Raw genomic sequence first — 69027 nt, 5'->3', positions numbered from 1 at the left:
AGAGCGCTTTAGGTAGACCTGATGGTTTCCTTGATTCAATACCAGGAAGGCCTCCATTTCCAAACCAGAGAAGTCCGTTTCCTGTAGGCTTGCATGATGATTTTTCAAGGAAGCCAAATGCTACTGCCGGTCACCCTGATTTTCTTTCACATGGTGCAGAATTTGATCATCATAGAGCTGATGGAATGCCCATTTTCAGAAACCCAGGTATGGATTTTGAAATGATATGCATAACTTATGCTTGATTTAGTAACTGAACTTGTGGAAGACTTGAATGGCAGCAGATCTTTTGGTTCATGAATGATATGCCAATGATGTCCTCTATTAAATTTGAATGGTTTACAGGTCCATTTGCTCAAGGGATGAGTGGTGGTTCTCATGGTCCTCCCCATAAAGTCCAGCTTGGCTCTGGTAACCTTCCTGGAAATTTACAACATTCTTTTGGGGGTCCGGAGTACCCTCCAACTCGTTTTAACCCTGGTGATTCTTTCCTTCCTCTAGTCTACATGTTTTTGGTTGGGTGTGGAGAACCCTATCAACATGGCCATTGCATTTAACTGAACCTTCTAGCCACCATTTTGCAGGTCACATGCATCCAGGTGATCCTAATCTTGTTGCTGACTATGCTCAGCATGGATTTCCCAAAGAATTAGCACACTTTGGTTTGGTGGGTCATTAGTGCTAGTGCATGAATTTATTCTTTATGTTACAATTCACTATCACTTTCCATTTGTTTATTGCTGATTATGTATTAGTTGACAGCTAAGCTGTTATTTGTTGTTCTGTATAGGGTGGACCCTTGAGAAATGGGAATGTTGGTTGGTGCCGAATATGCATGTTTAACTGTGGGAGTGCAGAGAACCTGGATCTGCATGTACAGACAAGGGAACATCAGCAATGTGCGATGGACATTGTCCTGAAAATGAAGCAAGATGTTGCAAAGAGGCAAAAGCTGTGAGATAGTTTTTTTTAACTAATCTGATTTTGAGTGTCCAAAGTTAAGCATCTCCCTGCTTATACACTCTGGATTCACCTCTTACTCAGGAGTTATGGCGGCCCCAAGTCATTCCACAACAAAAAGGTAGCTGGGAAAGGACACTTTCGTGGAAATAGGCGTTAGGTGTTAGCTGGTTCAGCCCTTGATGTGATTTTGAAGGTGAGTCGAGGTGGTTCCATTGTGATCCACAAGTACAACCATTTTGCCCCTATGGTTCAGTTGGTTACTTCCATTTTTTTTTTGCCAGGTTGCTACTGAATACTGATGCTTATGGACGTTTCAAAGGCAATTGAGAATTGAGATCTCTTCAGACTTCTTGTTCATGCAGTTCAGCACATGTGAAGTGGAACTTGTAATGGTCCCAAACTTTTGTTGCCATGTTGATCTGCAGAGTTCACATGCCTTTATGGTTCCTGTAGTTACCTTTTTGGATGTTGTGGAAATTCTTAAATTGCTAGTACCGTTTAATCTGCTATATATGATAATATATGACTCCTGTGTCTTTCAACTAGGTCCATGTTTCGTATATGGCAACCTCATTCTAGTACACCACACTGAAGCTTTTGCAAAAAAGACTCATTATTTGATTGTTTTTTGGATGGGCATAAAAATGGTAAATTTTCATTGGAAACTTTTGATAAGGGGCTAATGGAAAAATGTTTCTGGTACTTCCAGTGCATAGAATAACTAGTTTTGCTTATAGATTAGATCCCAAAACCTTAATTGTATACTTCTAAGGATTGATGCTGTATAATCTTTAATGAATACTTATCATGGAATCAGCAATGCTGTAATCCAAAAAGGAGGACAAAATCTGCTGCATTCCTGATTAAAACGTGGATTAGAGCTATTGACATGTCTATCTCATTGCAAAACAACAACATAGCTGCCCCAAGTAACAAAGTCCATCTCATTGAAATTGGTACTCTTTTTTTTGCCTGTGATGGCATCCCTTAATGTTAACGAGAGGATTAGAAGGGTGGAAGAAAACACAAATATGAAGAGGTTTGAGCTGGGAGTTGTAGCTTGAACGGTGCCGTGAGATGGGATGTGAGCATGTAGGAAGATAGAATAGATGGTGTCTAGTTGAAATGGGATTCAGAACCAAAGGATGCATGTGTGGGTTGTGCTGTAATGTTCTAAAAAGAAGAGAAAAGATAGAAGAAAAATGTTTGGTTCTCATATGAATACTGATGCCTGAATCATGTAGGCAGAGCTTGTTGATACCAATACTGGAGTTGTACTTGTTCACTAGAGTTAGTGATGGTTTGAGTATCATAGGTTTGGGGTTCAGAATAGGATCTCACTAGAACCCTATGGACACTAATTGCTGTAGATGAATCACTTCAGTTTTACTTAGGTTTGTAATTCACTACAGCTGGACGCATGGCTTATTCAGTTATGTTTGATGTGATTGTTCACATGTGATATATTTTGGCTGCTGGTGGCCTCTTTTTGTAGATGCGTTTCTTCCAAGGTGATCATTAAATCATTTGTCTTTTGCTGTTTGTTTGTAAAGGAGAAACTGGAAAGTGTAGGATAATTTCCAGCCGAGGGCTCTTCTGTCATACTTGCATGCTTTCCTAATGATGGTTTCGATGACATGCTTTCCTAACGATGGTAACTTGGTAAGGATGACATGCTTTGATAATGATGGTAAGGAAAGATACGTATTGAGCTTTTGTTACAATGCACTTTGAACTTTTTTTTATCAGAGTTTTCCCATATAGATTATGGCTGAAGTACTTAAGCTAGTCTATCATCTGTCAATCGCTTGCACACTAATGATTGCACTTATGTACTTGTGTGAGGCCATCATGAACTGCTATGCTTGTATGATTTGTAGGAAACAACATGAGATATAACTGATTGTGTGGATACATGCTCATTCCGTGTAAGGAGTGACATTAGGACTTTCCTAGACTTATTTAATGAGATTGCCGATTGGTTCTAGTGTGTCCCATCCCAGTGTAACATTTTGACCACTTTCCAGCCTTTAGTTAGTTTGCCTGGTAGTGTTGCCCATAGAAGATCCGCCACCCACCCACCCACCCACACACACACACAAAAGTTGCTTGGGAATATTTCTCCCAAAATTGGGCTGCTTGGGATTAAACTTATAAATTTTCTTCACCTGCTCGTGGATTTTATCCACTACTCAAATAGGTAGCCCGCTTGTGCAGCTTCTTTGACCTACTCTACTGTGATTTTTGATAGAAGTGTAATCAGACTTTAAGGTTATTTAGCAAGATGATTGTATTGCTCAGAGCAACTGAACACCTTTACTTCTACTCTATACTACACTTGATTGTAGCTGTTATTAGTTTGGATATCATTAAGCTATTGAGAAGGACCCACTCTTTCCCTTTCGCTGCATGCATAATTTGGTGATCAGCTGCTTGCAAATGATTTGGCCAGAGATTTACTCCCTCTGTTCGGCATATTTTCCCTTGCACAAAGACCAAGAAATCATTAAGATGACTACACTACCCCTCGTTACTTTCTGGAAAGACTGATAAGTTGTGTGGTTGGTTACCATGATAACTTAGCAATTGGCATGCCAAACTCTGGATTCATTGGTTTTGTAATTTCGGGGTCACCAATGTTTTGGTATAATTTTCGAAACCTGGCTGGCTCAAGTTCCTTCTGGTTTATGCCCTGATTTGGACCCAAAGACTTGTCTGTTAGAAATTTGTATTTTGAAGCTGTTGCACATTTGATCTTTTAGGTATAGACTGGTGGTAAATTTTTAGGAGGTTTAGAGGCATGAGTTGGAGGGCACACACTATCCACCTGTTTGGTCACAATGCAGCTGGATTTTCGTGAACCTGGTTCCCTCCATTTGCCACTAGTGTTAACAGTAAAAGGAAAATGAATGAACTTTGTTGTATCAATCGGTTCATTGCTACAAAACTATTCTGCAGGACAATATATTTTTTGTTCGTATTTGGCATAATAATACAGCTCTATTTTGCTTTTGCATCTATCTTGTTTTGTGTTACTTCTTTGGGATTCTTGTAGCAACTCAACTGATGATGGATGTGCCTGGGTGTCCACTACGTTCGTTCCAACTGCCTGCGCCTTTGCTCATTTTCCGCCTGCATCCGAAGTTTTTGACTCCACTGCACGTCTTATCCCTGATTTTTGAGTTCTTAAATGTAAAACGTCCGTGTTCCTTACTAATTAATACAGACACTGATGTAAACATTTTTTTTGTAATTTATTAAAATTTTCTTTCCAATGACAATGATGCGTGCCTATTAATTCATGTACCCCTCCAATGTAAATTGATATTCTTGTAATATATTCCTAAAAATTTCCAAGTGTAGTGTAAATGTATTCCCATGCTCGTTTTAGTGGGTGTGCGCCTACTAATTAATGCACCGACCGATTCAAAGAAATTCTTGTAATCTATTCTGAAAAAATACTGAAGAAGGTTGTAACGTAACGTAAGTGTGTGCCTACTAATTAATGCAACTGCCGATGTAAGTACTCTCTTCGTTTACGTGTGATATGACTTACATGCTCTTCTAGATTACACTTTGATACATTATATTGTTTATAGTTATAAATTTATAATTATTGAAGAATATATTTGCTCTTCTAAATTACACTTTGATACATTATATTGTTTATAGTTATAAATTTATAATTATTGAAGAATATATTTGATTATAAAATCTAACCATATCAAATTTATATTATAAAAATAAAAAATGTTGGCTAAATTATTGGTTAAAAATGGTAAAATTTGAATCTTGTTTGCACCTTGTAAAAATGAACGGAGGGAGGGAGTAATTTCTTGTAATACACTCCTACTGGGAAAGCTAACTAATGTTCGAGTCTTCAAGAGCTCCTAGCATTTTTTAAGTTTTGCAGTGTTTAACTACATTCGTGTAACAAATTTAGAATGACTTGTTTTGTCTTTTTGGAACGGAGGGAATATTAATTTTGACGCAATGTGAGTATTAATTTCGACGCGATGTGGTGCCACTTTTGTCCGAAACAGAGCTGAGTGTAGTGCATTGGGCTTACCGTAAAATGCCAGAAACTGTTGATATGTGCATGATTATTTACTGCTGGCATGCTATGCTTTTGCCCAACACCATTAGTGAGACCGAGCTTGAATGGACTTTATAACATTGGACCCTTTTAACAGAAACTTAATTAGTTGAGACGAAGTTAAATAATGGGGTATAGTTTTATAAAAACATATAATAGGGTATAGTTTGACATCCAGCACACAAACACTATGAAATTACGGATTGTCGGAGCTTAATGATAAGAAGCCACATAAGTCTATAACAACATAGCTTTATCGTTAACTGAACTACTCAAGTAGCCAACATAGTATGGGAAAGAGATGAGATGGGATGGGATATAGTGTCCCATACCCAATCACCCATGCCCATGTTTGGTATTGAATGTGATAGGGATAGCGAATATTTTAGTTTGCTATAATACCCTTGTTCATGAACCAATCAGGAAACAAAATTCTCATGTTAGTTACATATCAACTTTTTTGAAGTATTGATTCATGAACACATAGATACCATAGAACATTAGAACCTGTACATACTTATTCAAACCAAAATTTCCACTCTTCCTACAAATGACCAGGCCGACAGCAAAATGGAGTTCATACATTGGTGAACCACACAAGAGGGCACTAGAGGTGCACTATTTATTTAGCACTTTGAAGTACTTGTCGAATAAGCTCATGTTTGATTCAACTTTGCTTCGTTCCAACCAAATTATAAGAGCAGCCTTCACAATGGAACATGATTAAATTTTTCTAGCACATCAAACAATTGATCCCTCCTTTCAGCATCCTGGTTTTGAGCCTCAAGTTCTTTGGCAAATGCAATCTGGATAGCATTCGCGATAGCTGTATTATTTGCTGCTTCAACATCCACAAGAGTTTTGAGTGATTTTGCTACACTTGAAAACTTCAAAGCAAATGCATCATCATCAGATAACATCCTCCTGCGACCAGCTATAGATTTGCCCCAGGTTGATGGGTTGTTACCCTCGCATCACTGTTGAAAATTAGAGTCGACAGAACTTCCAGTTCGGTGGGGTTGGTTCAGTCACATTTGCGGAAGAATGTTCTTCATGCACTTCAAATTGATTCCCAGGGCCTTCAGTCTTGGCTCTTTTGCTAAATCACTAGTTCAATTTTGTTACTTCAGTCCAGTCAAGGAAGAAGAAACATTTCAATTTGCGTGGAGCCGAAAAACGATAAATGTCTATATTTTTCTTAGATTCCATACCTTATATTGCCTCGATTCTCAAGGTAATGTGGAATTGGAGGGATCTCAGCCCAGAGCTTGTCACCATGAGGAAACCACCTGCGCAACAACACATGAAGCAGGCATCACCTTTTTTTTTCTTTTGGAGCAAGGAGCATAAATCGCTCTCATTGTCTCGTCACATTAAGCAGCATCAAATTTGAAACACAAAAAGAATCAAAATAGTATAATACCATTACTGGAGTTGCCAATGGATGTAAGGTTGAGCTTTTCACCCATCAGAGTTGCAGTCACGTGATCTGCAGATGTGTCCATAAGACCATAACAGATCCTCGCACTCACCTTTCCTAGTTGGGAACATCCCTGTCCATTTCGCAATCCAAATGAAAGATGACATCATCCGAAACCTTGCATCCAAAGAAAGTATGCAGATCATGGCTGGGTGACAGTTTGACAGCAGCGTGATGTGTATTAACATGCAAAACCGATATGTCATCCTTATGGAAGTTAAAGGTCAATATCACTTAACTAGTAGTATGGAAACATTAAAAGAAAAAACACAAAGAAACCTGAAAGTACTGACATGAAGACCTAGTGGTCCCATCGGAAGCATAGTTTATTGAAAAGATGAGCCATGGTTAAATGCTTCTGATCTTTCTGCAGGGAATAAGAAGCAACCCTGTAAGAACAGCATAATACAACAATTGTGCAGAGATGTGGTCACAATCCAAGTAGAAAATAACTCTGTACTGCTCAATTTCAGTGACACTAAGAATACGTTATAATATACAGCTGATACATGACACTGTTGAATCTTCCGGTTGCCTCCTAGTGCCTCTGAAATCTGAATAGTGTGATTTTATGCCAGGTTCTTCACGTGGTTGCTGAAGCAGTTGGTCATCCACACCACATCAAGAATCCCTGCATAATCTGTCCGAACACCAAAGCGTCAGAAATTTCAAGGACAAATTTTTTGGGGGAAAGTTTCCGGGGGCAAGTTCAGCATGAAGTTTACAGATTATCAGTTACTATTGTAAAGCAAATATTTTGAGACTACTTGCAAAATTGTTTGAACATTTGAAATGCTTGGCACTGCAAGAATTGATACAGAATCATACAATTGACCCAAATCAAAGGCAGAAGACTTGGAACACCAAGAAATTTTACAGCTTCAGGCCAATGTGTACATCTACTAGAAAAAAAATGCAGTCTCTACTAGAGAAACACCATTTTGAATGAGCTGACACTCTGACTGTAGAGTCCACCATTCTTCTGGAGCTGTTTTCTACAAAACACAGAATGGCGTAGCTGAAATTGGTATGATCTTTGTAGTAAGAATGTGCTTTTAACAGCCTTCAATCTTTTGGATGGAAATTCTCTGGCCTTCGGGATCTTGGCAGCATCTATACCACCGCTGCCTAGCGCGTTCGTCATCTGAAGAAAACTGGAACGTGTTCGACCATTCATTGCATGTCCATTACTTTCTTCAAAACTTTGAAGCTTGTTACTTTCTGATATTTGCATGTTACTACTGTCATCTGAATGATCTGAATCGTCACTCGCATGGCAACCGTTGGAGGAACCATTTGCCTGTTTGGCGTTCTCTATCAAACCAACAGCTTTCCATGCATCAGCAATGAGACCGTAGGTGGTTTGCTTCGGCTTGACACCAGTCTCCTGCATCATCTGAAGGACTTCCTCAGCTTTCCATGGTTGCTTCTGTTCACTGTAACCCCAGATCAGAGTCTCAAATGTCCTGAGATTGGGATGGACGCCTGATTTGCACATCTTTTCATAGACTCTCATGGCACTATCCATGTCGGCCACGCTGCACCACCCGCTGATGACAGTCGTGAAGGTGACGACATTTGGGCGGACACCAAGCTGGCTCATTTGCAGCAGGAGCTCTTCTGCTTTCTCAGGCTGCTGAGCACGGACGTATCCTTTGGCAAGAATACTGTACACCTGAGGATCTGGTTCGATTCCTGCCTCGATCATCTTGTCAAACACCTTCATGCATTTGGCCATGTGGCCTAGCGAGCTGAATGTGTTCAACTGGTGACTGTAGGTGACAATGTCAGGCTTGATGCCAAACTGCTCCATCAGCCTAAGGATCTGCATCACATCAACACAAGATTAAACAATTCATTCTCCTGGCATGTACATGAACAGAAGTGGAATGTTTTGTCCTGAACTCACATTATTGACTGCAGCCATGTCATTTGCATCGAGAAAGCCCTTGAGCAACGTGTTGAAGATAACGACGTTAGGGATGACTCCTGCGTCCTTCATTTGCCGGACGCACCGGAGTGCCTCCTCCAACCTGCCCTCCCGGCAATAACCACCAATGATTATGCCCCATGTTCGCTCGCTGGTGCGCACTCTAGTCTGAATCTCCACAATGAGCTCTTCTGCTCTCCATGTCTCGTCATTATTGGCATATGCGCTGGCTATGGTATTGTAGGTGATAATATCGGGCTCAAGACCACTCGCTCGCATCTTTCCCACAATGCTCCAGGCCTCCTCAACATTTCTCTGGTCACACCAGGCCTTCACAAGAATGTTGTATGTTGTTAAGTTAGGCCTGACTGACTCTTCAACGCCCATCATGTCGAAGACACGCTGTGATTCTTCTGGTTTGCCTACAATGCCATATCCTTTTATTAGTGTATTGAAGGTGCTTGTTGTTGGGTGGCAGCCAGAATGCTTCATTTTCCAGAACGTGTTTATTGCTTCACCCATCCGCTTTGCCTCGACAAATGCATTGATCAAGGCATTGAAAAATATGGAGTCTGGCCTCAATCCAGCTAGCTCAACTTGAGCGAGAAGTGATGGAATCGACTCGAACATCCTCTGGTTTGTCAGGGCAGTCAGTAGAGTTGTGTATGTGACCAGCGAAGGCTTGTGTCCCTCATCCACCAGGTGCTTGAATACAGAGTGTGCTTGGTAAGGCTTCTTTGAGTTGATCAGAGCACGCATTTGTCTTGTCCGGTTAATGACCGATTGGCAAGAATGCCCTTTTGCACATGTTGTGCACAGCTGCTGGTTTTGGCCTTTTGATGGTTGTAAAGCGCCATTGTGTTCCTGCTTCTCCTGAAACACAAGGAATATTTTCTTGTAACTGGAAATAAGTAGGGAGAGAACAGTAGGAAGGCCATCCTCGAGCGATATGGATTTGATATGCTGATTGTGTTTCCATATTTATTTAAACCCCAAGACCAAGTAAGGAACCAAACTTCTGATACACAACAGAATTGTCTTCTATGTATTATGCAAAGAAAAACTTGCGGCATATCAACATAGTCGGAAAACTTATTGCTACATGCAACTACATACTGCAGTAAGTTAATTCAGCGCGTATAGCTTTGGAAAATGTTTTTTCCCCTTTCAAACGTTAGGCAGAGGAACAATGCAGTGCGATGACATGGACAGCTAGCGATGACTAAAAAACTGTGCTTTTGGATGCTTACTTTGTCATGTGGTCCATTATTCATCCCGTCTCCATTGATTCTTGCCTTTCCGGTGCTCGTCAAAGTGGAGGTCAGTGTCAGCTGTACTCCGTTCTCTACCATGATACCATGCTGGTAGAAGACCGCTCTTCAGCCTGGTCCGTGATGCAGATTTCAGATTCAGTAACTTAAAAGAAATGCAATTAACCAGGATATGCTGTGGTACAAAAAAATTCTGTCTGCAGTCTGCCCAACATACTGTGGTTAGTGCACTAAAGATGCATGGAGCACAAGTAGGGAACCACACTTAGACAGCAGACTATGCTCCAAACATTGACTTGGTATAGTGCTCAGATGCAGAGCTGAAAAGTATCTGACATAACTGAAGATCTTGCATCACACTACACATGGACTAGGATATTACAAGAAGTAGCACGTCAGGAAATGAGGAAAGAGCATGGATTCACTAGAACATAGCGTCGGCATGAACCGTACGCGCAGCGTGAGAACTGGACGGCGAGACGAGGGCTCGCACAGCGAAACAGCAGGAAGGCGTAAGAGTTGTTGATCCGAGCAAGCAAAGCAGCCAGACAGACACAGCTCGTCGTCCTTACCGAGGGAGGGGCGGAAGAGGGAAGCAGCGCAGGGCCGGACGGGCCTCCACGGCAGTCCAGTCCAGCTCAGTACAGGTGCCCGGGCGGTGGGGAGCAACGGGAGGAGGATGGAGGAGGGAGCGACGTGGAGCTTGCGGCGGCGGGGAAGATGACTGGCTGAGGATGGAGGGAGAGGGAGTGCTTTGCTGGCGCAGGCGGGCGGAGAGAGCCACAAGAAATTGGGTGGATGGGAACTGACGGTGGGTCCGCCTCCCCGGGCTGAGGCGTGGGCCCGCCCCCATGGCAGCTCGCAATTCGCCAGTACGGCAGTACGTAACATAAAAGTTAATAAAAGTGTGGACGACACGTGACTACGCTAGCCCGCACCGGCCACCGGGTGCTGGTGGCCAAAAGGTTGCGAGGGGATGATTTTGAAAAAAAAAAAGGAAAGAAAAGAAAGTAGGCTAAACCGGTCAAACTTGTGTACGGTGGATGGTCTGTCATGACCATTTATAAAATATTTGTGGAGTTCCTTAGAAAATTGTTTATGGAAAGTTTTCTAAGAACACATTTTTAATTAAAAAATCTAAAAGTTACTTTGTATAAAAGATTGCAAAAAAGCTGCAAAACTAATTTTTCATCCTTCAAGAAAATATGTAGTTAACCGCATGTTATCCAAATTTCATCCTTCAACTACACAAAAAATCTGATTTTCAACCCACAACCACAAAACTGGACATGGAGGGCCATCCTAGCAGGGGCGGAACTTGACAAAAATACAGGGGATGCGCCACTTCACAATATATGTAGAATATTCATTCTAACGTGGTGAAAATGCAAAAGTGATAAGTGATTATGGATTTTTTTTTCTGGGAGCGGTCGCACCTAGTGCCACCAATGTAGCCCCATCCTTACATCCAAGTGTCAAAAACTGGGTAAAGTTGTCCCTTTGGGTGGTTTCAAGAGTGTTTCATTTTCTAGAAATTTAAAAAGTTTTGGTTTGATGAAAAAAATTCATAACTAATTTATTTTAAATCACAAAAATATCAAATTGGTGCCAAGAATTTTTGGAAAATGTAACCTATCTATTGGAGTTCTATTTATCATTATTTGAATCTTAGTTCCTTGTATTTTATTACGAGCAATAAAACACTAGGAACAATAACAAATATGATGCAAATTGTTCTTCGAGGATGGCCTCAAAGTGAACTCTGTCACAACAGTTCGTGGGCTCACCTTCGGCAGGAACAAGGCTTCCCCCGGCAAAGTGTTCCTAGCGAGTGTCTATCCTAACTTCCTATCTACAAGCTGAAGTTAAAGACGAACTAGAAACCATAAATGCGAAATAGTAAATGTGAATAACATTTATTAGCTTCGGACCAGCCGTCCCATCAGTTACAGTGGCTCCACTTTTTATAGGGAGATCAACTGCCATAAAGTACAATTACAATTTACCGTTACACAATGGCTGGATTCCTAGAATATTCCAGAGTACAACAGGAAATACGGCCTTCCTACAGACTCCTCCAACTGGCTCTTGTACGACTCCCTCGCTCCACATGGTGGACCATGTGACCTTTCAACGTACGCCTGGCTTCAGAGATCGAGGTGCTCTTCGTTGGGCCACTCCGCTTTTTCCTCCGAGGACGATTCACGGTGCATTCAAGTCGGTCGCTTGAAACGACCTGAATCCCCTTTCTGAGAATTCAAGCCTACGCACCTCCGTGATAGTCCTAGGAAGGCTATCACATGCGAATCCCTGTCTCAGATAGTACAAATTCATACCAACACAGAAAAAAATAGAGCAGCAACAGAGTAACTATCATAAATATCGAGTACATCACTTCGGCACATGCCAGTACAAGTCCATCAGGACTGAATCATGAAAGGTAAAACATCTACGTAGCGGAAACATGTAGCGTGGCGAACATCATCTCCAGAGGCGACTTGAGTGAGTGACCATCCCTAGTCTTCCCATCCATCGGTGTCGAAGTCGTAGTCGGGCTCCGACCCTCAAAAGCCACCATCTACCTGAGAAGCGGGTAGGCCATATCAACACCCAAAAACAGCAAGCCAAGAAAACAGGGGAATAATACTATATGCATGAGTAAACCTATATATGGTTGTGGAGGTTTATGCAGCAGCAGCAACAATCAAGGATGCATCAAAGCAATATCATCTCTGAGGTCAACACCTCACATCAAGGAAGTCGTCACAAATCACCAGATCCTTCACCCAAGAATCCAGCACCCAAACACACTAGGTGATGTAAGAGTTCCCTTCCCTCACATCTCAACGGCAAATGCCGGCCTATCTCAAAAAGGGAAGGTAGAAGTATAATATAACTCTAGTCAGAAGTAGCGGTAGTTAACAATACTGACCATAATCAGTGGACACGGACTATAGCCATAGGTTTATACACTCTGCAGAGGCTGTACAACTATACCCGCACGGATGGAGCCTGAACGGTAGCAATCCGTTCAAACCCCATCTAACGGTCGGAACCCTAGTAAGTGGATAGTACTCTCCTATTTCCTCGAGTCTGGAACCGTCCTCAACTGCAGGGCACGCCGTCACTAGTTGAGGGCCTTGAAGCTTTGAAACCTATCCACGTCAGGGTGCATATGGTCAGAGCAGGTCAACGCCTCGAACTCCTTACACTGATCCTCCAATCCGCCTACAGGCTGAGTACTATCCACCACTAGTCTTGGACCGAACCCCGCCCATAACAAGGCGAACGGTATATACGAAAATAGATACAGTGACCGGTGGTAAACTGACTCGGTCCTTAGGGGCTGAGAGCGAGCACTCCACTCCACAAGTATGTGCCGAAGCACCTGCAATGTACAAGTACGCCACCTGCTCCTTAGTGTCAAACAAGGTACCCGCCACAGGTAAGGGCGTGGAGAGAGTCCAAAATGCTCTTCCCTAGCAAGGTACTCCTCAGTACCAACCGCGACTCGCTCCCGCCAAAACACATCAAGGAATCACACTCACCCAAAACACATGCGAGAGTGTACAAGAAATCCCATCACCAAAATCATGGCATATGCCCATCCATAACTCAAAAACATATATATGGATATAAGTAAGGTGGACTAGTTAGGGGTCTATAGCTAGCCCACAAGTAGGTAACAAGGATGATAGGATAATCAATTATCAAGTAATGGCTAGAAACATAGGCTATGCAATCAATCATCATCCAAGCATCATAAATAAAACGCTAGCAACTAAGTATTCGTAGGATCTATATGATTAGGAGTGACATGACACCTTATCCATTATTGTTGAGGTCCTCTTTGGTGTAGTCGAGGTCTTGAGAGTCTTCCAGGTCGTAGCTCAGGTTTGAACAGAACGAGATACGACGCAATATAAATTTATAGGCAATACATCTAAGAAAAAACTCCAAGAAATCCAAACTTAAAAGATCAAAATAACACCAAACTAGCTACAAACAGCACATGCTCGATTTTATGAATTTAATGCAACTCGTTTCATATTTTTCTAAGTTCAAATGAATTAGTTATGAATTTTATAAAATTAAAGGATTTATTTAATTATTTAATTAATTTCGGACATTCATTAATTAGGGTGACACATGTCAGGTTCTGTCGCGTCACGTGGAAGCACGGGAGGGGGCCATGTGTTGGCTAACGTCAGCGTGACGTTTGCGTTGACCTGGTCAACGTTAACCGGTCAGCAATCAAATGGGCCCCACTGGTCAGCGGCCCCCATTAGTCAGTTAATGGGCCCCATGAGTGGGCCCAGCCCTTTGACAAGTTAGCACCACGTGGCACATACATGGCGGGCGCAATGCATCACGGTGCAACACGGCGCGACGAGGCGCAACGTCGCGGGGTTAGGCAGCGGTGACCGCGCCTATGATGCCATGACACGGCGTGACGTCGCGGCCCGATGTGGGCTAGCGTGCGGCGGTCGGCAGCGTGGCGTGGCATGCCACGCCATGGTGAGGCTGGCGTGGCATGAGCGTGGAGCAGGTGGACGTCGGCGGCAAGGTGGGCACGCAGCATGGAGCGGCGGCACGACGCGGCGGGGCTGTGGCCCGACCAAAGGCTCACCTTTGGCTGGGATGAGGCTGGGCTGCGGTGCGGGCGATGTGGCGAGGCACGGCTGCATGTGCATGGTCACGGGGAAGTCCCCGGCCGCGGCACGGCCAACCGACACTCGCGGTGTCCCGGCATCCCAGGGCCGTGGCGAGGGCGCGACTGCGCGGGATGGCGGCGGCGGCTCCTGCCTAGCAAGCAGCACGACGGCTGGACAACACGTGACATGAGGGCAACGGCTCGACAGTCGGTCAGAGGTGCCAAGGAAAGAATGAGGGATGGGCGACGGTGCTCACGGTGGGGCAGAGGTGAAGACGTCGCCGGCTTGGTGGAGGCTTGCGGTACGGTGGTGGCGATAGCTCCTCCTCGGCACAGCTTCCCTCCGGCGGCGACGACGGTGGCGGGCGGCTTCGGCTCCGACCTCTCCTCTCCCCAGGGCAGCAGCTTCTCCGGCGCGATGGTGGCTCCAACGCGACCTTTCCCTCTTCCCTTCTCCTCATCCTCTCCTTCTCTTCCTTCCTTCCCCTCCCCTCTCTTCCTCTCAGGTTGGTGGCAGCGGTGAAGGGAAAAACCCCAGAGCGTGAATGGTTGGGCGGAGTGGCTGCCGGACGGGGGTATTTATAGCCCTCGGCCGGGGCTAGGGTTGTGGGCGCTGGGCACGAGCGTGCATGGCCGTCCATCCTTAGCGGGCGTGCCCGAGGGTGGTGTGTGTGGCGGAACCGCCCAAATTAACTTATCTAAAGCATATTTAAGTCGCCTAACACGCGATCATGTACTTTAATCAAGTTAACTTGGTGGTCCGTTGGATTTCATCCAATAAACCACTTAACACAGGATCGAGAAAGCATAGTTGACGTGAAGGTTAGTGGTTCCAGAGATTACAATAGACCATCCAGGTTAAACAAGTGCATCAATTTATTACAACATCGAGTTCGAAATTCAAACACAGTTTGCAGAGTTTCAAGCAGCAGAAATAAATAAGCGGAAGCTAACGTCATTGCCGGACATCATGACGAAGTCGATCATGACATCAATGATCCCGATCCTCGCCGTCCGAGGAGGGATCCCACTCTACCGTCCAACCAGGAGGAAGCTAGGGAGGCCAAGTGCCACTTGCAGCAAGCTCAGAGGTGTCAACATCACCTGAAAGAGATATGCCACAACAAGGCTGAGCGACTACGCTCAACAAGACTTAACCGACCGGTGGTACTAATCCACCAACACTTAAACATGCAAGCTTTTTGGCTCTAGGGTTTGTTTTTGCCAAAAGCGACTAGAGTAGGTCCTTACTTTCAATATTTTAGCCACAAGTTCTAAGTTCATTTACCCATCTAAGTTAGCAACTATACTAAACAAGCATAGTTTCCAAACAATTTATGACAAGCATTAATATTAACATCATCATCAAGTTCCATTCTTACTCAGCGTAGCATAGCGATCAAGCAGTCCCAAATTGTGAGAGGCAGACGAATCGATTCGAATTTCTTAACCATGCATGACGAACCTAATCCCACGACATCCGCGCACCGCGAAGGGTCGCTTCATTTATCAGCCGTCCCTATCAATTCCCAGACCCGTGTCAGGCCCACTTCCCTTGGTACAAGGCTCCATAGACCCGGCCTCTGCCGTTCTATGACCGCACTTGTCACCACATGCGGTCGTAAGGGAACTCCGTTCCAGAGACAGTGGAATGATCTGCTCACGTTCCGGTTCAATCAGGTACTAGGCTTCCCCATCCCATACTAGGTATGAGATTAGTACTTTCAAACACTTGATCATGAACACTATCACATCTCGACCTTAGTCCAATTTCATGTAGACAGACGGGACAAACCACTGAGTATCGAACATAAGCCCGGCCCCGTCCATCGTCCTTATAGTTGCAACATACGTAAAGCAATCAACTCCTATAACTCGCGAGTGCAGGCAATCGCTTGACTTTTATCGAGTCCTACTAAGCATGGCAACTACTCGACTTAATATACTAGTGTTCAGATCAAGGGGCACTATATTCATGCATCTATGGTTTCAATCAATTCCTAGAAACTTAAATGCACAATCAAAACAACCAATATATTGCGAGTATTGAAACATAGGAATTTATGCTCTGGGGCTTGCCTTCATGCAGGGAGGTAGCAAACGGGTCTTCGGCTTGCTCGGGCTCGACTCCGACGGGCTGCAGCTCAACTACAGCTCCTTTTTCTGGCGCCGGGTGAAGCTCGTAAGTCTTGTCAGTGAGGTTCAGCTCTACACGAAATGCAATGTATCAAGTTAAATTCCCAAACTACCGAAGAAGGAGTTATATTAGGGCCACATTCACCTAAACAAGGTTTTAGACCTTCTTTATTCAAATAAGGAGGGTGGGTGGGGTGCGAAGCCGGGGGCTGATTTGATGGTGATTGTGTACATATAAGCACTTACTTTTATTAAACCTTAGATCGGAAAGTTATTCTATTTCTGAATGTTCTTTTGTATCTCTTCCAATATTACCTTTATTACCTTAAGGTAGCTTATATTTAAATATTTTTATAGCAGAAACCTTAATGAAACTGGTCATGAAATTTTAATAGTGAGTTATAGGGGTGATACAGAGCCTTTGATGAACTTTTCACGATTTTTAGTGAAGGGCATCTTTTTCTGTACATTTACCCTATTTATTCTTCCCTAAACAGGAAAGTGGTCCTTCTTTCTATTTCTGGCCAGTTCCATATTTTTCCAACAAAATACATTATACCACTGACTTACTCCAAAAGGTGTCATATTTTTATCCTTTCTGGTTTAATTATTATGCAAAAAGGCAAAAACAAGCTTAGATTTCAATGGTAAAACTAAACAGAGAAATAAGCATCTAAGATGGGTTCCAAAACATTTTTCCAAGCTTCTACTATCTGAAATAAACACTTGAGAGTTGGATTTAACATTTTAGAATTTTTCTATGATTTGTTATGATTTAAATAGCCTAAACAAGAATTAAAACACATAACATTAATTCTAAAAGTGACATGTGCCAAAAGTATTTTATTAAAAACTACTCTTTAAACTGAGTCTAGCAAAACTGGTTTGATATTTTCCTGAATTTTCTATGAGTTTTGGTTCCAAAGTTAAACATATATTCTACCGATATAAAAAGATAAACCGCGGCAAACTTACGGTCTAGCCCCTCGGTCAACGGTTTAGTCGCGCAAAGGTCCCTGGTTTTAGCACTAAAGCCCCTAATTTGACTTTCTCAATCGCAATTAGATCCTTGGGCGCGCGCGGCGGCGGTCGGCCAAAATTCCGACGACTTGCCGGCGGCCTATGGGCGGTAAGGGGCCCGGAAGGCTTACGGGCTCACCTTAGGCTGGTTTGAAGCAGTTGGGGGCGATGGGGAGGCTCGGTCGGGGTGGAACGGTAGAAGGGCAGGAAGCTTCGGGTGGCGGTGAAGTCCGGCGGTGGCACTCTTCACGGGCAACAAGCAAGCTCTAGAGCTACACGAGAGGGAGGCGAAGTGGCTGGTGGTGTCGGCGTGGTGCGGGGTTGAGCGGAAGGGGGAGCTCCACGGTGAGCTCGCGCGGCAGCGTGTGAGCATGGAGCAGAGGAGCTTGCGGCGACGGAGCTTGGCGAGCGGGTGAGGTTTTGGACGGGGTTAGCTGGAGCAGAGAGAGAGGCGAAGGGGAGCACGGTAGTACCGGCGGGGTTTATATAGGTGCCGGGGCTCTTGGCAAGCCGGTGGGCTGGAGGAGAGCGGGGCGCGTGCTGTCGCAGCCATTAATGGCGACGACACCATTGGCGGACAGAAGGGAAAGAGGGGCGCGGCAGGCGAGGCGACAGGCACGGGCGAAGCGACGCAAGCGTGCGCGGCAATAGCGGGTTTGCCGGGGCACGTCACTGGCGAGGCGGGGAGGAGTTGTCATGGCCGGGGCGGCGGTTGGCGAAAGCGGCGGCGTCACGGGGCACAAGCAGGCATAGCCGCGGCAGGCCTTGACGGGAGAGACGAGGAGCGTCGGGGCGCGGCCGGAGATCCTGGCGGAGTGGATCGCGCACGGGGTGCGAGGCGGCACCGGGCGCAGCGGCAACCGGCTTCGGCCGCGGAGTGGCCGAGACGGCGGTGTGTCCGCGGGCAGAGAGCTCGCAAGGCCTCAGGCATGGCGAGACGGGGCGGAGGAGCGGTAGGGCAACGTCGAGCGCGACTGGAGAACGAGGCGTGTCGACCCATCTTGTCGCGATCGGCGACTGGGCAAGGCGGTTTCGCCGGTGAAGCCGCGCCACACAGCGGCGGCGCTCTGGAGCACATGGCGCGCATGCCCTGGTGCGCGCTCTAGGCTGAAGGATTCGCAGGATCCTTTCCCGGGTCGATTTCCCAGCGCAGGATCTCCCCAATCTTGAACCTCACGACATTAACTCCCTTTACAAAAGTTGTAGTCCTTAGACCAAAGCTCAACTTTTGTAATTGAACCAAGTTCAAAATCGTGGTGGATTCGGAGATTCAAAACTCCAAAGTTTTGAGGAACGCCGGTTTCCCGGACTTGGAGAAAAACAACGGCTTGGCTGTTTTTAGGGTGTTTGGCTAACTTGAGCTGCAATTTTGAAAAGCTTCTGAGGTGAATTGGACTAGGGTCCAATCGACAAAGTTGTAGTATAAGCTTCGTTCTCAAACTCTTATAAAGGATTTTTCTGATGTTTGGTTCAACTTTTAAGAGATAAGCTCATGCCAAGACTTGGTCTAGATTGCAAGTCTTGGGCTAAGTTGACCAAACTCGGTGACTTTGACCTGGATTTTGAAGGCCTTCAGGGAAGATTTAGAACTTACTCCTTAAATAAAAGTTGTTAAGGTCTCAAAGCTCTAAAACTTTCATATAGATCTCAGCTTGAGTTTATATTAGAAATTTCGAAATACAAAGCCCCAAAGTTGGGACTTAATCTATTTTTCTTAAATTGACATAGATTTATACTTCGAGTTTTTGAAGGTCTTCTGCTCAGATTCCAGCAAAACACCAAAAATAAAAGTTGTCAAGAAAGTTGAGTTCTACAACTCTTAGTTGGACAGATTTTTAAGTACTTAAGCAAAAATTTACGGTAGTGTTCAAACAGCGGTTTAGCTCGTGAGGGGCAAAAGTGTCTTTTTACTTGCCATCACCACGGCCAAGGTTCTTCTTCTTTATGCGCTAATGACTTTATTTAGGATTTAAGCATGGCTTAATTAATCTAGGTTGTTACAGCCTACCCCCTTAAAAGGAATCTCGTCTCGAGATTCGAGTGCAAGGACGAACTAGTGTGGTTTGCGCGTCTTACCTCCTTGATCGAAAAGAAAACCGCAGAAGTGCTTATTCAGGTATTCCTCTATTTCTCATGTCGCTTCATCTTCCGTGTGGTTACTCCATTAAATTTTATACATCTTCACAACTTGCCTTTGGGTGTATCTTTCCTTACGATCGAGGACTTTGGCAGGATACTCTGCATAGGATAAATCGGGCTCAATTTCGAGTTGTTCCTGCTCCAAAATTTCGGTCGGGACTCGAACACATTTCTTTAGTTGAGAGACATGGAAGATGTCGTGAATAGCTGAAAGTTGTTTAGGAAGTTTGATCCAGTATGTGATGCGTCTGCATATCTCCACAATTTCATAGGGGCCAATGTATCGGGGAGTCAATTTCCCTTTGACCCCAAATCGTTGTACACCTTTAGTCGGGGAGACTCGAAGGTATACATGATCACCAATATCAAACTGCAAGGGTTTTCTCCTTTTGTCGGAGTAACTTTTCTGCCATGATTGAGCAGCCGTGAGATGTGCCTGAATTACTTTTACTTGTTCTTCGGCTTCAATCACTAGATCGGGTCCATATGTCCTTCTTTCTCCCGCTTGTGACCAACTCAATGGTGTTCGACACCTTCGGCCATACAAGGCTTCAAATGGTGCCATTTTCAAGCTAGACTGGTAGCTATTGTTGTAAGAAAATTCTGCTAATGACAAGCATTTGTCCCAATTTTTGTCAAAATGTATGACGTAAGAGCGTAGCATGTCTTCTAGAATTTGATTTACCCTTTCTGTTTGGCCATCAGTCTGAGGGTGGTAACTAGAGCTACAAATTAATTTGGTGCCAAGCGATGACTGTAGTTCTTCCCAAAAGCGTGCCACAAACTGAGCACCTCGATCAAAGATGATCGTCTTCGGAATACCATGTCAGGAAACAATATGGTCAAGGTATAACTCTGCATATTTTCGAGCGGTGTAGGTGGTGTGTCGTTGTCAAGATTTGCGGATCAAGACTACGGCTAGTAAATTTCTTTTATGCGCGTAAGGCTTCGGATGGTGGCGTGGGAAGACACGGGGTTAGACTAGTTCGGGCAAGGAAAGCCCTACGTCCAGTATGGGGAGCTGCTCGTGTTGCCCACGTGGGGTTTGTAGTAGGGGGTAAAAACGGGCGAGAGAGGGAGCCGGTCCCAAGTCTCTTGGGTGCGCACTGATGCTCTAGAGGTGAGTGTGTGGGTTCTGTTGGCCTGAGAGTCCTCTTTGTATTGAGGCTCCCTGGTTCTCCTTTTATAGCGCAAGGAGGGCTCAGGGTTACAGGTGAACCGGGTGTGCGTAGAAGTAAAAGAGATAAGCTAAGTAAAGTAAAGTACAAGGACAAGGACCAAGTTCCCGGGTCGCCGCCTCCTGCTCTAGCCTTTGGCTCCTGTCAGCGCGTCCATCGGAGGAGGGCGGTTGTCTTCGGATCCTGTCGACAATCTTCCTGGCGACTGCTGCCGCCAAGCATGATGATGGTGTTCGGTCATGGCAACTGTGCACGTTGGGGGAGACGGCTGACCCCTGTTGTCCTGCTTACGATCCGTGGGACACGGACGTCGCGTCCCTGTCGCCGGTTATGCGGGGCGCGAGAGCGGGCGGAGCTCCCTCCTATGCTGGGCTGCGCGTGCCATGAGTGCCTTATGACGAATCAGGGGGAGCCGCGGCCACTATAGCCTGTGCGGTCGTGGCTACAGTGTTCCACCCGGGTACTTGTGGCGGTCACGTCGAGGGGCGCGGGCGCCTTTCTGCGCGCTAGAGCCGCGGTGCATTTACGGCAAGATCGGTGAGGGGCTCACGAGATCCGCGCCCTCGTCTGCCGGTCTGTGCCTGAGGCGGACCCTTGTCTTGTGGGTCCGGATGAGTCCGACCCCCTACTCCTGGGGTCGGGCGAGGCGGAACCTTGTGGCGAGGGGTCGGGCGTATTCGACCCTGGGACCGTGCGTCGAGCGAGGCAGAGTTTTGCCATCGAGGGATCGGGAGTGTCCGACCCCAGGGCCCTGGGTCGGGCGAGGCGGAGCGGGATGTTCCTTTCCCACGTTGGGCAGGCGGCAATCGTCATTACCGCAGGTGGGCCTGGGCCTTCATGATTGTCGTTTTAAGGGGCATTAGGAGGTCGTTAATATTTTCCCCCAACATGGTGTGAACAGGAATGAAATGCGCGGTCTTGGTCAGGCGATCCACTATAACCCAAATGGAGTCGTGGTGCTGAGAGGTAACGGGTAATCCAACAATGAAATCCATGCTGATATCCTCCCATTTCCAGAATGGGATAGGTAGCGGTTGCAAGGTGTCTGCTACCTTCAAGTGGCTTGCCTTGACACGTTGACACATGTCGCACTCCGAGACATAGCACGCAATTTCCGGTTTCATTCCACTCCACCAAAAAGTTTGACGGAGGTCATGATACATCCTATTGCTACCGGGATGAATCGAGAACATGGAGAGATGTGCTTCATCCAGAATTTGCTTTCTAAGATCGGGGTTAGATGGAACAACGAGTCGATCCTCATAGTACACTATTCCCTTTTCATCTTGTCGAAAATGCCTATACCCCTCATCTCTTTGTGCAATCTTCCCCTTAATGAGCTTTATTTCCTCATCTTCTAATTGTGCTAACCCAATTTGGTCCTCTACGGTAGATTCAATGGAAACATTGATGAGGACATCCCTTCCAATGATACAACCACGCCTACTATGCAGCAAGGACCAATGACAAGAGCCCGTGCACGAGAGCTAAATTATCAGGTTAACTCATTCCTCACTGTCCATAAATCCTCATCTCAGAATTGGATGCTACTAAGTCATTGTGATGATTTTATTATTATTAGGAATGATGGAGAGGAGCCTAATGGATCAACCAATCAGTTTGGGCATCAAGATCACACAATAAGAAAGCACAAGATCGGACATCAAGTTTAGACTTCAAGTTCGTACAGCCAGGCAACATCAAATTGACGTGGCAATATTTCTCAACTCCGGATGTTGTTTGAGGCATATGAGTACTCATTGGAAAGCTCTTAAAGTTCACTTTCAGATGGATCCAACCTCATGATGAAATTCCACCGGAGCTGAGCAGAATTGACAAAGAGACGTTCGGCCTTCCAGTCTTGGGCTGAAACCCTTATATCTCGTGCAGCCCACTAGGGGCCCTTTCCAGCTTAGGGTTTACACCCTCCCACGCCTCCTTGCTGTTGCCCATGTATAAATACATCTAGCAGCCACCAGGATGAACTTGGGTTTTGTTTTAGATGCAAGTTAGCTACTGCTACTTCCTAGTGAACGCGTGTGTCGACCAGACCACCCGATTTGCTTGATTCAAGACCCCAACTCGTGATTCAGGTTTCATTTGTTTCAGATCCGTGGGTTTATTTGCTTGTTCATCTTGTTCTTGCTTGTTCTCGATTGCTAGCAGGTTCAAGGGTGTTCTTGGCCCGGCAAGAACAGCCAACGTCGGAATCGGTATACCTGTTGCTAAGGCGCAGCATCCTGTGATTGTTGTAGTCGGACAGCCAACGTTGATTCCACCCCCAAATCGAAGTTACCCCTCCTCTCATCGAAAGATTGGGAACAGCCCCTGCCATATCATGTGGTATCAGAGCAAGGTTAATCGGTGAGAGTAACTACCCATTCTTTACTTTACCTACAGTCCAAAAATACCCAAAAAGATAGATAGGCTAGATCTGAAATCCCAAAAACAAAACTAGTTGGAGCCCTTGCTGTTCTACCTAGTTCTTGGCTTGTTGAGTTTGTGGTTGCATCATGGTGTCAAGTGCTGGTTCTTAAGTTCTAATCCATTAGAGTTTTGAGTTCTTGTCACGTTTTTATCACCATTAGATTCGCTGCCACATTCCCCCCCCCCACCTTTTTCACGCTGCTGCATTTGCCCACTATTTTCGCAATCCCCACTTTCAGATCTGCACGAGAAGAAATCAGCTCTATTTCTTGCATCCGATCTCCGATTCAAGTGTTTAGATACATTCTGGAAAGGTTACTTTGTGCTCTTTCAGGGAAAATTAACCTTGCCGCCAAATTCTTTCTGAGCGCCTTGCAAACGCTATGGAGATTTCCGCATATCTGCTGTGTAATCTGCTTGTTTGCCGCTGTTGGGTGATTACGTTTGTGTCTAGGCTCACGTCTCTAATATGGTTTAGCCTAGGACCAGCACAGTACCATTGTGAACATTTATTCAACTTGCTTTGGCTAACGTGGTTCTAGCTGTTCCTTGATTTTTTTTTCTTGCAGCCACCTATAGCTCCACAAATTATCTACTACGTCACAGGGCTGTGCTTGTGTAACATTTTGTGCTGTTCTTGCCGGCTGCCAACACCAACTTCCTAGCGTGGTAAGAACATGTAAGAACTTGATGGAACAAGATTGAGAGAATGGAGTTTGCTGTCACCTAGTTCCACTAGTTGGTAGGACATTTTTTTTCCCTTGTCTAACCATGGCAGGAAATGAGGATGATGGACAAGTTCATTCACCTCGAACAAGGGGCATCATTCAACACTTTGAACGCCAAGTAAGGGTGCATGTTGAACACCTTGATGAGGATGTTCGAGTTACCAACGAACGCCTTGGCCAATTGGAGGCCACGCAGATCGACACCAACACCAAGCTGACCTCAATGGCGAACACGCTTGGGGCTCTTAACACCTCTCTTGTAGGTATTTTGGCACGTTTGGATAGGATGGACCAGGAGGGTCGTGATGGTTCGGGACGGCGCAACAACAACAACACTGAGGGTAGCATTGCTGGGCAAGATGAGGAAGAATATTCAGCTGACACGGAGCTTGATGGGGAGGTAAATGGCCAACATAACCAGCAGCAGCGCCGCCGTCGACATGGTGGACATGCTCGTCAACCACGACGTGAGGTACGCGACAATGATGATTCTTTAGGGAAGATTAAATTTAGCATGCCCTCTTTTGATGGAAAATATGACCCCAATGCATATCTCACTTGGGAGCTAGCCGTTGATCAAAAATTTGCATGTCATGATTTTCCTGAAAACAAACGTATTAGGGCTGCTACTAGTGAGTTTACTGATTTTGCTTCTATTTGGTGGAGCGAATATGTGCGCAGCCACCCAAACAACACTCCACAAACTTAGGATGCTATGAAAAGAGTTATGCGAGCTAGATTTGTTCCCTCTTATCATGCACGTGATCTTTTGCATAAGCTTCAGCTTTTGAGACAGGGAAACAAATCTGTAGAAGAGTACTATCAAGAGTTGCAAACAGGGATGCTTCGTTGTGGTTTGGTAGAAAATAAGGATGCAGCTATGGCTAGGTTTATGGGTGGGCTGAATCGGGAAATTCAGGATATTTTGGCTTACAAAGAATACAATTCGATCACTCGTTTGTTTCATCTTGCTTGTAAAGCTGAAAGGGAAGTACAGGGACGGAGAGCTAGCACGAGAACTAACATTTCTGCAGGTCGTGCTACCTCTTGGACGCCATCCAACCCCGCTGCCCAACTGTACCGAGTTGCTGCCCCATCTTCATCAAGCAGCAAACCATGACCTTTGACAACAAACTCCTCACCATGCCCTCCTGAACTCACAAAGGGGGCAGCCGCTGCACCAACCAAGAGTTCATCCTCAATTGCATCCTCAGGGCGAATGAGAGACATTCAATGCCTCCGCTGCAAAGGTTACGGTCATGTGCGCAAGGACTGCCCAAGCGCACGTGTGCTAGTTGTGCGTCCTAATGGTGAGTATTCCTCTGCTAGTGATTTAGATGAAAAAACATATGCTTTGCTTGCAGCTAACAATGTAGGGGAAGATGAGGAGCACAACAAAAATGAGGAGCACATTGGAACGGAACATGCTGAAAACTATGAGAGCCTTGTGGTGCAGCGAGTGTTGAGTGCACAAATGGAGAAGGCTGAACAAAATCAGCGCCACACTTTGTTTCAAACCAAGTGTGTGATGAAGGAACGTTCTTGCCGAGTCATCATTGATGGAGGGAGTTGCAACAACTTGGCAAGTGCTGAAATGGTGGAGAAGCTTGCATTGTGCACCCAGCCACATCCACAACCTTACTACATTCAATGGCTAAACAGCAGCGGTAAGGTGAAGGTAACACGGTTGGTGAGAGTTAATTTTGCTATTGGTTCTTATCATGATTCTATTGACTGCGATGTTGTACCCATGCAAGCATGCTCTATGTTGTTAGGACGACCATGGCAATTTGACATTGATTCTTTGCATCATGGTAAAACAAATCAATACTCTTTTATGCATAATGACAAGAAACTTGTTTTGCATCCAATGTCTCCTGAAGCTATTTTGAAAGATGAACTTGCTAGAGCTAGTAAAGTAATGAATCAAGAGCATGCTAAGAGTGAAAATCAGATTGTAGCACATGAACTTAAAAAGCACACAAAGAAGAACACTAAATCTGCCCACAATAATAAAAATGAGATCAAGCTGAAAGGGTCATGTTTCATTGCAACCAAATCTGATTTGGATGAGATTGATGCTAATACTGCTGTTTGCTATGCTTTGATTTGCAAACAAACTTTGTTTTCACTTCAGGAGATACCTTCTTCTTTGCCTCCTGCAGTTACTAACCTTTTGCAGGAGTATGCGGACATTTTTCCAAATGAGGTCCCACCAGGGCTGCCACCAACCCGTGGGATTGAGCACCAGATTGACCTTATTCCCGGAGCCTCATTGCCCAACCGTGCGCCATACAGGACCAACCCCGAGGAAACTAAAGAGATTCAGCGCCAAGTGCAAGAATTGCTCGATAAAGGTTATGTGCGTGAGTCTCTTAGCCCTTGCGTTGTTCCTGTTCTTTTGGTTCCTAAGAAAGATGGATCATGGTGCATGTGTGTAGATTGCCGAGCAATTAATAACATTACAATCAGATATCGTCATCCTATTCCTAGGCTAGATGATATGCTTGATGAATTAAGTGGCTCTATTTTGTTCTCAAAAACTGATTTGCGTAGTGGTTACCACCAGATTCGCATGAAGCTAGGAGATGAATGGAAAACAGCGTTTAAAACTAAATTCGGTCTATACGAGTGGTTAGTTATGCCTTTTGGTCTCACTAATGCACCCAGCACTTTCATGAGACTAATGAATGAAGTTTTACGCGCTTTCATTGGCAGATTTGTTGTGGTATATTTTGATGACATCTTGATATACAGCAGATCACTTGAGGAACATCTTGATCATTTGCGTGATGTTTTTAATGCTCTACGTGATGCACGTTTGTTTGGTAACCTTGAGAAGTGCACCTTTTGCACGGATCGAGTCTCTTTTCTTGGCTATGTTGTGACCCCATAGGGAATTGAAGTTGATCAAGCCAAGGTTGAAGCAATACATAGCTGGCCGGTTCCCACAACGGTCACACAAGTGAGAAGCTTTCTCGGGCTTGCTGGATTTTATCGCCGTTTTGTGAGGGATTTCAGCACCATTGCAGCCCCATTGCACGAACTCACCAAGAAGGGCGTTACATTCACTTGGGCTGCAGCACACAAGAGTGCTTTTGACACATTGAAAGATAAGTTAACCCATGCCCCTTTGCTCCAACTCCCTGATTTCACTAAAACTTTTGAACTTGAATGTGATGCTAGTGGAATTGGTTTGGGAGGTGTTTTGTTACAAGAAGGAAAACCTGTAGCATATTTCAGCGAGAAGTTGAGTGGGCCTAATTTGAACTATTCTACTTATGATAAAGAATTGCTTGCTCTAGTTCGGACTTTAGAAACATGGCAGCATTATTTATGGCCCAAAGAGTTTGTTATACATTCTGATCATGAATCATTGAAGCATATTCGAAGTCAAGCAAAACTGAACCGTAGGCATGCTCGCTGGGTTGAATTCATTGAGTCCTTTCCTTATGTCATCAAACACAAGAAAGGGAAGGAAAATGTAATTGCTGATGCTTTGTCTAGACGTTATACCATGCATTCACAACTTGATTTCAAAATTTTTGGCTTGGAAACAATAAAAGAGCGATATGCCCATGATGGTGATTTTAAAGATGTGTTGTTGAATTGCAAGGAGGGAAAGACATGGAACAAATTCGTCCTCAATGACGGATTTGTATTTCGAGCTAACAAGCTATGCATTCCAGCTAGCTCCGTGCGTATGTTATTATTGCAGGAGGTGCATGGAGGAGGGCTGATGGGACACTTTGGTGCAAAGAAGACGGAAAGCATCCTTGCTGATCATTTCTTTTGGCCCAAGATGAGGAGGGATGTGGAGAGATTCATTGCTCGCTGTGCAACATGCCAAAAAGCTAAGTCACGCCTTAATCCTCACGGATTGTACATGCCTCTAACTGTTCCTAATGCACCATGGGAGGATATTTCTATGGATTTCGTTTTAGGACTGCCTAGAACAAAGAAGGGGAGGGATAGTGTCTTTGTGGTTGTGGATAGATTTTCTAAGATGGCACATTTTATACCATGTCATAAGACCGATGATGCTACTCATGTTGCTGAATTGTTCTTTCGTGAGATTGTTCGTTTGCATGGTGTACCAAACACAATTGTTTCAGATCGTGATGCAAAATTTCTTAGTCATTTTTGGAGAACTTTGTGGGCTAAATTGGGTACTAAGTTGCTTTTTTCCACTACTTGTCATCCCCAAACTGATGGACAAACCGAGGTTGTGACTAGAACTTTATCTACCATGCTTAGGGCAGTTTTGAAAAAGAACATAAAATTGTGGGAAGAATGTTTGCCTCATGTTGAGTTTGCTTACAATCGTTCACAACACTCTACTACTAAAAAGAGCCCTTTTGAGATCGTTTATGGTTTTGTGCCTCGTGCCCCTATTGATTTGCTGCCTTTACCAACTTCTGAGAGATTGAATTTTGATGCTAAACAACGTGCTGAGTTGATGTTAAAAATACATGAGACCACAAAAGAGAACATAGAGAACATGAATGCTAAATATAAACTTGCTGGTAGCTTAGGAAAGAAGCATGTTACTTTCGAACCGGGTGATTTGGTTTGGCTGCACTTGAGAAAGGATCGGTTTCCTGATTTGAGAAAGTCAAAGTTGCTTCCGAGAGCTGCTGGTCCTTTTAAAGTTGTAGCTAAGATCAATGATAATGCCTACAAACTTGAGTTGCCTGCAGATTTTGGGGTCAGCCCCACATTTAACATAGCAGATTTGAAACCATATTTGGGCGAGGAAGATGAACTTGAGTCGAGGACGACTCACATGCAAGAAGGGGAGGATGATGAGGACATCCCTTCCAATGATACAACCACGCCTACTATGCAGCAAGGACCAATGACAAGAGCCCGTGCACGAGAGCTAAATTATCAGGTTAACTCATTCCTCACTGTCCATAAACCCTCATCTCAGAATTGGATGCTACTAAGTCATTGTGATGATTTTATTATTATTAGGAATGATGGAGAGGAGCCTAATGGATCAACCAATCAGTTTGGGCATCAAGATCACACAATAAGAAAGCACAAGATCGGACATCAAGTTTAGACTTCAAGTTCGTACAGCCAGGCAACATCAAATTGACGTGGCAATATTTCTCAACTCCGGATGTTGTTTGAGGCATATGAGTACTCATTGGAAAGCTCTTAAAGTTCACTTTCAGATGGATCCAACCTCATGACGAAATTCCACCGGAGCTGAGCAGAATTGACAAAGAGACGTTCGGCCTTCCAGTCTTGGGCTGAAACCCTTATATCTCGTGCAGCCCACTAGGGGCCCTTTCCAGCTTAGGGTTTACACCCTCCCACACCTCCTTGCTGTTGCCCATGTATAAATACATCTAGCAGCCACCAGGATGAACTTGGGTTTTGTTTTAGATGCAAGTTAGCTACTGCTACTTCCTAGTGAACGCGTGTGTCGACCAGACCACCCAATTTGCTTGATTCAAGACCCCAACTCGTGATTCAGGTTTCATTTGTTTCAGATCCGTGGGTTTATTTGCTTGTTCATCTTGTTCTTGCTTGTTCTCGATTGCTAGCAGGTTCAAGGGTGTTCTTGGCCCGGCAAGAACAGCCAACGTCGGAATCGGTATACCTGTTGCTAAGGCGCAGCATCCTGTGATTGTTGTAGTCGGACAGCCAACGTTGATTCCACCCCCAAATCGAAGTTACCCCTCCTCTCATCGAAAGATTGGGAACAGCCCCTGCCATATCAAACATGACCTAAGGTGCCATGGGAAATAATTTCCAAATTGACTTTTCCTATCTCATGATATATGGTTTCTGTGAAGTTGGTTGCCGACAAACAATTACAATGGGCCTTGCGGCTGAGAGCATCCGCTACTACGTTGGCTTTGCCAGGGTGATAATGCACTTGCAAATCATAATCCTTGATTAGTTCTAACCATCTTCTTTGGTGCATATTAAGGTCCGCCTGAGTAAAGATGTATTTGAGGCTCTTGTGATCGGTGTAGATATTGCAGTGAGTGCCCATAAGATAGTGTCTCCATATCTTTAGAGCGTGGATTACTGCTGCCAACTCAAGATTATGTGTAGGATAGTTCAGTTCATGTGGCCACAATGCTCGTGAGCCATAGGCAATGACTCGGTTGTTTTGCATAAGAACACATCCAAGTCCAATGCCGGAGGCATCACAATACACGTCGAACGGCTTAGTAGTGTCAGGTTGAGCTAGGACTGGGGCAGAGGTTAAAAGTCTTCTCAGGGTGTGGAAAGCTTCTTCACATTTGTCACTCCATGTGAATTTAACTCCTTTCTTTAATAACTCAGTCATAGGCTTAGCTATCTTTCAGAAATCCGGAATGAAGCGCTGATAGTAGCCGGCTAGACCGAGAAAGCTTCGGATCTGGTGAACCGAAGTGGGTGGTTTCCAGTCCATGACTTCTTGCACTTTGCTGGGGTCGACTGCTATGCCATCTCGAGAAATAGTGTGTCCCAAGAATTTAACACTCTCAAACCAGAACTCACACTTGGAGAATTTAGCATATAGCTGATGATCCCTTAGGCGTTGAAGAATCACATGAAGATGCTCGGCATGTTTATCTTCACTCTTCGAGTATACCAGGATATCATCAATGAATACCACAACGAATTTGTCTAATTCGGGCATGAACACCGAATTCATGAGATAAATGAAATAAGCAGGTGCATTAGTGAGCCCAAAAGACATAACTAGGTACTCATAGAGTCCATACCGTGTAGAGAAGGTAGTTTTGGGAATATCACACGATCGGATCTTGATCTGATGATAACCAGAGCGAAGGTCTATCTTCGAGAATACTCTGGCTCCAGCTAATTGATCAAACAACACATCAATGCAGGGAAGAGGGTACTTATTTTTGATAGTGACCGCATTGAGAGGTCGGTAGTCCACACACATGCGTAGACTCTCATCCTTCTTCTTCACGAACAATGCTGGGCAACCCCATGGTGAAGTACTTGGTTGAATGAAACCCTTTTCCAATAGTTCATGCAACTGGGTCTTTAATTCTGTCAGCTCTGCGGGTGGCATCCGATATGGCCTTTTTGATATTGGTGTGGTGCCTGGCTATAACTCAATAGCAAATTCAATATCCCTATCTGGTAGCATGCCTGGCAGGTCATCCGGAAATACATCGGGATACTTGCAGACAACAGGAATATCTTCTAGCTGGGTTTCCATCACTGGATAGGTACAAGAATTTACACACTCTGGGTGGGGCAAGTGTAAGGTAGAGCTGCCGTATAGGGGTGAGTCAATGTAGACAGTTCGGGCAGAGATATCTAGTGTTGAGTCATCCAGTCCATACCCAAGATGATGTCTATCCCTTCTAGGTCAAGAATGATGAGGCTTTCCTTAAAAAGAATTTTGCCTAACTTGATAGGTAAAAGGTGATTTATTCTGTCGGAGGCTATTTTTCCACCCGGGGTTGAGATCATATACGACCCTTTTGTGCGCCAACACTCAACCCACATCTCTTACCAGTTTTGTTCCCAGTAAAACTATGAGACGCTCCCGAATCAAACAAAATAAGGACAGGTTGATTATGAATAAGGAATGTACCCGTCATCACTGGCGCACCTTCCGGGAGCTCTGCCAGATTGGTGAAGTTTAATCCCCCTTGTCGAATCTGCACCTTGGGCTTATTCCCCTTGTTGGCCACGGCATTACTCTGACCGGGGCGTTGATTCTTGTTTCTGGGGCAGTTCTTGGCAAAGTGTCCCACGTTACCGCATGTGAAGTAGCGGTTACCATTTGCAGGGCGCGGTGGTGGTGGAAGATTGGGCCGAGGCACCTGCAGCTAGAAACTGGGGAAATGAGGTGCTGCCGGTGGTGGAGGGTGAGCAACCCATCTCCCAGGCTGCGCGGGCCTGCGAGGTGCTGAAGGGGGAACCATCCTGAACTTTCGAGCAGGCGGGCTAGGTGATTGTTGGAGGTATGCCCTAGAGGCAATCATAGAGATGATGATATTCCATTTGTATCCATGATTTGTATATTGTGTTCATTGAATATCCATTAAAGGCTACTTGAATTGATTTGCAATTATGTGAATTGTATGTGAAACTCTTTACTTGTATGGTTATTCTAAAGTTGTCCCTAGTCGGAGTTCATGTGAGGACACACATGAATATTAGACTAGCACATGCATTAGTTGATGACTATGTTTCACAAGTCATGGACATGGAGATGTTGAACTAATAATGTGGACACATGTGGAGACATGTGCTAGGACTGACCCAACACGAGAAGTAGTTCTCTCTTTAAACAACATATACGCTTTGTCCTTAGACCTGAGATTGTCGCATGTATTCTAGATGTGGGTCGACCTACTTAGGGGCTATCAAACGCTACGCCGTGACAGGGTAGTTATAAAGGTAGCTTTCGGGTTTGTCAAGAAGCATGCTATGAGACATGGTCAATCAAGATGGAATTTGCCCCTCTCTGATTGAGAGTGATATCTCTGGGCCCCTCGAGTGATCGGATCTGAAAATGCATGGCCATGCTACGTACGGTTAAGAGTTAACCTACAAAGGGATTCCGAATCACAGGATCGAGAAAGAGCGGTCGGCTTGAAGCTAGACCAAATATCGTGAGGCAAAGGGAATAGCATGTATATTATGTTGTGATGGTTCGTCTAATATGATCTTCGTGTGCGTATAGGAGTTGGCACGTCTTGCTAGAGGCCGCTACCGACTATTGGGCCGAGTAGGAGTACTCGGGCCATGTCTATACGTATCCGAACCCATAGGGTCACACACTTAAGGGGCTGGAAGCCCAATTCGGATCTGATCCGAGTTGGATTAGGTTTAGAAGTACTAATGGGCCTCGGACCCAGAGGCCCGTCAGGAACCTCTATAAATAGAGGGGTGGGGGCGCCCTAGGGTTCACACCTTTTTGGCAAAACACACCTACCGCGCCTCCCACGCCCTCGCCTGTTGCAACTTGCGGATCTAGCAGTTCGGCTTGCGACGCTTCCTCCCTGCACGTGTGGATACCTTGGAGGTGTTGCGCCTGCAGCACTTGGACGAGCCGCCGACGAGCCGACGACGAGCCGCGGCACCGGGGGCGATCTTGCTGCACGTGGACGAGCTGCTGAGTAGCTGCTGGACGTTGACGTGATCGACTACGTACGACTACGTTGATCGACTACGTACGACTACGTGATCGTCTTCACTGCATCGACGCATATCTACATCTTCCGCACCAGTAGTGCGTCGAGTGGTAATCCCGTGATCCTTATACGGCAATTCTTCCAGGTTTTACGCGGTAGAAATTTTGATTTGCGCTAGTGTAGCCTACCTCGTATCCTAACAGTGGTATCAGAGTCGTAGCTGCTTAGTTTTGGATTCGGGATGTGTGCATATGGAGATATGTGAGTTTTCAGTTTGATCTATGTCCTGGTTTCGTGCTCTTGCTGCAATGGTAGTGTAACAACATACTCCTACCGGTCGGTTTCCGCCATCGGAGTTAAGTGATACACGTAAATCCAGTTGCAGTGAGCGAAGATCAATATGATTGGTCGAATCGAAATCCAGGGTCATACGCCAGGCGCATTAGATGTGCAATAGTAGATGGGATCTACTACCGAGGTCGGGATTTTTGCCGTATGCGTATGCTTCGGTAAATCAGCCGTAACTTTTCGGTACGATCTTGGATCGGGGCGAATTTTATATGAAAATTGATCTACAGAAAAAGTTACACATGAAATTCAACGGCTTTGCCGTTTTCGGTGTAATTAGATTTCCTAAATTCGGCTTGGAAGATGGAGTTTCGGGCATCTGAAGTTTGGAACGTTAGGGCGCCTAACTCTGTTTTGCAGGATGTATGTATGTATCTTGTGATCAGTATGGCCCCCTTGTGTATGTGATGCATGTGTGTAACTCATTCGTGACCTATGTGTCGCGCGTATGGCAACACGGCAGGAGCCATATGTGTTGTCACCTTAATGTATTTAATGGTCTGCGTACCAATCTGTGATGATCCAAGCAATTATGTAATCTTCATTACTAGCTTCCTTAACTAGCTATTAGGCGTAATAGCATGTTCTAGTTCTTGGAGGACTCATCACCAGAAGGATGGCGCACATGGAACATGGAGATGGAGATCACCATGGTGAACAGGTTCTATGGAGATGGAGATCACCATATGAAAACGGGCCATACTGTGTCACAACTGTGTGAATACTATTCTGTTTATGTTTTACTTTCTGCATGCTGTGATGTTAGAAGTAGAACGATCCCTCACAAAGTTTAAGTTAGTATGCCCTCCCAACTAAAACTTGCACCGTCCCATGTCTTGTACAATTAGTGGTGGGTCTATGAAATTAGGGTGCCACTAGTTTTCCTTGACTAGACGGGTTTGTGTCGGACACTTACACGCATAAGGGTTGGTTTGCTTAACAAGGTTATCTTAACGGTTAAGCACCTTGGGGCATAAAGGTTGGGCGCCGAGACATAGAGATGTCACCCAACAACAGGAGTCATATGTGATATGATTAGCAAAAGTTGCTTACCGATCTACCTTGTTTGCTAGCGGTGATGCTAAAGCTCACTAGTGGACTTGTTAGTTGTGGATCCTGAATCACTAAGTTTCAATAGAGGGATATAGATTTTAGTGGGAGTAGATTCTGTTAAAATAGTTTAATGTGATTTGCTCCATCATGGATACGTTTGTCTTAGTGTATTTTGCATTACTTTGTTGTAGATTAAATGACACCTAGCAGCACTACACCGTTTGCTTTGCGTTCGGTCCTTGAGAAGGACAAGTTGAATGGAACAAATTACTCGGATTGGATCCGTAACCTGAGAATTGTTCTCAAGGCTGAGAAAAAGGAAGATGTTCTAGACAACCCACTACCAGAAGAACCTGCTGATGATGCACCCGCTGCTGCTAAGAATGCTTACAAGAAAGCATGTAATGCTAACCTCGAAGTAAGCTGCCTTATGCTTGCTTGCATGGAACCCAAGCTGCAGATGCAGTTCGAAACAAACCATGAGGCGCACGATATGATCGTGGCGCTTAGAGACATGTTCCAAACACAGGCCAGGACTGAAAGGTTCAATGTGTCTAAAGCCTTTGTTGAGAGCAAGCTAGCAGAAGGCGCAGTAGTAGGACCACACGTAATCAAGATGGTTGGTTACACTCAACGGTTGGAGAAGCTGGGCTTCCCACTGGGCCAAGAGTTGGCCACTGATTTCATTATTTCGTCTCTTCCGCCTAGCTATGGGAACTTCATCTCGAACTACCATATGCATGGGACGGAGAAGGGTCTGAATGAGCTGTGTGGCATGCTTAAAACAGCAGAGGCTGACATCAAGAAAAGCGCTAGTACCAGCCATGTGATGGCTATACAGAACAAGCCTATCTTTAAGAAGAAGGGCAATTCTTGGAATAAGAAGGGCAAGGCTGGAACGTCCAAGCCAAACCCAACGCCCAAGGTTAAAGCTGGACCTGGACCTGCTCCAGACAAAGAGTGCTTTTACTGTCATGAACTTGGTCACTGGAAGAGAAACTGCAAGCAGTACCTAGCTTCGTTGAAGAATGGCGGAAGTAAGAGTACTTCTACCTCAGGTACGCTTGTTGTTAATGTTATAGACAACATATTTCTCGCTGATACAATTATTAATTCTTGGGTATTTGATACCGGATCGGTTGCTCATATTTGCAATTCTATGCAGGGAATGATAAGAAGTAGAAGCGTGGAAAGAGGAGAAGTTGATTTCCGCGTGGGCAATAATGCAAGAGTTGCTGTGTTGACCGTCGGGATGATGCAACTCCACCTCCCGTCAGGATTTATTATGGAGTTGAATAATTGTTATTTTGTTCCTAGTTTAAGTCGAAACATTTTGTCTCCTTCATGCTTGATGAAGGATGGTTATTCATTTGCAAGTGAAAACAATGGTTGTGTGATCTCTAAGAATAATATGTTTATGGCTTTTGCACCCATTGTGAATGGATTATTTGTTTTAAATCTTGATGGTTCACCTGTCTGTAATGTAAGTGCTAAAAGGCCTCGGCCTAATGATTTGAGTCCTACCTACTTGTGGCATTGTCGTTTGGGTCATATAAGTGAAAAGCGCATGAAGAAGCTCTATTCTGATGGACTTCTAACTTCGTTTGATTTTGAATCATACGAGACATGTGAGGCTTGCTTGCTAGGCAAGATGACCAAGACGCCTTTCACAGGATTTCCTGAGAGAGCAGTAGACTTGTTGGAACTCGTACATAGTGATGTATGTGGACCAATGAGCACGACGGCTAGAGGAGGATTCCAATACTTCATAACTTTCACTGATGATTTTAGTAGATATGGCTATGTCTACTTAATGAGGCACAAGTCTGAAACCTTTGAAAAGTTCAAGGAATTTCAGAATGAAGTTGAAAATCAGCGTGGCAAGAAAATTAAGGCCTTACGATCTGATCGTGGAGGCGAGTATTTGAGCCACGAGTTTAGCAATCATCTAAAGAGTTGCGGATTTTTCCACAACTTACGCCGCCTGCAACACCTCAGAGAAACGGTGTGTCCGAGCGACGTAATCGAACTTTGTTAGACATGGTTCGATCAATGATGAGCCAGTCGGACCTACCGTTGTCATTTTGGGGATACGCTCTAGAAACAGCAGCTTTCACACTTAATAGGGTACCATCTAAATCCGTAGTTAAGACACCATATGAGATATGGACTGGAAAGGTTTCTAGTTTGTCTTTTCTAAAGATTTGGGGATGTGAAGTGTTTGTCAAGCGACTTCAGTCGGACAAGATCACACCCAAGTCGGATAAGTGCATTTTCGTGGGATATCCAAAGGAAACTTTGGGATATTATTTCTACAACCAATCAGAAGGCAAAGTGTTTGTCGCTCGGAATGGGGTTTTCCTAGAGAAAGAGTTTCTCAAAGGAGAAAAGAGCGGAAAGACAGTGCATCTTGAAGAAGTTCGAGATGAGCCGATCAGGCAAGAATCAATGAGTGATGCTAACGTAGCAGAACAAGTTGAGATACCCATGGCAAGAGAAGCACCGCCACAACCACGAAGGTCAGCAAGGCTCCGCGAAATGCGGGAAATATTATTGTTGGACAATGATGAGCTTGCGACATATGCAGAAGCAATGATGGACCCAGACTCTGAAAAATGGCAGAGTGCCATGCAATCCGAAATAGAGTCCATGGGAGACAATCAAGTTTGGAACTTGGTTGATCCGCCTGATGGTGTTAAAGCCATAGAGTGCAAGTGGATCTATAAGAAGAAAAAGGACATGGATGGAAATGTTCACATCTATAAAGCACGACTTGTCGCAAAAGGTTTTCGACAAGTTCAAGGAGTTGACTACGATGAGACCTTCTCGCCCGTAGTAATGCTTAAGTCCATTCGGATTATTCTAGCTATAGCTGCATATTTCGATTATGAGATATGACAGATGGATGTCAAGACAGCTTTCCTGAATGGAAACCTAGCTGAGGACATGTATATGATACAGCCCGAGGGTTTTGTCGATCCGAAAAATGCTGGAAAGGTATGCAAGCTTCAGAGATCCATTTATGGATTGAAGCAAGCATCTAGGAGTTGGAACATTCGTTTTGATGAAGTGGTCAAAGGGTTTGACTTCACCAAGAACGAAGAAGAGTCTTGTGTTTACAAGAAGGTTAGTGGGAGCTCTGTAGTATTTCTAATCTTATATGTGGATGACATATTACTGATTGGAAATAACATTCCTATGCTTGAGTCCGTAAAGACTTCACTAAAAAATAGTTTTTCGATGAAGGACTTAGGGAAGCAGCATATATTCTGGGCATTAAGATCTATAGAGATAGATCAAGAAGGCTTATAGGTTTAAGCCAAGATACTTACATTGACAAAGTGTTGAAGCGGTTCAGCATGGAAGAGGCAAAGAAAGGGTTCTTGCCTATGTCACATGGCATACATCTCAGCAAGACTCAGTGTCCTTCGACTGCTGATGAGCGGGATCGCATGAGTAGAGTGCCATATGCCTCGGCTATTGGATCTATCATGTATGCAATGATAAGTGCTCGCCCAGATGTTTCATATGCGCTAAGTATGACAAGCAGACACCAATCTGATCCAGGTGAGAGTCACTGGACAGCGGTGAAAAACATTCTTAAGTACTTGAGAAGGACTAAAGATATGTTCCTCGTCTATGGAGGTGAGGAGGAGCTCGTTGTAACAGGTTACACCGATGCTAGTTTCCAAACCGACAGAGATGATTCAAAGTCACAATCAGGATTTGTGTTCACGCTAAATGGTGGTGCTGTTAGTTGGAAGAGTTCCAAGCAGGAGACGGTGGCCGATTCTACGACAGAAGCTGAGTACATCGCGGCTTCGAAAGCCACGAAGGAGAGTGTTTGGATAAGGAATTTCCTCATTGAGCTTGGTGTGTTCCCGAATGCGTCCAGCTCATTGAATCTCTACTGTGATAACAATGGGGCAATTGCGCAAGCAAAGGAGCCAAGGAACCACCAGAAGAATAAACACGTAATGCGGCGATTTCATCTCATTCGAGACTTCGTTAACCGGGGTGAGATCAAGATATGCAAAATACACACGGATCTGAACATTTCTGATCCGTTGACAAAACCACTCCCGCAGGCTAAGCATGATGCGCATGTAAGAGCTATGGGTATTAGGTACCTTCTAGATTGACTCTAGTGCAAGTGGGAGACTGTTGGAGGTATGATATTCCATTTGTATCCATGATTTGTATATTGTGTTCATTGAATATCCATTAAAGGCTACTTGAATTGATTTGCAATTATGTGAATTGTATGAGAGACTCTTTACTTGTATGGTTATTCTAAAGTTGTCCCTAGTCGGAGTTCATGTGAGGACACACATGAATATTAGACTAGCACATGCATTAGTTGATGACTATGTTTCACAAGTCATGGACATGGAGATGTTGAACTAATAATGTGGACACATGTAGAGACATGTGCTAGGACTGACCCAACATAAGAAGTAGTTCTCTCTTTAAACAACATATACGCTTTGTCCTTAGACCTGAGATTGTCGCATGTATTCTAGATGTGGATCGACCTACTTAGGGGCTATCAAACGCTACGCCGTGACAGGGTAGTTATAAAGGTAGCTTTCGGGTTTGTCAAGAAGCATGCTATGAGACATGGTCAATCAAGATGGGATTTGCCCCTCTCTGATTGAGAGTGATATCTCTGGGCCCCTCGAGTGATCGGATCCGAAAATGCATGGCCATGCTACGTACGGTTAAGAGTTAACCTACAAAGGGATTCCGAATCACAGGATCGAGAAAGAGCGGTCGGCTTGAAGCTAGACCAAATATCGTGAGGCAAAGGGAATAGCATGTATATTATGTTGTGATGGTTCGTCTGATATGATCTTCGTGTGCGTATAGGAGTTGGCACGTCTTGCTAGAGGCCGCTACCGACTATTGGGCCGAGTAGGAGTACTCGGGCCATGTCTATACGTATCCGAACCCATAGGGTCACACACTTAAGGGGCTGGAAGCCCAATTCGGATCTGATCCGAGTTGGATTAGGTTTAGAAGTACTAATGGGCCTCGGACCCAGAGGCCCGTCAGGAACCTCTATAAATAGAGGGGTGGGGGCGCCCTAGGGTTCACACCTTTTTGGCAAAACACACCTGCCGCGCCTCCCACGCCCTCGCCTGTTGCAACTTGCGGATCTAGCAGTCCGGCTTGCGACGCTTCCTCCCTGCATGTGTGGACACCTTGGAGGTGTTGCGCCTGCAGCACTTGGACGAGCCGCCGACGAGCCGCCGACGAGCCGACGACGAGCCGCGGCACCGGGGGCGATCTTGCTGCACGTGGACGAGCTGCTGAGGAGCTGCTGGACGTTGACGTGATCGACTACGTACGACTACGTTGATCGACTACGTACGACTACGTGATCGTCTTCACTGCATCGACGCATATCTACATCTTCCGCACCAATAGTGCGTCGAGTGGTAATCCCGTGATCCTTATACGGCAGTTCTTCCTGGTTTTACGCGGTAGAAATTTTGATTTGCGGTAGTGTAGCCTACCTCGTATCCCAACAGTGATATCATGGGAGCTTTCTGCTTTAGGTCAGCCTTGAGGGCCTTCATGCAGTCTTCCTAGGAAATGGCTAGATTCACCAGCTCGTTGTAGGTATCAACTTTGATGGGGTTCAATCTTTCCTTGAGTTCGAGACTCAAGCCCCTGCGGAACCGATCCCACTTCTTCTCACCCGTATCCGCGTGATAGCCGGCATAGTAGCACAGGTCGTTGAAGGCCTACGTGTAATGCAGGATGTCGCCACTTCCCTTGTGAGAGCTAGGAACTCATTGAGCTTACGCTCTAGCAAGCCCTCCAGGATATGGTGGCCCCTGAAGGCGGTCTTGAACTCGTCCCAGCAGATGACGTGGTCAGCTAGCAGCATAGCGTGGTAGTGGTCCCACCAAAGGTGGGCGGAACCACACAGCTGCTGGGCTGCGAACCGGGCCTTATTCGGGTTCAGGCACAAGATAGTGAGGAGCTCAAACTTGGATTCAATCCTATGGATCCAAGCATCAGCATCCAGCGGGTCCTCTGACTTGTGGAAAATCGGGGGTTGCGTGCCCAGGAAATCCTCATATCGAGCAACCTCGGGCTGCGGGGGACCTCATCCTCCCTGAGGCAGCAGCTGCTGCTGCTGCTGCCCCTGGACCAGGTGTCGTAGGAGTTCGGTCTGGGCAGCCAAAACATCCGCGAGCGACGGCGGAAGGGGTGGTGGTAGCGGTGGTGCTTGGTTATCCCCACTGCCACTTGGGGCCGATCCGGAGCAGGTAAGGCACACCATCTGCAAGAGTGTACTTTTCCATTAGTCACATAATCCGAAGCTTGCTGAATGATAGGGAAAAAATTATGTGCGGAAGTAAAAGCATCCATCTTGCCAATAGCGAAAAAAGATAGCAATATCATCCTTTATTGAGTAGGTGCATATCTCCTCTTTGTGATGTACATGGTTTCTCCTCTTTTATTGAGTAGGTGCATATCTCTTCTTTCCATCCTAGGCCAGCAGTTAGATTGCTCCGTACTCAGCAACTTTGGTTTTATGCTTGCTAACCAAACTGAAAAATACCGTGGTCGAGAACTTTGGTTTTACGCTTGCTAAGCAGCTGTTTTTCAGCAAACTCGGTGGTGCAAATTTGGTTCTAACGCGAGTTTAACAGATCCAAAGGAGCTGAAATTTTATGAGCGGTTAGAACACAAATTTTCACACAACTTTGGTATTCAAAACTCATCTCAAAAGTTGACAGAAGTGGGAGTAAAAGTGAGATAAAAACAGGAACTAAATCTACCAGCATTTCTATCATTAAGATTACTTCAGGACAAGGCAAGTCTGGCCTGTGACAAGTTTCTTAATACAAGAAGGGTTCTCAACTCGAGGCTAACCTATTACATCACCACCCAAAATATAGGTAGCCGAGGAGTAACAACAAAAGATCAATTCGCTACAACAAAAACCTAGAAGTCATCTAAGTTGCCCACGGAGGAAGCGCTATGTGCCGGAGAAGGAGCGTCGCCAACTCGGGGCGGAGACTGAATGCCCTCGAAGTCCATGCTCGAGACACCCTCAATCTCCTCGGAGTCTTCCTCCTCCTCCTCCTCCTCCTCCATCGGGTCATTCTCCCCCTGCTGCTCCTGCACATGGATTGCATTTAACTCGGCGTGGTGCTCATCCAAATGCGCATTGGCAACAGCTAACTCCATCTCAACCTCTAACTTCTCCTCTGCGAGCACCAGCATGTCGTGCTCCATATCTGTCACCTCCTCCTCCAGCTCAGTGATCCGGGTCTCCATGTCGGAGATCTGTATACCTCTCTGGATAAGCTCATACGACTGATCCACCAAATCTCTCTTGGTGGTAGTGAGAGCCTCCTGGGTGTCCATAGCTATCCGAGCCAAGGTAGCCATAGCTCTCCCCTGGAGCTCGATCAGTCGGTAAAGTGCATTCATACACCGCGCTGAGGTGGAAATCGTGCGTTGTGGGTGTGAGGCAGCCAACACCTCCATGTTGTTCATTCTGTCTAGCCACTCCGCATCCAGCCTGTCCCTAGCGGGAAACAAGCCAATTGGATCCAAGAGGACCTCGAAAGGGTGTAGTCTGCAGAACTGAGTGAGGGCCTGTAGGGCAGCAGACTCCCAAGTGTCCTCAAGGGTATGACCGTAGGTCAATACCTCAAGTTGTGGCCATTGTGGATGCTCTAGGGGCGGAGGTAGATCACGCGCACGCTGCACCTCTGCACCCCGTGCTCCAGGTACTCACGTCCCGCGTAAAGGGGCGGCGACTGGTACCCAAACCACCTCAAGGTATCCCACAAGATAGCGGGAAAACCCTCGAAGTGTAGGCACGTGGAGTGGGAGGTGCCATCCACGCCATGAATCACGTGCCCAGGAGCGGGCAAGCCGCTGCTGCTTTCTGCATTCTTGCTACTGCTTCGGCCACCGTTGCCTCGATTCTCCTTAGTGCCACAATATCCTCAGCTGCGACTCCCAAACTCTCTAGGCCTACTTCCAGTTCGTCGTCTGCTGTGTGCTCAACCTATACTTCCTCTTCTTGCTCCTCTTCGGCGTTCGGGTGAGTGACGATAGCTCCTTCGTCTATAGGCCTTGTCGGTACCTTCTTCTTCGATGGAGCCATGTGGTTGTGAGGCTACCACGAGGTTGGCGCCAAAACTATTGGTTAAGGACACCACCAAAGTGGACTCCGTCACAACAGTTCGTGGGTTCACCTTCGGCAGGGACAAGACTTCCCCCAGCAAAGTGTCTTTAGGGAGTGTCTATCCTAACTTTCTATCTACAAGCTGAAGTTAAAGATGAACTAGAAACCATAAGTGCGAAACAGTAAATGCGAATAACATTTATTAGATTCGGACCACCCGTCCCATCAGTTACAGTGGCTCCACTATTTATAGGGAGATCAACCGCTACAAAGTACAATTACAATTTACTATTACTCAACGCCTAGATTCCTAGAATATTCTAGGGTAAAACGGGAAATACGGTTTTTGTACGGACTCCTCCAGCTGGCTCCTCGTACGGCTCCCTCACTCCACGTGGCAGACCACATGACCTTTCAACGTATGCCTAGCTTCAGAGGTCGAGGTGCTCTTCATTGGGCCACTCCGCTTTTTCCTCCGAGGACGAGCCACAGCGCATTCAAGTCGGTCGCCGGCCCTCCCAAAGCCTCGCAGGCCGGACCGCCTTCGTTCTGTTCCGAAGGAGCCCTCGTACACCTAAGAGTTCTTCGTCACCGCTTTCTTCTTCTCTGCACTCAGAGTTTGCCACAAATCAAACAAGTCGTCATGGTTAGTAACGAAAGGACTTCTCCCTCTGAAAAGGATTCCGAAGGTAGTTTCCCCAACATAAACAATACCAAATAGAGTACCGACAAATAATCTACATTTTTAGAAAACTTTTGTACCAACTTCATATTTTTTAAATTTGAAATGAATTACTTATGATTTATTTGATTAAATAAAAAATTTTAAATTTATAGAAAATACAAAACCACACTCGAATTTTTCTTTTTTTTAATGATTTCCTGCTCATGTTTGCAGCGGGACCTTTTCACTGTCTTCCCCCTTCGGGGACCTATTTCAGGCCGTTCGGAACGCATGAATTTGACATGAAAACAGTTCAAATTTTATAGACGAGAAAGAATCCCGCGCGTTCCAAATTGGTATCAACATGGACCTACATTATGGGCCACCTCCAAACCAACATTTTTTTTTCTTGGTGAGAGGCAGCATCCATCAACCTCGCGAGCTGCAGCAATGTCGCCTGTCAGGCTTGGAGGTTGAAGTAGATGGTGTAGAACTCGTCCCTCAAGGTGAACAATGGCTCCAGGAGGAAGCTCCTCCTCACCCCTCTGGCGGCGAAGCTCATTGGGTGGTACCGCCGCAGCGGCTCGGCCCGCGCGAAGGTCGCCGCCCGCCGGAACCCCGCGCCGCCGTCGCCGCCGCGGTTCCGGACACCGCCGCAGCCGACCTGGACCTTCTCGCCGCCGCCGACCAAGAAGCACCCCGGCCTGGCCCCGAGCTCGAGGGACACCGATCCTGGACTGCCGTCGAGCCCTGGCACGACGTCGAGCAGCGCACCCGAGCTCTTGTCCGCGGACACCGTGAGCTTGTCCGTGACCACCATCCCCGGCATGTCGAACGGCTCCAGCATCGCGGTGGCCGTCGAGTTCGTGGCGGCGCTGGTGCCGGAGCCCTGGGGGATGAGCCTGAACGTCCCGTGGACGGCGGCGTCGGTGCCGCCGCTGTCCTTGGGCCGCTCCTGCATCTTCAGGGAGCCGTTCACGGCGGAGAGCACGAAAGCCTTGTCGCCGGATTCTTGCACCAGGGTCACCAGCTGGGAGTCAGATTCCGGAGGGACGGGGGTTATCCAGTCGGAGGGCGCGGCGGTGGCGCCGCCGGTCTTGGCGTCCCAGTCTCCGGTGGTGAGGCCAGCGAGGAGGAACGGTCCGAACAGGACCGCTTGTATAGACGCGTACTCCTGCCGATCATCTGAAGTTTCAGTTAACAGTAAGTCTTTTGAGGAAATTTCCATGTCCCATGTCGCCAGAGTGGGTGCAGCCAATTTTTAAAAGATTGACGTACAGAAAAAGTATTTATATATGTTACCAAATACCAATGGTTTATTGAAAAATTTATCGCGCTTCTTGTTGCAATTTTATTGTAAGTAGAACTTGAAAATCACCTTTTATTGCTTCAGTCCGTAGGTGGATAGGTAATTGGAGTGACAAGTGATCACCACTATTCCACTCCTTGCTAATTGTGAGGAAAGTCCCTGACAAAATCAAAGATAGTGTAAGAACTGTTCGTTCAAAAAAAAGATAGTGTAAGAACTTGGAATAATCATCACTTTAATCTATCAAACATTTTGTGGATATTCTTTTCTTCCTTTCAATTTATTTTTCTTCAGTTTATTTCACGCGAATGAACATACCTGGAGATGCTAATTCCAGAACCTTGTCATTCAAAGTTGCCTTTGCACCATTCAAAGATGTCCATGACGGCATTCTCACGTTCAATGTCGCAAATTGACCGTTTGTCTGCATGACAAAAACCAAACTGACTAAATGTGTACTCTACAATGAATCACCAAAGTTTTCTGTCACAATAGCATGAAGAATCTCATGTGGAATTTACCTTTGCAGATATGGAGAGTGACACCTGTAGGTACTGATCTGATGAGCTGAGAGGCTCTAGTTTCTGGGTGACAGTAAGGCCGGCAGTTCTCCAGTTGAACGTGCTCGGTATGAACTGAATAATGTAAAGTGCTGGTCTTTCACCTTTCTCCTCAAAGTAGATGGAATCCCCCAGTTTGGAGAAGGATTCTATCCCTGCAAACACAATGTTTTACATGATTCAGAACTTGCATTCCCATCCCAGTTTTTGGGAATAAAGAACTGTTTCACTCAAAAAAATAAAAAGAACTGTTTCACTTACCAGTGCCATAGCAACACCAGAATGAATTGAATTGAGTTCCCCAGCCATGGTAGCTCCTTGCCTTTGATCTCCCAGGGCCCTGTGGCAGCATGTAGATCATCACACCAGGATCCCTGCCTCTCTGGATGCTCAGCACGCCATTGATCAGCGCTCGCTCGTAGTAGTCCGCATATGCGATCTCCTTCGTCCATCTGAATAGATGGCGCGAAACCTGCAAGCTTTGTTCCACATATTCTAATTTGAATCCAGCCATGAAAAATGCAGTAGAAGTTTGGTGAACATGAACGGGTGAAGCACCTTGAGCATGTTGTAAGTTGTGCAGGACTCCTCAGTCTCAGTGGTCAGAGCACCAGCTAAACGCTTTGGATCGGACCTGACAGAAACCATTCAAGAATTTCAGACATGGCATGTCTGAAGAAAAAACTGAACTCAAGCCTCTATGATTCATTACCAGAATTCACTGACAGATGTGCCGCCAGTCGCATAGGCATGGGAAGAATTCACTGTGTCCATGAAGAACGTTGCAATTTCCTGGTTCATGAGAGCCAGGTTTATGGTCAGCTTGATCTAGGAGTTGCATCAGCACAAGAGGGCAACTATTGGCAAGAATGGAAAATCGCAGTCTTTTACTCTTTTGAAATTTGGCATTAGAGGGTTTTTGTTTTTGCCAAATGACTTCCCTACCTACTGCACCTAGGCTAAACCTATGTGCAGTACTTTGAATTACCTTGTAAAGAGGATCACCTGTAACTTCGTATCGCATTTGCCCACCGACAACAACCGGAATATGCGTGTTGGCATGGAAATCCGAAAGACTGTCAGCCTGAAAGGCAAAACGATGGGGCCAAAAGATCATGCAATATTCAGAGAAGTGTTTTCATGCTGAAATTATTCAAGAGACAGCAATTTATTGTGCTTAATTAATTAGCTGACATAGATGTGTCAAGTAACTACAGAGGATTCATACAGTAGAAAACACTGAGTTTTTAAGAGTTGAGACCTGGACTGCAAGCAGCCCCAGGAAGCATGGCTTGTCGAAGAGATGCGCGAGCACCAGATGCCTCTGATCATTCTGCAAGCAGAGATGTCTTAGCAATTCCACTCACTCGAAATGGCGATTAGCGTATCGGCTCAAAGGATTAGCATCAAAGATTGATGAGCATTATTAGCAGATGATGGATATATACCGTGATGGAGTATAGCTGGTAGAGCACGTCGTTCATCCCGCCGGTCTCCTCGTTGAGCGACGCCCAGTGGCGCTCGATGCTGTACCTCCGGATGACGCTGCCGACACGGCCGGCGAAGTAGTCGGCCATGGCGACCACCATCCCCAGCGCCTTGCCGTTGCCGGCCACGGCGTGCTGGTCCAGGAGGCCCTGCATGATCTTGTGGATGGTGTAGTAGGGCGCCCAGACGGGCTGGATGGCCTCGAAGCGGTCGAAGAACTCGGCAGGGAAGGCGGAGAGGTAGCCCGTGCCGGCGGCGCGCTGGCACTCATGCAGCGCGTCCACCACCGCCGACATCCTGCCGGCGAGCGTGGCGTTGTGCGTGCTCGCCCACATCTTGGCCGCCGCGCTCAGGTAGTGCCCTGCGTGCCGGTTTGCAGCCATTATTAACTCCAGAATCATACAGTAAATATTTTTTTGAAGGTTGTGTTCTGTAAACTCGTTCCAACAGCAGCGAAATGGGTAAGTAATTTGCCGCCAAGTTCGATCCGGTAAAGCAACCGAGTAGAGTTAGGCCGCACCACAGCCCAACAGGGTGGTTGCCTTGTTCGTATACGGGCCAGGTTCAATATGCGGAGGCCCATGATAGAGAGAGTCTAATCGGCTAATCGTATGTGCGTGCGAATCAAATTAGGCCCAGGAAATGGCGGTGCAGAGGAGAAAAGGTGGTGATGGTGAAACTGAAGAAAAATCATAGAAGATGCAGAGAAACCCACCACATCCCTCGTTTTCCGGTGTCTATGACAACTAGGAATGCAGGCAGTAAAAAATCGTTTGTTCAGTCACTAACTTCAACTCACTAACGTACTAGGAATACAAGAGGGTAATTATCATAATAATATATCTGTTCACCACTTTACATTAACATTTTTTTGTCTTAAAAACAGTTGCACAAATATAGGAAAAGTTAGCGAGGAACAATGTGCATGCAAGGCAAGCAGTTAGGAGAAAGTGGCATGTTCTTGTTATGGCGTGGGGAGACAAAAACAAGCAAGCCCGTAGGGTAGCCATGCATTGCAATTTGTAGGGCGCGTCCTCTCCCACTCCCGTGTCGGTGTCTCTCGGCGAGACCAATAATGCATGCTTTCACGAGGGCATCTCACGTGCTGCCTAACAAGACACGAGATCAGAGTGGAGTGGCATACCCTACAGGCTACAGCACCCACAAAAAACCCTTTCCACTCCCATGTCGCGTCGCGCGCCATGCCATTTCCACCGGAACGTCTCGTGCGTGTCGTGCCAGAGCGAGACACGAGCGGCACAGTAGTACTATCCCCGCCCGATCTGGCTGCTGGAGCACCAAGTAATGGCGAGCGCAGTAATGGCCGTGCCCGGCCGGGAACGGATCGGCGGATGGAGGCGCGACGTGACGTGACGCCGGAGGAGACGAGACGAGACGGCTGCGGCGGGCGTGCATGTGCGTGTGGGGTGACGACGGAGGGAGGGAGCGTGTGCGTACCGACGAAGTGGCCCCGGAGCTCGACGTCGGGGCCCTCCCAGCCGCCGTAGGGCTCCCCCGGCGCCGGCAGCCCCGCCTGGGCCCGGAAGCTCCAGACGAGGCGGTCGGCGTCCAGGAGCAGCAGGTACTCGAGGTTTGTCCGCTGCGCGCGCCCGTACGCCGCGTCGCCGTCGGGGTCCAGACGCACGTCGTGCAGGGACACCTCCTCCAGGAACGGCCCGGCTGCCAACGTTGACGCGCCGCCGCCGCCAGGCAGCTGGTGCTGGCCCTTGAGCGACCGGTACAGCATCGCCCAGTCGAGCTCCTGCCCCTCCTCCGCGCCAGCGGCGGCGCGCAGCCCACCGCGCGGCGGCGGCATGAGGTCCATCCACGCGGCGTCGTCGGTGGGGTTGAGGTGGTCGTGGAACAGCTCGCGCCACCGCCACTCCGCCGCCCCGGGGGAAGCCTGCAGCCTCGCCCGCACCGTGTGCGACGACAGCTGCGTCGGGATGTTGGTGCACTCCTTCGCCCTCACCGCCGCCACCACCGCCATCACCATCACCATCACCACAGCCCACGCCGCGCGCCACCGCGCCGCCATCCCAAGACGACCCGCCACCCCGCTCGCCCCCTCGGTGGCCACTACGCTACCACTCACTCTGACACACGCGCAGACACATATGGCCTCGCAAGGACGCCGAGATTTTATAAGCCATTTATGGTTTTATCCCCCTGCGCCCACACACGGCTGGAGAAACGGACAGCGTTTAAGCCTCGAACGACGGGCACGGGCATCATCAAGCAGTCTCGCGGCCAATGAGCCAGGGGTGACGATGACGGCCGACGGGCATCGGAGGCGCCGCGCGGAATGCCACGACGCGACACGACACGAGGAACGAGACCGGCCGCAACAACAACAAAAAAAATGAGGCCCTGGCCTGTGTCCTCATGGCCCTCATCCCAGTCACGGCCGTCGCCTCTCGCGCTCACATGTCGCCACAGGACACACGCGAGAGCTGGCCTGCTTGTCGCGGCGAGTGTCGGTTCCCCTTGTCACGGTGCGTGTTCCCCTTGTCACGTTGCGTCCCGTGAGGGAGAAATGGAGCGAGTAGCGGGAGGGCGGCGCCCCCGATGGTATCTGCGGCTCCTCTGGCCTTGCAATTGGAGGCATCGTCGTCGTCGACGGCGACGGTGGTGACGCCGCCGGATGGGGAGATCGCTCGGCGCGTCAGGAGAGGGCCGGCGGTTGGAGATTCCTGGTCCCGGTCGGGACCCGGGAGCCCGCAGCCAGATGCTACACGCTTCATCTTCGCCGTCACCTCGATCGGTGCTGTGCAAATCTTTTTCCTTGTCATGATCGTGACCACAGTACTCTATACTGCTGTTGGGCATTCGCTGGGCGGCACGATCGACAGGCACCTAATTGGGCCGCACGTATTTATGGTCACATCATCACAGCCGCATGTGCCTACGGATCATGGTTCGGCCCCTTTGCAACAGAGCCAAAAAAAAACAAAAAAAACACGATTTCATGTCTGAAAATGAACCTTTTGTGACGGAATTATTGTGGTATATGTAAGATTCTGGTGTTTGAAACTGAGCCTTACTGTTTGTAAAAGAACTGTTCTTGCGGGAAACAACGATCAAACGAATCACTTGAGACGGATTATTGTGCTCGCGTAAAATCCCGGAAACAGATCCTTGCTCGCCGCGGGAAATCAGCACGAGACAGCATCTACGGCGTCCAGTACATGCATCCATTCGATTCATCGCTTGTTGTTCATGGGGGGATCAGATACAGGGTGTCATTTGTACAGTCACTCCAACCACAGTGAGCAGGCGGCGCGTAGTGCCCCGATCCCATCCCATCAGCTAGCTGTCGCCGTCGCCGGAGACGAGGCTGAAGTAGACGGTGTAGAACTCGTCCTGGAGGCTCCGCAGCGGCTCCAGCAGGAACCCACGCTCCGTCCCGCGCGCCGCGAAGCTCAGCGGGTCGTACCGCCTCAGCGGCGCCGCCCGCGCGAAGCTCGCCGCGCGCCGGAACGCCGCCTCATCGCCGTCTCCGCCGCCGTCGCCCCGGCACCCGACGCCGACCCGCGCGGCGTTCGCGCCGGCCGTCGTCACGAAGCACCCCGGCCTGCTGCTGAGCTCCAGGGACACCGATCCCGGCGCGCCGTCGAGCCCCGGCAAGGCGTTGAACAGCGTGTCGCGGCCGCAACCCGGGCGGCCGACGTCGAGGGCGTTGGTGACCGCCATGCCCGGCCGGTCGAACGGCTCGATCGTCACGTTCGGCCATTGCAAACCGCGACCGCTGGCAACATCCGGGCCGTGGACGCGGAACGTGGCGTGCACGCACGCGTCGGTCCCGGAGGCGGGCTCCTCCTGCATCGCCAGCTTCCTGTCGGCGACCGACACCGACAGGACGAGCGTCCGCCCGCCGGCGCTCTGCGTCAGGGTGACGAGCTGCGGGTTGAGCGCCGCGGATTTGAGCGGGGTGACCCAGCCGGCGACGGAGGAGGCGTTGGTGGCGTTCACTTCCCAGATGCCAGGGGTCAGCCCGTCGTTGGAGTGGTTGCTGTCGGTCACCGGCAGGTTGCCGTGCGTCAGGCCGGCGAGGAGGTGCGGCCCGAACAGCACCGCTTGGATGGATGCATACTCAGGCCTGTCATCTGAAACCAAAAATCACCATTTCAGCCTCCAAGTTCAGACACTTAAATTTGTAGCTTCAGGAAAAAAAATTGCGCTCATCCGAAAATAATCAATGCTGATATCTGTCTGAGATTTCATACCTTTGATTGCCTCAGTTCTTAGGGTGATGGGGAATTTTAAGGTCAAGGTATCTTCATCCCAGAGCTTGGCCACAGTCAGGAAACCAGCTGCAAGGAAATTACAAAGCATGAAGCAGGAATCACTCATTCACTCAGATGGTCTCATATCAAAATAATATCAAATTTGTTCTAAAACAGTGTCAGGATAGTAGTAAAATACCATCACTGAAGTTGCCAGAGGCTGTCAGGTTGAGCTTTTCGCCATTTAGAGTCGCTATCACACCATCCGTGGATGTCCACGACGGGATCCTCACGCTCACCTTTGCTAGTTGGGCATCTCCCTGCATGTATGACAGTGTGAATGCAGAATAAAAAGTTGATACCATCCTGACTCCTGAATCCAATAATGCAGTCTCCAGATGATGGACTTGCTGACGGTGAAATCCATGAAACTACCTTTGCAGAAATGGCGAGCGAAACTTCAAAATAAGTATCCGTTGAGAAGAGAGGTTTCGCCTGCTGCTTGACAGTGAGACCTGCCGATTTCCAGTTGAAAGTGCTCGGTATGTACTGGATGATGTAGAGGCCTGGCGTTTCACCCTCCTCCAGGAAATATATGGAGTCCCCTAGCTTCGAGAAAGATTCTATCCCTGACAATGCAAACCAGATGGTTCAGAACCCAACACAAACAAGAGCAAAATCATGTACGTGTCCAGGTAATTTACCTGTCCCGTAGCAGCACCAGAACGTGTCATTTGGACCTCCCCATCCTCCAGGGTTCATCGGCGGAAGGCCAGAGGGTGACAGGCCGCTGACGCTCTTGGATCGACCAGGCCCCATGGGAAGGAAGTATAGCATGACACCAGGCTGTGTTCCCCTCTGGTTGCCCATGATCCCGTTGATGAGCAGCCTCTCGTAGTGGTCTGCGTACTTGGCTTCCTTCGTCCACCGGAACAGGTTCCGTGACACCTGCAGCGAAGCAAGTATCAGGATTGTGTTCTGCGCAATGTGATCAGAGACGAGGAGTGCACCTTGAGGAAGTTGTAGGTGGCGCAGGTCTCTTCGTTTGAGCTGATCTTGATCTCATCCACCAGTCGCTTCGGGTCATGCCTGGCATGTAAAACGAAATTGGAGCAGAAGATTACCATTGGCATCACGAATTCTCTGAGAAATGTGTATGGTGATGGTAAGCGTTATGACTCACCAGTGTTCCATGGTAGATGTGCCTCCTGTTGCGAATGTATGAGAAGAATTTACAACATCAAACAAGTACGTCGAGATGTCCTGTGCCATGATTATTTCTGTATTCAGTTCACTCAAATTGTAAGGGAAAAAAGAATTTACACATCATTTTAATTTCTGACTGAAATAACCCAATGGAACAGCAAAGAACATTGCTCATCATGACAAATTGTGTGGTAAAATGTTTCAAATAACATGTTAACTTACCTTGTAAAGATTGTCACCAACGACTTCATATCTCTTCTGTGCGCCGACAAGGACAGGCAGATGGGTATTAGCATGCAAACCTGATATGTCATCCTTCTGAAAGTTTTGATCAATGTATGAATATATTGGTTAACTGGTACTATGGAAAACTTATAAGAAAAAAAAATGAGAAAAACCACAAAGAAAACTGAAACTACTGACATGAAGACCAAGTGGTCCAAGGAAGCACGGTTTGTCGAAAAGATGAGCCATCGTCAAATGCTTCTGGTCTTTCTGCAGGGAGCATAGAAGCAATGCTGTAAGAACAGCGTAATACGACAATTGTGCGTAGGCCATACACACAATCCAAGTCAAAATTTACTGCTAAATGCGATGGCGATAGGATCACCATTATAGTATACAGCTGGTACATGACGTCGTTGAATCCACCAGTCTCCTCGTTCATGGCCTCCCAATGCCTCTGAATAGTGTAATTCTGTATCAGATTCTTCACGCGGTTGCTGAAGTAGTCGGTCATCCACACCACCACATCAAGGCCTTTCTTGTTCCCAGCCAGTGTATACTGATCAAGAAGCCCCTGCATAATCTGTCAGAACACCGAACGTAGCGTCAGAAATCACAACAACAACAACAACAGATAATTCTCAGTTATATACAGCTTCATTCAACATATATGAAACTGAATCAGGCAATGCAAAAGGTTGGATGGAAATAATAAGGAACAGATTATTCAAGGAGATCAACGGTGGTCGTTGGCACATAATCGAAGTACCTTGTGCGTGGTGTAATAGGGCGACCATGCCTCGTCCAGCTGCTCGTAGGCGTCGAAGACGGCCTCGGGGTACGCCGCGAGGTAGCCCGTGCCCATCTTCTTCTGGCAGGTGTGGAGGACGTCCACCACCCTCGCCATCCGCTCCCTGAGGGTGCCGTTGCGCGTGCTCGCCCACATGTGCGCGCTCGCGCTCAGGTAGTGCCCTGCCAAACGAACACACAAGGCCAGCCGGCTCATCAGATCAAAATCGAACGGTCGAAAAATGGAGATCGGGGCGATTTCAGGGGAGACGTGTTGATCCCCGGAGGAGAAGGGAGGCCTGAACTGAAGAAACTGGCAACGAACCTGCGAAATGGCCGCGGAGCTGGCCGCCGGGCGCCTCCCAGCCGCCGTAGGGGTCCCCGACGGTGGGCAGGCCGGCCTGCCGGCGGAAGGTCCAGGTGAGGCGGTCGGGGTCGAGGTAGAGCAGGTACTCGAGGTTGGTCTGCTGCGCCCGCCAGTACATGGACGTGGACAACGATGCGGCGTCGCCGCCGCCGCCGCCGTCGTCGAGGCGGACGTCGTGCGGGGGCGCCGGCGACAGCAGCTCCCCCGGGAGGCCCGGCGGCCCGCCGCCGCGCGTGAGGCTGCGGTAGAGCGCCAGCCAGTCGAACTCGGTGCGGGCGTTGCCGCCGCGGAGCCTGCGCGGGAGCAGCGCCATCCACGTGGCCTCCTCCGTCGGGGTGAGGTGCGGAAGCCCGTCGTCGTGCCGCCCCCGCGTGCCGTTGAACAGCCGGTCCGTGCACAGGTGCAGCGCCGCGCCGCGCCGCACGGACGCCGCGCACAGCATCAGCAGCAGCACCGCCGCCGCCACCACCATCGGCGACGCCATTGCCATTGCCGTCGGCTCGATCGGCCGGTCGTCAATGCTACGACGACTGCAAGTCCAGGAACAGTGAGTGGACGATCCAACAATTTTGAGGCGCCGGCGGCGAGTCACCGGGGAACGGGCGTATATATAGGCCGGTGGCATGGTCACTGGTTAGCTAGTGTGAGAAGACCAGGTCCATAAGCATTACTTTTCAAAAAAAAAAAAAATCGATAAGCGTCGGCATGCATGAAACGGCCGGGTGGATAAACCTTGCCCCAGCCAGTCGGAGTGCCCCCTCCGGCTCCGCAACCGCCGCCCGATTCGCTCGTCCCCTCCGAGTCCGACGCTCCCACCGCCGCAACTCGGATGATGATGACGAGCCTCTCTCTTCCGACTCTCTCCTTCCTTCGTCTCCGCGTAACCGCGTTCGTCTCCGGTAGCGAGACGCAGAGCCCGTTTCCGCGCGTCACAATCATTGTATGTTCATGGTGATACAGACAACAGGAACCAATCATACGCACAAAAGCCTTCCTCAAATACCTATTGCCAACAATGCAAGTTTTCATCAGGGCAGTTGTTACTGCAGCTTTACAAAAAGAGAGACCATAAGGACCAACGATTTATGAAGATGATAATGTTTCGTCTCAACAGAAAAGTGGCACAAGCTGAATGCGCAACAGCTTCAACTGTAGATAGTCCTAACTCTGAATCAATAGGTTCTGTTTTGACCTGAACTGACAAGAGTGTCATTTGCGTTTATATTACTGCGGCGCACATGATGATAAGGATTTAGTAGGGAGCAAGCTACCAATGATTGAATTGTGTCTGAAGATACTTTGAAACAAGTTGGACCACTAAATCTGAAGATAGCCTAAAATTACCTCCCCAGAGAGAAATCCGACCAGTTGAAATTACTGCATTGCCACTTTACTGCGACAGCTGCACTTTTCTACAGTTAAATTGCCACTCTACTGTGACAGTTGCAGTTTTCTAATTGAATTGCCGCTTTACTGTGACAGCTGCAGTTTTCCACTGAAGAACCTCAGTCCACAAGGAGGAAGGAGCACATGACCAGTGAAGCCTGAGACACTGCCAAGGTGCCTGTCACCAAAATAAGTTTCAGATTACAAAGTTTTGTGCACTCAATATGCTTAAACATCTCCGTTTCGGAAAATGAGTGAACACTGTTTGTTTGCACAATGACACAAAATGCTGGAGGGAAAAAAAAATGCATGCAGCTGTCAGATTTAGCTTTTAGCCCTACAGAGATACTGCCACTCAATATACATTTTGAAGGTGCATATGAATTGAAATTCTGGAACAGGCTGTTGTTCCAAGAGAACTTAATCAAATTTATGGCATGGAATACTAAACTTTTATGTCATGTACCAACAAATAATACAAATGCTAATTACAGCTAGATGCAATTGAATACATATGCTCTGGAACTCTCTCTTCAGAAATGTAGAGGGTTGGATGGATGTAGATGTTTGAACTGATGGTTCGCAGTAGCTGAAGCATTTTTCAGTGCTTGCTATAGGATATACTGCCTACAAGGCAAGTGATTACCTCAAGCATGGGTTACATTATATGCTGCATGCATATTATCTGGCAATTTGCAAAGCTCCAAAACCTTTCACATCACCCAGGGAGTCTGCAAGCATAATATGTGAAGCTATTATTAGAAGAGAAACAACTCTCAAATTTTTTTCCTTGATAACCACAGTAGTATATCTTATGAAGTATGAACATGCTGAAAAAGAAATCGACCAGATGGATAGACATACCTCTGATTATGTCTTAAAGAATAGTACCTCGGCTTTGAACCCAGGCTGGTTACAGGGGTCTCATTGATCCCTTGAGTTCATTGCTCCACTGTTGCACCGCGAGACACTTTGGTTCTTAGAGTAGACTGAACAGACAGGAGAGCTAAGGAGAATTGCGTTTTTTTGCAAAAGAAGCATTTTCTGAATTACTGTAGTAATCTGAAATCAGTATGTGGAGCACATGATATTGATATTTTCCATTAGTTCCTCTCAGTGTGTTCAGTGAAAACCATTGCATATCTTTAACTGCAGTATTATCACAAGGGCAGCTCCCCCCTATCAGCAAAGCAATCTGAATAGTATAGCATCATATCTTTCACCAGTAATCTCCACAGGTGCAAGTTCCATCTGTAATTATATGAAAGCGATTTTTGTCTCTGAGGGATATCTCCCTTCCATAAACTTTTGAAACAAACTTTGCAAAATTGTGGCAGTCAACACAGATGCGAAGATTCTTCATAACCCGGATGGTCAAGCCTGAAGGAGTACTCATCAGTCCAAAAGTTATGGCCAGTTTCTCACTGTGGCCAAGAAGCATGCGTTCTTTCTGCTCATCATCAACATCATGAAGTACACAGCTCAGATCAGGAACAAAACCAGCTGCCTTAATAGCAACATATATCTCCTTAATCTTAGCGTTTATGTCTTCCTTCTTGGGGTGGAAACGCTCACTGGAGTGGAAGGTATGAATAACCTTGTCAAGAATCATCCAGCTCCGCCCTGGTTCCTTTATCACAGTCTTCTTAAACATTAACTTCCTCACTCTGAAAACATCTTTCCACATCCCAGAAGCAGCATAAATATTAGAAAGGATCACATAGTTGCCAGCATTTTCTGGTTCAATTTCAAGAAGCTTCTGAGCGACAAACTCGCCAACATGAACATTAACATGAACTCTACAAGCACCAAGCAATGAACCCCAAATTGCTCGAGTAGGTTCAAATGGCATCTTTTGTATCAAATTTAGTGCCTTTTGGAGTCGTCCAGAACGTCCAAGAAGATCAATAACACACCCGTAATGTTCAATATTGAGGAGTGTGCCCTGTTCTTTGCCTATAAGATCAAACATATCGAGGCCCTCATCAACCAGCCCACCATGACTATAGCCGGACAAAACAGCCAACAGAGTAACACTGTCAGGCTTCACTTCTTCATGCATTGATCTAAAAAGCTGGGCAACTTCATGTGCTAAGCCATGCCTTCCATATCCCATCAGTATCGCATTCCAGCTAACGACTGATCTCTTTGGCATGTTGTTGAATACCCTTCGTGAGTATAAAAGCTTGCCGCATTTGGAGTACATATCAATCAAAGAATTCTGTAAAACCATGAAAAATGGCAACTCTTTACGAAGTATTAGTCCATGAACCTGCTTGCCATAATCAAGGGAAGCAAGCCCAGACAGTGCATTGAGAAGGGCAGTGAAGGTAACTTCATTGCATTGCATCCCCTCATTGTACAACTGCCTGAACAAGTCCAAGGCTTCCTCATCAAGGCCCAATTGGGTGTAGCCAGATATAATGGCGGTATATGAAACAACATCCCTTGCTGGAAGCATATCGAACACCCTCCGAGCTTCTTGAACATTCTCTGACTTGGCATACATGTCAAGAAGGGCACTCCCTACAAACATGTGTAACTCAAAATTTGTTTTGACGGCAAAAGCATGGACTTGCTTGACCTGATGTATGCCTTGAGAGCCAGTACAGGATGTAAGGACTGATGCCAAAGTGAATTCATTAGGCTCGCATCCTGCCAGTTAGAAGTTAAATCGATTAAACATGTCATAAATTAGTAAAATAGCATTGCATACCCCATCCTGGAAGGATGTCAAATTGCTTGTGCTTGCTATAACAATGAACAAACTTGCAAACTTGATGACAAAGGACAGATAACAACAATGCATCAACAGAAGAGTACAATTATGATGCAAAGCTACATAATTTAGCTCAAGGATAGTGCTAAAGTTTGCTCGCTAAAGCAGATAACAACAATGTGTCAACAGAAGAGTAGTATCCAACCGACAAATTCATAGAAAAAAAAAAGGATAAGCATCTGACCAAGCATGCATGCAGTATAGACATTGTGGAACTCAAATTTTGTTTGGATACAGATATCAATGTAACATTATGCTACCTAAAAAAGATATAGTTTTGTTCATCATACATGCCCATTAGAGTATTGTACCAATTGCATTAAAAATGGAGACCTCTATGGTCCAAGGCCACATCTTATCATATTGGTCACTTTGTTAGTCAAATAAAAAGTGTAACTAGGGCAATAGAAGACTAAATGGTTGAAGTGATCTACCAGCTCTGAGCATCATGACGAACAGCTCCATGGCCTCGGCAGGCCGTTCGTTCTGAGAATACCCCGAGATCATGGCCGTCCATGAAACCACGTTCCGCTCGGGCATCCCGTCGAGCACGTTCCGCGCGTCCTCCAGCGCGCCGCACCTCGCGTACATGATCACCAGTCGCGTCGCCAGGTACAGCGCCGGGCGGTACCCCGCCGCCACCATGCGCGCGTGCACCTGCCGCCCCTCCCTGAGCGCCCGCCTCTCGACGCACTCCGTGACGGCGGTGTCGTAGTCGTGGAACCGAGCGGCGCCGGCCGACGGGAGCGCCGCCACCGCCGACGCGGAGCGGCGCGCGAGGCATACCGCCGCCGCGACACGACGGAAGCCGCGGGCGGCAAGCATTGGGAGCGTGGCGTCGTATCCGAGAGCCCCGGGATCGCGCGGGCATTTCACCGAGCACCTCGCGCGCACGCCGCCGCCGTTGTCGAGACGAGAGGTGGCGCCTGGCTCCTGCTCGTGGGCCCCACTACTGGACCTAAGAGGCAAAGGACGCTCACTTCCCGTCGGATCATCAATAGACGTTTCCGATGACAGTTCAGTGCAGGGTCTGTTTGGTAAATGTTACAAGATACAGGGGTGTGGTTGCAATATAGAAATGAAAATTATTTCCCACCGAGCCGGCCAAACTAGCAGCGAGGGAAAACATTTTGAAAAGCTTCTCCCATTTCGGAACGCGGCGAGCGCGGGCGGCGGCCGGAGAGGAGGAAGGCGACTGCTAGGGTTTCTCCCGCTGCCGAGTCGGGTCCCCGAGGTGACCACCGTCCCCTAATCCTCCTCTCGATCCCGCATTTCGCGTGCTCCCTCGGGAAGATCCGCCCGGATTGGGCGATTTTACATTCTAGGGTTTAGTCAAGTGAACCAATCTGAGTTTACGATTCTGTTCTTCGCTCTAGAAATGGAGGGGATGGTGATGGCCGTCGATTGCGGCGCCGCCGCCGGCGACGCGAAGGATGACCTCAAGTGCATATCCGGGCTGAGCACCATTCTCGTGGCCACCATCCAGGAGGTGAAGGACCAGGTCTCCCAGATGGAGTTCATATTCTGCAAGCAGCTCTTCCCGCACATCCAGACGAAGGCGAAGCTCGCGCAGGCGCGTTTTGACGCGATGAAGGCCAATGAGGATGAGTGGAGGAAGAGGGAGGCCAGCCTGGTGAGCCAGCTGGAGGAGCTGAGCAGCTGGAAGCGACAAGCGGAGGAGAGGCTGCTGCAGATGGGGAGCTCTATTGAGGAGATGAAGGGGAAGCTTGCGGATTCAGAGAGATTGGCTGTGAAGCATGAGGCTGAGAAGGAACGGCTTCTAGAGATGGAGGGTGTGGCTGCTGATGTGGTTGGTCGGCTCCAGAAGGGGATTAATGAGAAGGCTGCTGAGGTAGCCAGAGAGAGGGAGGCACATCAAAGGCTGTTGCAGCAGGTTGAACTGAAGGATAAGGATCTGCTTCTGGAACAGAGTAAGCGGAGGGACTTGATTGATGATTACACTCAGCTGAAGACAAACTACAAGCACCTGAAGTCTCAGTACAACTTTCTTCTTGGAAGGATTGATCAGAATGATGGCTCCAAGTCTCATGTAGACATTCCTGTAGATAAAAGAAACTCTGAAAGTCCTCCAAGTAAGAGAAAGCTCAAAGGTACAGCTATCTGAATTCCACAATCAGTCAATTTCTTCGACCTGCTTCAATTTTGTGAGTCATCACCATTTATTCCTGATTTAGTACTACCTGGAATAATTATGTGGGGGTGTGTATTCTTCTCATTATGAACTGTTGTGCCTGATGTTCTGATCAATGCCCTCAAGTAACGTTATTGTTAATTGGCTCTTATCATTGATGCTAGGAATTATTAATTGGACCTATGTCTTAACATTTTCTTCTTTGCTTGATTTTCAGATTTGGAGCACACAAACAAGGAGAGCATCCCGGTTGTTCCCATGACAAGAGACCTGAAGAAGCACACAAACAAGGAGAGCATGCCGGTTGTTCCCATGACAAGAGACCTGAAGAATGACTCTACTCCAGGTGCCAAAGCCCATGCTAGTTCAGTCAGGAATCCATTCAGGAACTCACGCCTTGCTTTGCCATCTGGCTCAACTAATCCACTGCCAAATAAAGCTGCCAGCAATTCAAAATTAGAAGCTATATCTAGCATTGCTGGCCCAAGTCTACACTGGAGAGAGACCCGGGCACGCAAAGAACCAGGTGTTGCAGATCCGCACGATGATTTCCTTGATACACCTCTGGAGGCTGTTAAGAATACTATCAGGAATCCTGCAACTCCAGAAGGTGCACAGGCTCTTGCTGCCTCTCCTCCTCAAGACATGGAATTCAACAATTCAGATGATGAAACTCAAGATATGAATAATGCAACTCAAGGCCTGAAGAACATTCCCAGCATGCCGGCTCCCAAGCAGCAAAGCACGATATCAGTACAGCCACCAAAGAAAGATTTCAAATACAGAGAGTCGGTAAGAAAGAAAGCTGATCGGGAGAACCTGAAAGGTGTCGAGTGCAAGCAGTGCAAGAAGTTCTATGACGCTGTTCTTCCAGATGGCCGTGCGAACGGTGATGGTGCGGGCTCTACAAGCTTGCGGTGTGAGCATCACGATGGTGTGTCCAGACATCGGTACAGGTATGCCCCACCTTTGACGCCGGAAGGGTTTTGGAACATTGGGTTTGAATCAGAAATGTAGTAGTACATTAAGTAGCAGGAAACCTTCAATAGTGTGTACAGATACAATATATTGTCATAAGGTAAGTTCTGTGTCGTCCCAAAAATATTTTAGCGATGCCCGCAACGAATTGCATGTTGCTGCTCATGTTGAATAAACGTACATCCTATTAAGGTCGATGGTAGGCGGTAAATACTGTCAGTAGGCTGAAGATGGAATGCTCTGTCAGTTTGTTATTGACTTAATGTAAATTCATCAGTTTGAACATTTACTGTAATGAATCATCTTTGATTACCATTGAAAAGCAACTCTCCTGCATTTGATAGAAAGAAGACATCTGGATAACAGTTTACCTCGACTGGTATCCTGAGTCCTTGTACTATGTAGAATTTGTTACAGCAAACCAAAGTTGACTGTCAGAAATATTAAGTTGTTGGGGGAATAACTGGAAGCCGATATTTATTTGAGTTACTCCCCTCTTCTCAAGTACTCCCTCCGTCCCAAATTACTATTCGTTTTGATTTTTCCAAATACATAGAATTTGATATGCACCTGGATATATATTATGTCTAGATACGTAGCTAAAATTATGTATCTAGAAAAGTCAAAACGAATAGTAATTTGGGACGGAGGGAGTACTTCCTTGTAAATATTTATGTTTAGGACAAACTAATTAATTTAAAATGGACTAATTAGTTTGTTCTAAACATAAAACGAAGGCAACGCGTCATTTCAGTGAGAACGCAAAGCTTGGCTTTTAATGTCACTTCATTTTTGTTCTTCAGTCATGTGCTCTGTTCGAAATCCCGTGCAGCTATGCTCTCTTTCATCCGCATTCAGTTTCACATGGACTCAAGTTCTCTTTAGAGAGTTTATTTCAGATGTGATATGAACAGGACGAATGCCTTGGTCCAGATAAATGGCGGCAAAGTTTCTCTTGTTAGCCAACGAATCTTCTTCGCCATCTATTTTTACATGTGCTGACGACATAGGTCTCTGGTCCCTGACGATTGACGTGCCCTAAAACACACGTGCTGACATGCCAACTAAAGCGTTTGTCTTGAGCTATGTACAAACTTCTCCCCAACGCAGCCAAATTGTACACATTCGTGTGTATGCGAAAAAAAAGGGTTGACAAACTTTTGCATTGGTTGAAAGGGTATGGGGCCCATAATGTTTGTCGTTCATCAAATAATGCTGCTCATATAACCTTAAGACAAATACACCAAGAATGCATCGGCATTCAGCAACAGACCAGGGTATATCGCTCGCCCATCTCTACAACGATAGCAGCAGGAAAGCGGGGTATCCTCGCTCATCCAAGATCCCATCCTCGTTTTTTAGCTCAGTAGCAACAGTATCTCTATCTCTATATGTACATCCAATCTCAAAATGTTGATTCCGCTCCGCTTGACATCGCCATGCACGGCCGCAGCCGTCATAGATTCGCAGCTAGTGTGTAGCTTGATCAACTGAAATTCCGTCGCCCACCGCATATGTTCAGCTTGCTCTCCTGACATGCTATCTAACGCTGCCGCTCACAAGCTCACAGCTCTGTCTTTAGCTTGCTCGCCGGGGGTTGTTGTGCTCCTGCAGAAAACCCACGAAAATGGATATCAAAGTCAGTGCAAGAATTCGAAAACTTCCGATCTCTAGACAGATGGTAATAAGTGGGAAACTGGTCCAAACCATCAAACCGAAATTTCAGAGGAGCAGTTGAATAAAACTCAGCCCATTGAATGTGAGCTCATGAACAAGAGATCTGCGTGTCCAGACTCCAGAGCTGAGCAGGGGGCCGCGCGATAAAGATGCTGGCCGGAGCACCGGACAGTGCTTGCTGTATGCCACTCAGCGCTGAGCAGGCACCGGTACACAAGAAGCTGTCAATTATTTCTGGGCAAAAACAGATTCTGCCAGCCATAATGCAGTACAGATATATCATCTACTCGTCAGGAGGGGTCCCCAAGGGGTTTAATGATTCCTGAACACTTTGCATGATTAGGCCTGTACCTCCAATAGCCCCTGTCTCTCCTCAAAGCGCTCTGCTTGGATCCAAGGCCGCAGATCGGTTGCCCAGATCGGAACGGCAGATCGCTGGGGCTGGTACGCCTTCTCTTCGATTTATTTCATTCATGCAGCTAAAGCTGTAGCTGTGTTCTAATGAAGCTAGCTTATTGCAGCTGGTTTAACTTGGATGGCATGCTGTAGGATCTACGATTCTATATAGCACACATCTTTGCAAAGATAAATAAATTGATCACTTAGGATGGCCTGGACTCAACACTACAGCAACAGTTTATTCCTCTACAATACCTATCCATTTCCAGTGCTGCCCTACATCTCACTACCTACAAGGGCAGAAGAACACCACACTGATCCAGCTATCAAAGACATTTATAATAGAAATGTAGCTTTAGTCTTTATTAAAAATGTAAGTTGGCAGATCTTGTCGTCGTGCATCATCTGGTATATGTCAGGATGAAATGAATAGCTCATTCATGCATTTGCTTGTTAAATTCAATGTTTATTATAGTAGGGAAAAAAAACCACAGCCCCATGCTGCAGATAGTGGCATTCAGGCTGAAGTAGTTTCCAGCTGGCTAGCTCCAACATATCAAATTGGACGCCAGAGACCCAGACAAGTAGTGGACAACTTACAGAAATAGTGGGCCCGTTCACAGTTGTACGAGTGGTCAGAAGGGCCCAAAGGGACCAGATCTGCATCTACAGGCCTTATGCAGCCAAGCCCAAACAGAACGATGGGGGCGATATGGTTTCTGGTTCTGGACATGCATTTATTGATTCGGGCCATCGGCAACAACCGGTTGGCCCCCCAGTGCCAGAGAGAACAGATCCACCAGACCAACACACCCATGGCCCCCTTTGCTTTACCACCCGAAATAGTGGCGATGATGGCTATAATGATTGAACAAACAAATTAAAAGGGGCCAAGATCCAAGATATACACTCTAATCTGATCTTTCTAGCAAAGTTATAGGCTCATATAGTCATATGCTTTCTTCTGGTATGAAGATAGCTAATGTCAAATAGCTCAAGCTACGGAGAGAAAATTTTCGCACCCAAAAGGGGCACAACAATTCAAATTAGACGTCTCTGTTACATTCAAATCCACAAGCAAACAGAGGAGTTTCTATATGGGATCTATTGTTAGTTATTGTGTTTATTAGCTCGTGCAAAATAGGTGGTCACTTGGACACTGTAGCACCACATGCTTTTGTATGTCTTTTTCTTCACCTGTGTTTCTTCAATAATACTGATACTATTTGCAAACTGGGCCAATGCAACAGCAAAGCTAGCATATTCAAGATTTGATCATGACTGTAAGATGGTTTGGTATATACTTCAGTAATTTTCCCTAGTAGAAAAACACACTTTAAATATTTACCTATCTGTAAGTTTACTGAACACTATCGACAAAGTAAGAGACAAAAGTTGTGGTCCAAGCAAGGCTGAGATACTTGAAGTAAATGACAAACTTCTACATTCAGTCAGGAAGGTGTTATAGGATTGCATGCAATTTTACCAGAGCTTGTTAGATCGTAGCCGAAGAGAGAAGGGCTGGAGCTGCTAAAGACGGGAGGATGTCCATCCCCTCGCTTTTCCCACTGTGATGGCGCTTGGTGTGGATGTGCTAAATCACCATGCCAGAACTGCTGTTGAAGTTGCATCAGATGCCTTGCTCCATGAACACCCATTTCTGGCCAGGTGACCTGCTCCAAGTCGATTCCATTCTTGCAGTTCAGGCCTGCTATTCTTCCACACTGTAAATGTAGTAGTAAGAATACAATTAACGGTTCAAAAAATCTAAAAGGAACAAGTACTATGTTTTCCAGCAAGAAAATAACAAGCTTCGATACATACAAGGCATTGATTCAGTCAGTCAGTTGAGTATATGATTGCTTCCACAGAATTTACTATGAACCTTTTCAAGGCTTTTCTGAATATGTAACGTTCCTATAAGTAGTATGTGGGTCTCAGCCAAGATACTCTAATCATGCATTTATCAAGCAAATCTTAGATCATTATTAATAGGATTTGTTCAGATGATATCTAGTGATGTAAATGTGTTAAATTCAGGGCATTCGCAATCGACCTTGGTTCAGCCATCCAGTTACAAGCAGACAAGATTTTCTCTAAAGGCAAACCTAAAGTTTGGATCCCCGCAACAATGTTAAACCAACAGGCTGTCTAGGTAGACACAAGAGTGAACAATATTCCTAAACACTTCCTGTTGGCAGTATTCAAAGAAGCCTTGGGAAATGGCAACCTCATGAATCAGAAAATGACAACTTTTGCCATTTCTTCCATGTATAACTAACTGACTACAGGGCACATATAGCTGTTACAGTAGCTTGGTTGCTTAAAACAACTAGGTATGTTGCAAAATAGCCCTTCCCAACTAGGCTAGGATAAGAAAGAGCAGCAGCATATTAAAGAGTACGCATGAGGCATCCTCCTAGTACTGATTGTGACAGCATGAAATATATGGTAAATAAAGCAGCTAAGTGCTAGAAAGAGATTCTTTTTTTTTTTGAAAAGGCTAGAAAGAGATTCTGCAGAAGCCAAACATTCGGATAGGAAAACTTCCAAGAGTGAGCTTATATAGTTTTCATTAATCAGGTACGCTACTCCAGGAAAAAGCTTTGCTTGAAAAGAAATATTTCTGTAAATCTATGCAGGCCCAACTTGTGGAAAGCTGACAAAAAGGGGATGGCTGCATAAGTACCTCTGTGGTCAGAAAGCTGTCTAGCCCACCAAAGTCGACCCTTGGGTTTACAGCTGCGAGCCTCATTGACAAGTACTGGGCCAACCACAATCACCAAACAGTAATGAGATTAGGAGAAAGAAACTCCTTGTTATGTTGGCAAAAACGGAAATGGGCATTTGAGATTTACAGGTTGTACAGGGGATATCAACAGTTACCTCAACTTGCCTTTGGAGAGACTGAACATGATTAATGATCTCATCCAGCACCAGCGCTGTTCCTGATACCTGACAGGGCCCAAAAAGCAAACAACGTTAATAAAGTCATTCCTCCCCTCAGTTTTTCCAATGAATTATGCGATTAAAAAGAAAACAAAATCATATGGAAAACCACCTAAAGTTTCTTTAACTTTGGAACAAAACTTGAAACACTATTCCACAGAGACAATTGAGTTAAAAAAAACGTAGCACAGCCAATAGCTTCATAACAATGGTCAATGGTTACTGTTGGATCTTGCGTTATCCAGTAACAGCTCCCCTCTTGAGAGCAAACAGTAGTTGGAAGAAGTTTTGAGCCTATACTACATTGTACCCCAAAGATACCAGTCCACATCTGCCAGCCCTTTGTATGTTTGTTGAAGGCAACACGAAACCTCACAGGAAATTGACCTACACCACCAAAATCTCCCACATTGATTGCCATCTCCAGAGTGCAGACCAAAAGCTGCTGTCCTTGGGATGAAAAACTAATGGTCAAACCACCCCAGCAGCAATGGCACACACCAACCACTGCCCATAAACCGCACGCACCAACGAAAACCAACCAAGCTCCATCCTCCATCTCTCCCCAGTGGCAGCCTATCCATCCAGGCACCTCCTCACACGCATCCTTGCCTCCAGATCCCCACAACCAAAGATGCCGACCCATAATCAATCACATTACTTGCCAGCGCAAAAAGGATAGCAACATTCCATAAGGATAGGAGGATGGAGGCCTCATGGCACTGTCACGACGACCAAGCCGGCCACAGCCCCCCTCCCTTCCATCATCTCCATTAAGCTAGCCGCCCCCAGCGCCTTTTTAAAGCGGCTGCCACATTCTGCCCAGACAACCACAGCCAAGGCCCCCGGTTAGGTGCGCCGGATCAAGCTTTATCGTCCGCAAGGAAGTCGAGCCAATCCCCCACCCGCGTCGTGCAACACAACGCGCCCATATGGACGTGTCGGCCGCACGGTGGCCGAATAACCCGGCACTGCCACGTTTTGGAACGCACTGCATTGAAGCTAGCTACCCCCGCGAGCGTTTGCAAGGACTGAGGCAAGAAGACGGGCGAGCATGCTGCACGCCAGCGAGGGGGTCTAGCATTTTGGGTTGCAGTGCACTTGCACAGTTGCGGACGCAGGGCGCTGAGCAAAGGGAGGAGGACCATTTGGACGTGGCCTGTCATCAAAAGCAGTAAAAAGACCACCGAAAGCAGGGAAAAGAGTGTACTTGGCGCGTAGGAGAAACGAAATTTAATGGAAGCTACGCGACATGGTTTACGCTTCCATCCAAAGGCAATGCGAAATGGAAATGTAATAAACGAATTGATAAATAAATAAACGGGAAGAAAGTAAATGGTGAGGTAATGCGGGGCACGGACCTTGCTGCAGCCGGGGACCAGCTCCTTGAGCAGCTCCATCCTCGCATTGATCTTCTCGCGTCTCGCCTGGATGAATTTTAATTTTGTTTAAGAAAGAGGAGAAAAGGTGATTAACTTTTTGATGAAACTGGGGAAGAATGGGTGGGCGAAGAATAATCAAGTGATTAGCGGCGAAAGGGACCCCGAAAAGGGATTGCGGCGACGTCACCACGTCCTAATCACCCAATCATTGGCATAAACCCCGCGAATCTAATCCCTCGAGGCTGGCTTAGGCGCGGCGAGCGGGAACGCGATTAGAGGCGGCGAGCCGCCGGCGGCGGGGAGGAGGAAGGGGGGTAAGTACTCACCCGCTCGGCGAGGCTGTGGCTATCCGTGGCCTGGCCCCGCCTGGCCCGCACGTGCACGTACGCCGGCTTCTCGTCCTCGCCGTCGCCGCCCGCGGGCTTCTCCTCCGCCGTCTTCCCCTTCTTCGCTGACTTCCCCTGCGCGGCAGACACCAGAGAAATCGAAAAGTAAGCTCCGGCGAGGGCTAGTAAGGTTCGGAGAGGGGAGCACGTGGGAATGCAGGCGCGTGGTGTGGGGCTCTACCTTGGAGGCGCGGTCGGCGGGTTGGTCGGCCTTGCGCTTGCCGGCGTTAGCGGCGGCGGCGGCGGCGGGAGGGGCCGGGGGCGGGGGCGGAGGCGGGGTTGGGGACGGGGAGGACGGGGACGGGGACGCGAACGCGGAGAAGCGCGCGGCGCGGTCCACGAGGTGCGGGTCGGAAGGGAAGGTGGGCGCGGGCGCGGGTGCGGGAGCGGGAGCGGGCGGCGCCGCCGCCGCGCGGGGGAGGAGCAGCTCCATGGCCTGGGAGGTGGGGAGCCCCAGCAGCGCCGTGAAGGAGCCCCCGCCTCCTCCTCTGCCGGCGGCGGATGAAGCGGAGACGGCGGGCCCCGTGGCCGGCGCGGCGGCGGGGATCAGCGCCGCCTGGATCTCGCCCCCGGCGGCGGGGAGCTCCGGTGGCGGCGGCGAGCGGTGGCGCATTGGCGCGGCGGAGGCGTCCGGGACGAGGGAAGCGGAGGCGGAGGCGGGGAGGGGAGGGGGGGAAGCGGTGGTGGTATATATAGGGGGGCCGACGCTGAGGCGAGAGGGTGGCGTGGTGTGGTGTGCCGCGCGTGAGCTGCTGCGCTCGCGTTTGCTCCCCCGGCTTCCTCTTCCTCCCTCTCGGGTCAAGAAGGAAGGCGAGGGGGCACAGCCGCAGAGGTGGTGGTGGTGGTGGTGGGGGGGGGGGGGGGGGGGGGGGGGGGGGGGGGGGGGCCGACGGGGTGGTTGGTTTTTTTGTACTGCGGCCTCTTTTTACCCGGTGGGCCCCACCCCGCTCAGTTGACTGCTGCTACGCTCATAGGCAGGGCGTGTGGGGCCACCGATTGGGGTTAGGGGACTGGGGAGAGTCGTGGCGTGGGGAGGACACTGACGGTGAAACTTTGTTGGTGTTGACTTTTACCATTTTCGGCAGTGGGCGTGGTGGTGGACCGGACCGGATGAACCGTGTGGTGAAGCTGCTCTGTGCAAAAGTTGCAGACGCGGCAGACCAGGCCAGTAAAAAGGCTTCGGGCAGAGAACGCTCATCATCAAGATGGGTCGGGCCGGTCAAAGCCGGTTTATGGGTGGTTTATCCCGGGGGCTCGGCAAGTTCTTTTGGGTCTGATTTTTCTCCACTTGGTCACATTGCGTCTGAGTAACAAAAATTTTTAGTATTGGGGCCGTAATATGTTTGTACACTGAAAGGTTAAAATAGCAGCCGAGAATTTTGGGTTCAAG

At 47.2% G+C, this 69027-nt stretch overlaps 6 protein-coding genes and 1 pseudogene across 8 annotated transcripts in view; 3 read left to right on the top strand and 4 right to left on the bottom strand.

The window, feature by feature from the left end:
• Positions 1 to 4265, top strand: part of LOC117852729 (uncharacterized) — a 9793-nt gene extending 5528 nt beyond the window's left edge. The window contains exons 4-9 of the mRNA XM_034734955.1: positions 1 to 207; positions 346 to 480; positions 585 to 667; positions 791 to 954; positions 1045 to 1156; positions 1245 to 4265. The exon at positions 1 to 207 is cut by the window's left edge and continues 2293 nt beyond it. Of these exons, the coding sequence (XP_034590846.1) occupies positions 1 to 207; positions 346 to 480; positions 585 to 667; positions 791 to 954; positions 1045 to 1120 (665 nt within the window). The 3' untranslated portion in view covers positions 1121 to 1156; positions 1245 to 4265. The remainder of the gene's footprint in view (positions 208 to 345; positions 481 to 584; positions 668 to 790; positions 955 to 1044; positions 1157 to 1244) is intronic.
• A 2989-nt stretch (positions 4266 to 7254) lies between these two features.
• LOC117852730 (uncharacterized) lies at positions 7255 to 10502 on the bottom strand. Its single transcript, XM_034734956.1, has 4 exons — positions 10313 to 10502; positions 9720 to 9853; positions 8449 to 9342; positions 7255 to 8364 (listed from the first exon to the last, which is right to left on the bottom strand). The coding sequence occupies exons 2-4, from the start codon at positions 9819 to 9821 to the stop codon at positions 7465 to 7467; spliced, it is 1896 nt and encodes a 631-aa protein (XP_034590847.1). The 5' UTR covers positions 9822 to 9853; positions 10313 to 10502; the 3' UTR covers positions 7255 to 7464.
• A 13297-nt stretch (positions 10503 to 23799) lies between these two features.
• Positions 23800 to 25242, top strand: LOC140222425 (uncharacterized; annotated as a pseudogene).
• Positions 25243 to 42892: 17650 nt separating this feature from the next.
• Positions 42893 to 49092, bottom strand: LOC117852259 (uncharacterized). Its single transcript, XM_034734273.2, has 11 exons — positions 48195 to 49092; positions 46697 to 47097; positions 46510 to 46581; positions 46237 to 46332; positions 45961 to 46040; positions 45807 to 45882; positions 45510 to 45720; positions 45210 to 45403; positions 45007 to 45112; positions 44758 to 44847; positions 42893 to 44564 (listed from the first exon to the last, which is right to left on the bottom strand). Exons 1-11 carry the CDS (start codon positions 48772 to 48774, stop codon positions 43840 to 43842), a joined length of 2631 nt encoding a protein of 876 aa, XP_034590164.1. The 5' UTR covers positions 48775 to 49092; the 3' UTR covers positions 42893 to 43839.
• Positions 49093 to 49903: 811 nt separating this feature from the next.
• Positions 49904 to 58664, bottom strand: LOC117852258 (uncharacterized). Of its 3 annotated transcripts, XM_072293261.1 has the most exons (15): positions 55800 to 56152; positions 55582 to 55666; positions 54894 to 55113; positions 53508 to 54552; positions 53163 to 53365; positions 52779 to 52976; positions 52592 to 52663; positions 52391 to 52486; positions 52146 to 52225; positions 51973 to 52051; positions 51667 to 51910; positions 51398 to 51591; positions 51162 to 51282; positions 50963 to 51049; positions 49904 to 50842 (listed from the first exon to the last, which is right to left on the bottom strand). In XM_072293261.1, exons 4-15 carry the CDS (start codon positions 54172 to 54174, stop codon positions 50046 to 50048), a joined length of 2838 nt encoding a protein of 945 aa, XP_072149362.1. In that variant the 5' UTR covers positions 54175 to 54552; positions 54894 to 55113; positions 55582 to 55666; positions 55800 to 56152; the 3' UTR covers positions 49904 to 50045. The 3 variants fall into 3 exon arrangements, 1 of the variants encoding a protein (XP_072149362.1); XR_004639804.2 differs by lacking the exons at positions 49904 to 50842; positions 50963 to 51049; positions 51162 to 51282; positions 51398 to 51591; positions 51667 to 51910 and having other exon boundaries at positions 52013 to 52051; positions 52146 to 52242; XR_004639803.2 differs by lacking the exons at positions 49904 to 50842; positions 50963 to 51049; positions 51162 to 51282; ... (7 more) ...; positions 53163 to 53365; positions 53508 to 54552 and adding an exon at positions 58149 to 58664 and having other exon boundaries at positions 54614 to 55113; positions 55800 to 57590.
• A 142-nt stretch (positions 58665 to 58806) lies between these two features.
• LOC117852260 (protein gamma response 1) lies at positions 58807 to 61139 on the top strand. Its single transcript, XM_034734274.2, has 3 exons — positions 58807 to 58948; positions 59091 to 59825; positions 60084 to 61139. Exons 2-3 carry the CDS (start codon positions 59093 to 59095, stop codon positions 60881 to 60883), a joined length of 1533 nt encoding a protein of 510 aa, XP_034590165.1. The 5' UTR covers positions 58807 to 58948; positions 59091 to 59092; the 3' UTR covers positions 60884 to 61139.
• Positions 61140 to 61993: 854 nt separating this feature from the next.
• LOC117853652 (transcription factor bHLH48) lies at positions 61994 to 68346 on the bottom strand. The gene is made up of 7 exons (XM_034735956.2): positions 67819 to 68346; positions 67578 to 67712; positions 67231 to 67296; positions 65807 to 65875; positions 65610 to 65684; positions 64407 to 64644; positions 61994 to 62452 (listed from the first exon to the last, which is right to left on the bottom strand). Exons 1-7 carry the CDS (start codon positions 68248 to 68250, stop codon positions 62409 to 62411), a joined length of 1059 nt encoding a protein of 352 aa, XP_034591847.2. The 5' UTR covers positions 68251 to 68346; the 3' UTR covers positions 61994 to 62408.
• Between the last annotated feature and the right edge of the window lie 681 nt (positions 68347 to 69027).

The sequence above is a fragment of the Setaria viridis genome, chromosome 4, assembly GCF_005286985.2.
Source record: "Setaria viridis chromosome 4, Setaria_viridis_v4.0, whole genome shotgun sequence".
NCBI lineage: Eukaryota > Viridiplantae > Streptophyta > Magnoliopsida > Poales > Poaceae > Setaria > Setaria viridis.
The sequence above is the reverse complement of the archived record's forward strand: the minus strand, read 5'-3'. Positions and strand labels throughout refer to the sequence as shown.

What these genes read in the sequence shown, in the direction of transcription:
- LOC117852258 (XM_072293261.1), bottom strand. Translation starts at nt 54,174, where the DNA reads ATGCCACCGGCCTATATATACGCCCGTTCCCCGGTGACTCGCCGCCGG. An exon ending in CCTATTACACCACGCACAAG is followed by an intron (nt 52,977 to 53,162) that starts GTACTTCGATTA and finishes GTGTTCTGACAG; the next exon opens with ATTATGCAGGGGCTTCTTGA. An exon ending in ACATCTACCATGGAACACTG is followed by an intron (nt 52,052 to 52,145) that starts GTGAGTCATAAC and finishes TTTACATGCCAG; the next exon opens with GCATGACCCGAAGCGACTGG.
- LOC117853652 (XM_034735956.2), bottom strand. Translation starts at nt 68,250, where the DNA reads ATGCGCCACCGCTCGCCGCCGCCACCGGAGCTCCCCGCCGCCGGGGGC. An exon ending in TGGTCCCCGGCTGCAGCAAG is followed by an intron (nt 65,876 to 67,230) that starts GTCCGTGCCCCG and finishes GGGCCCTGTCAG; the next exon opens with GTATCAGGAACAGCGCTGGT. An exon ending in CTACGATCTAACAAGCTCTG is followed by an intron (nt 62,453 to 64,406) that starts GTAAAATTGCAT and finishes GGTTTTCTGCAG; the next exon opens with GAGCACAACAACCCCCGGCG.
- LOC117852730 (XM_034734956.1), bottom strand. Translation starts at nt 9,821, where the DNA reads ATGGTAGAGAACGGAGTACAGCTGACACTGACCTCCACTTTGACGAGC. An exon ending in ATAATGGACCACATGACAAA is followed by an intron (nt 9,343 to 9,719) that starts GTAAGCATCCAA and finishes CTTGTGTTTCAG; the next exon opens with GAGAAGCAGGAACACAATGG. An exon ending in ACATGGCTGCAGTCAATAAT is followed by an intron (nt 8,365 to 8,448) that starts GTGAGTTCAGGA and finishes GATGTGATGCAG; the next exon opens with ATCCTTAGGCTGATGGAGCA.
- LOC117852259 (XM_034734273.2), bottom strand. Translation starts at nt 48,774, where the DNA reads ATGGCGGCGCGGTGGCGCGCGGCGTGGGCTGTGGTGATGGTGATGGTG. An exon ending in CAGGTGATCCTCTTTACAAG is followed by an intron (nt 46,041 to 46,236) that starts GTAATTCAAAGT and finishes CTCATGAACCAG; the next exon opens with GAAATTGCAACGTTCTTCAT. An exon ending in TCTGGAATTAGCATCTCCAG is followed by an intron (nt 44,848 to 45,006) that starts GTATGTTCATTC and finishes TGATTTTGTCAG; the next exon opens with GGACTTTCCTCACAATTAGC.
- LOC117852260 (XM_034734274.2), top strand. Translation starts at nt 59,093, where the DNA reads ATGGAGGGGATGGTGATGGCCGTCGATTGCGGCGCCGCCGCCGGCGAC. An exon ending in AAGTAAGAGAAAGCTCAAAG is followed by an intron (nt 59,826 to 60,083) that starts GTACAGCTATCT and finishes CTTGATTTTCAG; the next exon opens with ATTTGGAGCACACAAACAAG.